Here is a 63,617-nt window from a genome sequence, read left to right as displayed (position 1 = left end):
GGGCAGTATTGCATTCACACATCATGAAGTCGGGGAGTCAGAGGCTGTAGAAGCTAATCTCAGTTCTCTGCTTGGTAAGATCAAGAATGAACTGGAAGTCTTGTGGAAGATTACCTTAATTACATGAATCAAAGTGGAGAAACCCACCCACTAGGGAGTTCCATTACCTAGACTAGAGTTCTGGTCTCTATTAAATGGAGAAAGTAGGTTGAACATAAGTATTCATTGTTCATGTCTTCCTCAGTGAGGATACAATATGATTATCTGCTGCAGACCCCCGATGCTGTAAGATATTTGCTGTGATAAGTTGTAACCACCAGCTAGTAATAAAATCAACCCTTTCATTTTTAAGTTGCTTTTGGTAATTGTATCATGAAGGAGAAAAATTCACTCAGGGACTTTCTGTATTCTTCTCAATCTCTCTCTTTCCTTCCCGATCTCTCTTTGCCTCTCTCTATTTTTTCTCTCTTCCTGCTACTCATCTTTTTTTAACTTCTATTTTCTCTTCCTTCCTCCCTTCTTTTCTTGATTTCACTTTCAGTGCCAAAATATGATACAGGTAGTGTTTTTGCTGGGAAATTGGGCATTGTTTATATTATCATGCAGCTCGATTTCACCTGAGACTTAATTTTAATGGAGAGTTGGGGAGAAAATTATTCTTTAACGTTAGACTTATGTTTGAGTAGCTTAGTCTCAGGAAGTCATGTACTTGAAGCTCTAGAAATCTGATCCCTTTTGTATACAGAAAAAAAAATGCCACATTTCATTTTTCACACAACCTGGTTTGAAAAATGCTTGCTCCTCTGTCATTCTTCCACATTTTGTATAGAGTGCATTTGCAGGATCTATTAAGCAATCAGCTGTGCTGAAAGAATTTAAAAGAGCATTGTCAGGCTATGCATTTAACGTAACTGATTAAGGATGAGTCATGTACATTTGATGAATACTATCTATGAAGAAGTATGTTGAACACTAAGAGGCATGTGATATCACAGCATGGATTCCTGGTCCTTCCAGTTTCCTTCCCTCCTATGTGGAAGCTGGAAACAAACAAACAAAAAGCAACAAAAAAATAACAAAAAAACTGTTGAGATAATCTATGGATCCTGTTAGAGTAATATTTATGAATTATAAGAAATTCAAATGACTTCACAGTTCTTACAACACAGTACTGAGTACATTCTAGTTTCTATTTTTATTCTTAGTAAATGTTGCACATATATTAAGTAGAACATCAGCCATAAGCTGAAAGCCACCAGTATTTTAAACTAGATTTGGACAGAAAACTTTTATCCATCATTTTACTCTTTAGCTCTTTTGGGGGGCCCATCACCCAGCTCCCAAATAATCACACATGGAGACTTATTATTATTTATAAATGTCCTGCCTTAGCTTGGCTTCTTTCTAGCCAGCTTTTCTTAAATTATCCCATCTATGTTTTGCCTCTTGGCTTTTATATTTCTCTATTTCTGTATACCTTGCTTCACTTCTTTCTCCGTGGCTTTCTGTGCAGCTGGGTGGCTGGCCCCGGAGTCTTCTCCTCCTCCTCTTTCTTGTTTACTCCTCAATCCGTTCCTCATAGATCTCTCCTCCTGTTTATTCTCTCTGCCTGAAAGACCCGCCTATTTTTTCCTGCCAAGCTATTGGCCATTCAGCTGTTTATTAGACCAATCAGGTGTTTTAGACAGGCACAGTAACACAGCTTCACACAGTTAAACAAATGCAACATAGAAGAATGCAACACATCTTTGCATCATTAAACAAGTGCTCCACAGCATAAGCAAATGTAGCACATCTTAAAATAATAGTCCATAATAATTTTGAGTCCTTCTTAAATAGGATTCCCATATATTCATGATTTGGGTCTTTTACACATGACAAGTTTTAATCATACACCTAACTCTCAATTACTCAATGTATTCATCGCAGTTATCTGATGCCATAAAAAAGTGAAAGACCCCCCAGCCTCCCCGCCTAACATAGCTTAGCTCAGCTGCTTATGAATAAAGCCTGAGAGGTACTGAGGAGTTCAGTTAACGGACATGGGATAAACAGAACATTTGTACTTAGCCACCAGGCCCCAGAGCAAGGAACTAAAAGGTCAGAAAAACACCCTGTACCCTAGACAGAAGCTAGGCGTGGGCGAGCTCGGGGAGAAACCACGAGCTGACCTGGGTTCGAACCTGGCCTCATATGAATCATCCAATCAGAACTGGCCTCATTTGCATCATCCAATCAAAACTCTGTAACCGGGCTTCTTGTTTCTGTACCCGTGCCCGACCCTATAAAAACCCTCTGCTCCAGCCCGTGGGCGCGCCAGTCCCTTGAGCTTCTCGAGAGTCTGTGTCGCCCTGGGTACCCGTGTTCCTGAATAAAGCCTCTTGCTGTTTGCATCTGATTCGTGGTCTCGGTGTCTTCCTTGGAGGCGAGGGTCTCTCCTGAGGGAAGACTGCCTTCGGGGGTCTTTCATTTGGTGCGTTGGCCGGGAAATTGAGACCCCCTGCCTCAGGACCACCGACCCACTGTCAGGAGGTAAGTTGGCCGGCCACTGTTTGTCTTGTCTCAGTCCGTCTATTTGTTTTCTGTTTTCGTTGGGCGCCCTAAGTCAGGTCTGAGTCGGTGGGGGCTGAAGGAGCTGACGAGCTCGGACTTCGCCCACCGCGACCCTGGAAGACGTTCCACGGGTCACTGAAGTCCCCTCTGGGGCACGGTTTTTCGGGGCCACTCCCGTATCAGAGGGATACGTGGTGCTGGTAGGGGACGGAGATCGAGGTTCCTCCGCTTCCCCATCTGAATTTCTGGTAGGGGACGGAGATCGAGGTTCCTCCGCTTCCCTGTCTGAATTTCTGCTTTCGATTTTACACCGAAGCCGCGCAGCGCAAATTTCTGTCGTCTGTGTTGTCTTTTTGTTTATCGTTACTTGTCTAACACTCCTTTATCTAGAGACCACCATGGGACAGACCATCACCACCCCATTAAGCCTAACCACGGACCACTGGTCCGATGTTAAGGCCCGAGGAAACAATGAAGGTGTCATTGTTAAAAAGAAAAAATGGATCACCCTCTGCGAGGCCGAATGGGTCATGATGAATGTTGGCTGGCCGCAAGAGGGATCCTTTAACCTCTCTCTTATTTCACAGGTGGAGGGCAAGGTTTTTGCCCCTAGTCCTAACGGACACCCCGACCAGGCCCCATATATTGCCATCTGGAGATCTCTGGTCGAAAATCCATTTTCATGGGTCAAGCCTTTCCTTCCACAGCCCCCTCCAGTCTCTGGGCCCTCCGCACCCCTCAACCCGGACTCTTCCCTCTACCCTGTGCTCCCTCACAAGGAGACCCCCAAGCCCCCTGTCCTTCCCCCGGACCCTAACTCCCCTCTCATAGATCTCCTGGTAGAGGAGCCCCCTCCTTATCAGGCTGGACCCACTCGGCGACCCGGCGGAGCGACAGCGGCTCCCGCCGCCGCAGGGGTGGCCCCCGCCGCCGCAGGGGTGGCTCCCGCCGCCGCGGTGGAGGCGGCGGCCGCATTAGCGGCCGCCATCCGGCCGTTGGCAGATGCTAAGGTTTCTCCAACCAGCAGGACCTCAGCTGAAGACAAGGAAGATGAGGTGTCATCCCCCATTGCCGGCCGCCTCCGCGGCCGCCGGGAGGGACCCCCTACTGAGTCCCAAGCTTTCCCACTCAGAGAAGGGCTGAACCAACAACTACAATACTGGCCCTTCTCTGCTTCAGACCTTTATAACTGAAAACAACATAACCCCCCTTTTTCCAGGGACCCCGTTGCTTTAACTAACCTAATTGAATCCATCCTAGTGACTCACAGGCCAACTTGGGACGATTGTCAGCAGCTCCTGCAGACCCTCTTGACAGTGGAGGAAAAGCAGAGAGTTTTCCTGGAGGCCCGGAAACAGGTTCCGGGCGATGACGGGAGGCCCACCCAACTCCCGAACATCATCGATGCGGCTTTTCCCTTGACTCGCCCTAACTGGAACTTCAATACGCCTGAAGGTAGGGAGCATCTACGCCTCTATCGCCAGTTGCTCTTAGCGGGTCTCCGAGCGGCCGCTAGAAGGCCTACCAATTTGGCTCAGGTTAGAAATGTAATACAGGGAAAGGAAGAGACACCCGCTGCTTTTCTAGAAAGATTGAAGGAAGCTTATAGGATGTATACTCCGTATGATCCGGAAGACCCAGGTCAGGCTCCAGGTATTATCCTATCATTTATCTATCAGTCTAGCTCAGATATCAGAACTAAATTGCAGCGGTTGGAGGGTCTACAGGCGTTAGGGTTGCCAGACCTAATGAAGGAAGCAGAGAAAGTATTTAATAAGAGAGAAACTCCTGAAGAGCGAGAGGAAAAGAGATGGCAGAAACAAGAGGAAAGGGATAGGAAACAGCATAGAGAGATAAAGAGAGTTTTGGCCGCCGTTGTATCCCAGGGACAGCGGAGAGAGGGAGATAGGCCGGGAGGACGAAGGAGGCCACCCCTAGATAAAGATCAATGTGCTTACTGCAAGGAGAAGGGACACTGGGCCCGGGAATGTCCCAAGAAGCCACAAGGACCCCGCCGGCCCAAGCCCAAGACTGTGGACCTCCTTAGTCTGGAGGACTAGGGGGGTCGAGGCCAGGAGCCCCCCCCTGAGCCTAGGATAACCCTCAAGATCGGGGGGGCAGCCCGTGACCTTCCTGGTTGATACTGGTGCCGAACATTCAGTCCTAACCCATGCCGGAGTGCCCCTTAGCCGGCATTCTGCACTGGTACAAGGGGCAACTGGAAACAGGAGATATTACTGGACTACCGAGAGAAAAGTTCAACTGGCTTCAGGGCAAGTAACCCATTCCTTTCTGCACATACCTGAATGCCCCCATCCGCTGTTAGGACGGGATCTATTAACCAAGCTAAAAGCACAAATCTATTTTGATGAAGAGGGACCAAGGGTCACGGGTCCTAGAGGGGGCCCTCTACAAATCCTGGCCCTCAATCTAGAAGAAGAATACCGTTTGCTTGAGTCAGAACCCTTGAAAAAGGCCCCTGAGGAATTACAGAACTGGTTAGAAGAGTTTCCTCAAGCCTGGGCAGAGACTGGGGGTCTGGGGTTGGCACACGATCAGCCACCGCTGATGATCTCATTAAAGGCCTCCGCGACTCCCGTCTCAATTAGACAATACCCAATGTCACGGGAAGCCCATGAGGGAATTAAACCCCATATCCGGAGGCTCCTGGACCAAGGGGTACTAAAGCCCTGTCAGTCCCCATGGAATACCCCTCTCTTGCCCGTAAAGAAACCGGGGACAGGGGACTACAGGCCAGTCCAGGATTTGAGAGAGGTCAATAAGCGGGTGGAGGACATACACCCCACGGTGCCCAACCCTTACAACCTCCTGAGTACCCTCCCACCGACGCATGTCTGGTACACGGTATTAGACCTGAAAGATGCCTTCTTCTGCTTGAGACTGCACCCTAAAAGCCAACTACTGTTTGCCTTTGAATGGAGAGACCCGGAACAGGGACTCTCGGGACAGCTGACCTGGACACGGCTCCCTCAAGGCTTCAAAAATAGCCCAACCCTCTTTGATGAGGCCCTGCATGCAGATCTGGCCGGGTTCCGGGTCGAGCATCCAACCCTGACCGTGCTCCAGTACGTAGACGACTTACTTCTGGCCGCCAGGAGTCGGGCCGAGTGCCTAGAGGGCACTCGGGCTTTACTGGCCAGGCTTGGACAGAAGGGCTACAGGGCCTCGGCCAGAAAGGCACAAATTTGCCGAGACAAGGTCACGTACCTGGGCTATACCCTGACTGGGGGACAGAGATGGCTGACGGAGGCCAGGAAAGAGACAATACTCTCCATTCCCCCTCCTCGCAGCCCCCGCCAGGTTCGGGAATTCCTGGGTACGGCTGGGTACTGTCGCTTATGGATCCCCGGGTTCGCTGAATTGGCCGCCCCCCTATATCCCCTCACAAAACCAGGGATAATGTTCCAATGGGGAGAGAAGCAGCAGGAAGCATTCCAACAGATCAAGAAGGCCTTACTTGAGGCCCCGGCTCTGGGTCTGCCAGATCTTACCAAACCCTTTGAACTGTTTATAGATGAGAACTCGGGCTTTGCTAAAGGGGTGCTGGTGCAAAGACTGGGACCCTGGAGGAGACCTGTGGCATACTTGTCCAAGAAATTGGACCCTGTGGCCATAGGATGGCCTCCCTGCCTCCGCATGGTGGCAGCCATTGCAGTTCTACTCAAGGATGCCGGGAAACTGACCCTGGGTCAGCCCCTGACTGTACTGGCCTCCCATGCCGTGGAGGCCTTGGTCCGACAACCACCAGACAGATGGCTCTCCAACGCCCGAATGACTTACTACCAGGCCTTACTCTTGGACTCAGACCGGGTCACGTTCGGACCCGTTGTCTCCCTTAACCCTGCCACCTTGCTGCCGCTGCCTAGCCCATCCATAGAGCATGATTGCCTCCAGATTTTAGCCGAGGCGCATGGCACTCGCCCTGACCTAACAGATCAGCCGCTCAAGAACCCAGATGTCGTCTGGTACACAGATGGGAGCAGCTACCTGGACGGAGGAGAACGCAGGGCCGGGGCAGCTGTTACCACCGAGTCCGAAGTGGTATGGGCCTCGGCCCTCCCGCCTGGGACTTCGGCTCAGCGGGCGGAACTGATCGCCCTCACCCAGGCCCTTCGGATGGCAGAAGGTAAGAAACTCATCGTGTATACAGATAGCAGATACGCCTTCGCCACTGCACATGTCCATGGTGAAATCTACCGACGGAGGGGCCTGCTCACATCCGCAGGTAAAGAGATCAAGAACAAAAAGGAAATCCTGGACCTCCTGCGGGCCCTGTTTCTCCCGCTCCAGCTCAGCATTGTCCATTGCCCGGGGCACCAAAAAGACAACTCCAAGATAGCCAAGGGGAACCGGCTGGCGGATTTGACTGCCCGGACAGTGGCATCCCAGCCGATAGGGAATAGCCAGTTAATGGCTATACAGGACACTCCAGAGCCTCCTCCACCCGGGAGAGAGCCCATGCCCTACAGCCCCGAAGACCATGAGCTAGCAAAGAAAATGGGGGCGGACTGGGACCCACAGAGACAAGCCTACCTACTGGGGAACCGGATAGTGATGCCCACCTCTCACACCCACCATATGTTACAATTCCTCCATGCCCTAACTCATCTAAGTGAGACAAAAATAAAGGCCCTGATAGACAGAGAAAACACCGGGACAATTCTGCTAAACCAGAATCGGGTGCTCCGACGGGTGGCCTCTACCTGCCCCGCATGTGCCCAGGTCAATGCAGGTAAAGCACATCTAGCCAAAGGAGCCCGTTTGAGGGGCCACCGTCCCGGTGTGCATTGGGAGATAGACTTTACAGAAGTAAAACCCGGACTCTGTGGATACCGGTACCTCCTGGTCTTTGTGGACACCTTTTCAGGATGGATTGAGGCATTTCCAACCAAGAATGAGACGGCTAATATAGTCACAAAGAAACTGTTGGAGGAAATCTTCCCAAGGTATGGGATGCCTCAGATATTGGGGTCAGACAATGGGCCTGCCTTCGTCTCCCAGGTAAGTCAGAAGGTGGCCAAACTGTTGGGGATGGACTGGAGACTCCATTGCGCATACCGCCCCCAGAGTTCAGGACAGGTAGAGCGAGCTAATAGGACAATCAAGGAGACTTTAACCAAATTAACGCTTGCAACTGGCACTAGAGATTGGGTGCTCCTACTCCCCTTGGCTCTTTACCGAGCCCGGAATACTCCTGGGCCGCACGGCCTAACCCCTTTCGAACCTCCAGTCGTGAAATTTCTCCATCCTGATATCTCATCTTTTGCCACCAGCCCCACTTTGGAGGCACATCTACAGGCCCTCCAGCTGGTGCAGAAGGAGATTTGGAAACCCTTGGCTAAAGCCTACCGAGAGCAGCTGGACAAGCCGGTGGTCCCCCACCCTTTCCAGATTGGGGACTCCGTTTGGGTTCGGCGCCACCAGACTACAAATCTAGAGCCACGGTGGAAGGGGCCCTACACTGTCTTGCTGACCACCCCCACTGCACTCAAGGTCGACGGGATTGCTGCATGGATCCACGCCTCTCATGTGAAGGCTGCCGGGGAGAACGACCCAGCAGGATCCAGAGAATCAACATGGACAGTGTACCGCTCACAGAACCCCCTAAAAATAAGGTTGGCCCGCGGCTCCCCCTCCTCCTTCCCCTCCTTTTGAGCTCAGTCTATCCCCAGGGGACTAGGGCGGCAGAGAGCCCGCACCTAGTCAAGAAACTCACTTGGCAGGTCATCTCACAAACTGGGGAGACGGCCTGGCAGACGACCGCCCTCCATACCCCCTTTACATGGTGGCCCCCCCTAACTCCTGATTTCTGTCAGTTGGCATTGAATTCGGGATTTTGGGGGGTTGAGGGCATTAAGCCTGATGCCTTAAACTCCTCCATCCACCCGGGCAGGGTGCATTGGCCGGATCCGGGATGCCGTCACCCTCAAGCAAGATGTATATTCGCCCAGTCGGACTTTTATGTTTGTCCGGGGGATGGGAGGGGTTGGGCCCTTGCAAAGAGATGCGGGGGGGAAGGAGATTTTTTCTGTGCCAAATGGGGCTGCGAGACCACTGGCGCAGCATACTGGAGTCCAAGCTCAAGCTGGGACCTGATCCAGACCAATAGAGGTTTCAGGAAGGTTACAGGCAAATGGCCTTGCTCAGATGGGTCCCCCGAGGTCAGCCGATTCAAGCCCGGGCTTTCACTCCCCCTAAATATAACTTTCACTGGCCCGGGGAAGGCTGATAGAAACTGGCAACGGGGGCACACTTGGGGACTCAGGTTATATGAATACGGGTATGATCGGGGCGTAAGGTTCACTATCAGACTTAAGATTGAGGAGGCCTCCGCCCCCATGGGCCCCAATCAGGTTCTCTCTGACCAGAAGCGCCCCTCCTCACCTATTCCAGCACCCCCGAAGATTACCCCTCGACCCGGTTTGACGACTAGTCCAGGTATAACTCCAGCCACTACCAAGCCACCCCAACCAGGAACCGGAGATCGGCTCTTGGGTCTGCTAGCAGGGGCCTACCAGGCCTTAAACTTAACCTACCCAAATAGAACGCAAGAATGTTGGCTATGTCTGGTTTCCCAACCTCCCTACTACGAGGGGATAGCAACCCAGGGTAATTATATTAACGCCCACAGTCCCCCTCCAAGCCAATGTCTAGGGACAGCCCAACATAAGCTCACAATCTCAGAGGTGTCAGGACGAGGACTATGTCTAGGGAGCATCCCCCGCACCCACCAACACCTGTGTAACCGCATCCTGTCCGTAAGCGATGTCTCTGGTTACGTCACCGGCCCTAATGGTACCTATTGGGCATGTAATACTGGGCTCACCCCCTGCGTTTCAGTCTCAGCCCTCAATGCTACCTCTGATTTTTGTGTGCTCATCGAGTTGTACCCAAGGATAGTTTACCATAACCCAGAGGAGATTTACTCACACTTCGAACTGGGAAGGGACCTCCATCGATATAAAAGAGAACCGGTGTCCCTAACCCTGGCATTATTACTAGGAGGGCTGACTATGGGAGGGACAGCGGCCGGAGTAGGGACCGGTACCACAGCCCTACTGGAAACCCAGCAATTTAGGCAGCTCCAAATGGCCATGAATCAAGACTTACAGGCCTTGGAGGAGTCAATAAGTGCTCTAGAAAAATCCTTAACTTCCCTTTCTGAAGTAGTACTACAAAATAGAAGAGGCCTAGACATTCTGTTTTTACAGGAAGGGGGATTATGCGCTGCCCTCAAGGAAGAATGCTGCTTCTATGCCGACCACACTGGGGTGGTATGAGATAGTATGGCGAAATTAAGAAAGAGATTAGAACAGAGACAAAAATTCTTTGAAGAGCAACAGGGATGGTTTGAAGGATGGTTCAGAAGGTCCCCCTGGCTCACCACCCTCATTTCCACCCTACTGGGACCCCTTCTGATCCTATTATTCCTCCTGACGTTTGGGCCCTGTATCATAAATAGACTTGTCCAATTTATCGGGGAACGCATCTCTATTGTTCAGACTTTGGTATTAACCCAGCAATATCAAAGGCTCAACCAGACGGAGCCCGAGTCGCATCACCAATCTTCCCCATGAATGGAGGATTCCATTCCTGAGATAAGAAAATGGGGGAATGAAAGACCCCCAGCCTCCCCGCCTAACATAGCTTAGCTCAGCTGCTTATGAATAAAGCCTGAGAGGTACTGAGGAGTTCAGTTAACGGACATGGGATAAACAGAACATTTGTACTTAGCCACCAGGCCCCAGAGCAAGGAACTAAAAGGTCAGAAAAACACCCTGTACCCTAGACAGAAGCTAGGCGTGGGCGAGCTCGGGGAGAAACCACGAGCTGACCTGGGTTCGAACCTGGCCTCATATGAATCATCCAATCAGAACTGGCCTCATTTGCATCATCCAATCAAAACTCTGTAACCGGGCTTCTTGTTTCTGTACCCGTGCCCGACCCTATAAAAACCCTCTGCTCCAGCCCGTGGGCGCGCCAGTCCCTTGAGCTTCTCGAGAGTCTGTGTCGCCCCGGGTACCCGTGTTCCTGAATAAAGCCTCTTGCTGTTTGCATCTGATTCGTGGTCTCGGTGTCTTCCTTGGAGGCGAGGGTCTCTCCTGAGGGAAGACTGCCTTCGGGGGTCTTTCAAAAGCTGTGTCAGAAATTGATACAATCTGTGTAACTCATGTAGCTTCAACTTAAGAAATCATCCTTCAAATGAAATTCTTTGCAAGTCACAGGTTTTTATTTTGAGATAATTTAGAGGTTTTTTTTTTTTTTTTTTTTTTTTTTTTTTTTTGTCCAGAAGAAATTATTGATACTGAAGCTTTGACCACAGGAATAGATTGAGTTCAGTTCAAAAGTTCCCTAATCACATTTGCTATGACTTTCTCAAAAGAATAAAAGACTATTCAAAATTAAATAAAATAACTTCCATGTGAATTGTGCATAAAGTTTAAGAAGAATAGATATTAACCTTAGTGATGCCATGCATGTATATCTGTGTTGGACTGAAGTGAGTGTGAGAAACACTGTATTGAATGGGTGGGTTAGTCCTCAAGGAAGTCAGCTAAATAGAACAGAAGTTAATTTCTTTAATCATCAGATAGATTGCTAAAGCACATGTACTGTTCTCCTCCTTCTCACCATCTCACTAGAAATGCTTTTCCCTTCAGCAGCTTTTAAAAGACAGCTGAATTTTGTATTTCTATATGAATTTTGTCTACAAAATACAGAAAAATAATGGCAAATACTGCTTATAAAAATTATTTCCAAGTAGTTAACATGATTCATAGCATATCTCTTTTTATTTATTTATAAAAAGCAAAGCTGGCAAGCTAAACCTAGCAGTTTCCAGGACATAAATCATTGTGATTATAACAACAAGGGGTGAGATGCTATACACTATCTTATGTTAGAAAATTCTTATGTGGCTCAGTGTGATATGTAGGGAGTTCAAATAGATCACTTACCTCATTTTTATATTACCTTCAAGTGATAAATTATATTAATATGTTATGTCTAAACCATTTTGCTTTATAAAATTTTGTTATTCATATAATGTTACTATTTAACCTTGATTATATGAAATATTTGAGTTTGGCATATTTGATTAATTGAGGTTTCAGAGGAAATAAAAGACTAATTCTTAAATTTTTTTCTAAGAAATTGTTTGTTATACCTTCCTAAAAAAGAATCCTAGCCAGCTCTACCCTGAATCTCACGCATTTTTTTTTCTCCACTTAGAAGTATAATCAGAAGGGACAGGAGAGATGGTTGCTCAATGGTTAGGAGAGTACACTCCTCTTTCAGAGGACACAAGTTTAGAGGCCAGCAAACACTGAGCATCTTCAGTGGAACAGAAGCCTTATCATGATCTTCTCTGGAATGTTCTCTCTCTCTCTCTCTCTCTCTCTCTCTCTCTCTCTCTCTCTCTCTCTCTCACACACACACACACACACACAAATAGTAATAAAACTTTAAACAAAAAAGTATATTAAGGTCTAGAGATATAGTTCAGTGATTAAGAGAACTGGCTGCTATATCAGAGGACATGGGTTTGGTTCCCACTACTCACATGAAGACTCTAGACCATGTGTAACTCAAAGCCTAGGGTATCTGATGCCCTCTTTTGATTTTCATAGGGAAAAAATTTAAACACACATGTGGGGAAAAACCTAAGATACATAAACAAATATAGAATAAGAAAAATCCAACTATAGCTACAAAAAAAGAAAAGAAATATGGAAGATTTTGAGTTATAAATCTTATTACTAAAAAATTATAGTAGCCTTTTGAAATTACACACAAAGACAAACACTCATGTATTCACCTTACTTATTATAACAAAATATGTTTGATCACTTTCTAGATTTCCTTAATTTTATTTCAGAGTTTTTAATCACCATCCCCCTCATCCATTTAACGATAGGCCTCCATGCTTTATAGGACTGCTCCAGAAAGTTATAGTATTCTGTATCTTCTTACAAATATATCTCTAAATAGAATATGCAGCATGACCTGGAATATTTCATAAGAGCATTACATACTTGTGTTCTTCTTCCTGCTTAATTTGTGCACAAATTTAAGAAAGGGACACATTATTTTGAAAGTATCTGTTTTGTTTTCCTCTTTCTTAGAAAAATTCAAATTTACACTTGTGCTATATCTCCGATGTGCTCTGTTTCTTCAAAGTTCTGTAGCATGTTGATAGAGGGAATGTTCCAAAATGAAATCTCTCTATGTCCATACTAAAATTTCTCTCCACTTGTCCTTCCCAAACACTGACAAAGTTTAATGAGTCAGCTTGAGGAGAGGCAGTGCAGGGTTATGCAGCATTTCCAAATTGTGGTTTATGATCTAATATTCCTGGGTCATGAAATCAATTAAAGGATTATGTGACCTATTTTAACAAAATTAAATCTAACAGCCTCAGATGGAGTAAACGACAAAATAACACAGCACAGAAGTATTAGATTATAGAAGATCCACAGTTTTGAAGATAAATGCTTGACCACAGAACAAGAAAGAGAGAGTGGCATATTATCTGGAATTCCTGGAAATTTAACTGGAGGCAAGATTTGAATGAATGAAATTTTGTCTCCCTAGGTGTTTTGATATGTGTAAGAAATACTGAAAACAGAATATATTTGGTAATATCTTAGTTTGTATAGGAACTTCTATATTTTTCCTTAAAGTTGGGGATCTATCATTATTTTCTTCAAATACTTAAGCTTTATTTTTATTGTTCCAATAACTGTTACTCTGCTTTTGCAATCCATATGAGTAGCATGAGTGTGAATTTATAATAAACAATTTTAAACTATAATGATTTCAAAAGCTTTTTTTTGTTAGGAATAACACATTTGAAATAACAGAAACAAGCAAAGGTAATAGACATTTTTGTAGTTTGTCATTACCGCCATCTCAATGATTTCAGTATTCTGGGAATGTCTCTTCTCTTCTTCCTTGTTTAGCCTCACAGCATGTATCCCCCAAACTCCAGCCATTCCCTGTAACCATTAGGCAATCTGTATCAGCAAGTCCTTCAGAAATGTTTAGATGTGTTTATTTTATCATTTAATAATAAGAATGTTTTGCCTCCATGTATGCAAGTGCACCATTTTCAGGCCTGTTGCCTACTAAGATCAAAGAAGACATTAGATGCCCAGGGACTGGATAAATGGACAGATGGGAATCCCCACGTGGGTGTTGGGAGTCAAAATCAGGGTCTCTAGAAGAGTAATGGTGTTCTTCAATTCTTACTATTAGATTTTGGCTATCATAATATAGCATGTATTTATAAAACATTTCATGATATACAAATGGCACATTTATAAGAATTTATTTTTTTCTCATAATTATGTTGGTAGGTCAGTTCTATTCTATATGGTATCAATTAGAATCATGAATTCACTATGTTTAGGCAGCTTCTAACATCCACAGCTTTGCTGTTTACTGCAACTTTGGGATCCATTATTCTCTGCCTTTACTACTGTCTCATTTGGTAAGAGTTCTCCATGTTACTCTCTCTTGTGATGGTGATCCAGGAATGAACCACCTCTGCCATAGTCTATGATTCAGAGTCTGTGGACTAGCTCACTCACTTAACAAAGTTACCTCACATGTATGGGACCCTGTGTTCTATTCCAGCACCAGAGCAAGGACACAAGTAAATAAATAACACAACCAAAACTTCTATTTGCCAAAGTAAAACTCAGGTCTATCCTAGATGTAAACATGGAGGAAAAATAGTTTTATGTTTTAATTAGAGGATTGGACCAAGGTTATTACCATCTTTAATTTATGCAAGTTATCAACAGGACACATTTGCTAAATACACATTTGTATGCATGTAAGTTTATATGGGACATCAAAATTCTTTTCAATTTTACACTGAAAACAAACTCAGATGGAAATAAGTCCAAGTCACCTTGCATATAGCAAGCAGAGTATGTGGTCATTCGAATATGGATTGAAGTGTTGCCTGAAAGTTAAAGCTCTTAAGATAAACACATCAGCACTCAGTTACCTTCTGTTGATTTGACGTGGATAGCAGGATCCAGTGAATTTGATGGGAATCCTAAAGCAAAATGTATCTCATCTTTTCTAGAGAAATATACAGAACAATATCCACATTATAAAATTGTCACATGAACAAATGATTTAATGTATAGGCTTCATTTGAAATCTTAGAAAAAAATATCGCTCACATATAACAACAGAGGAATTCGAGCTAGGTACTGATTACAAAATTATTGTAAGTACTTATAGAATAGATAGGATTGAAAGCTAACCCAGATTTTAGTGTAAATAAGACAAAATATCTCCCAGGGATCCATTATAAAGGGCAGGAAGTGAAAGTAGAAAGAAAACATCGGTTCAGGAACTTGAAGTCAGCACTTGGCCCATTGTAGGTCAGAGGTGGGTAAGGAGAGACATCCTGTCTTTACTCCATTCTTGCCTTTTTGTTTCCCAGTAGAACTGTTTCTGCCTGAACTTAAAATGGAAACAAGTTGGCAAAGTATCCTAAGAAATGTCACTTTCAGAATATTTTCTTCATTTAAGCAGAACCAAGTTTAAAAAAACAAAACTAAAAATAAAAATGTCAAGGGACAAAGTAACCGACACATTAAAAGGGTGAAGAATACAACAAATATTAACGAAGTATTGACTCACATTTCACATGTTACTTGTTTTTAGCAGTTGCTTTGTTTCTGTTCAGAATCCTATAACTTTAGCTCTTTGGGAATGGCTTGGCACTAGATCCCCAAGATAACAGACGATTACCAGGACAATTGGTTACCCTCCAAAATTTGATGGTAAGACCCTATTGTTAAAAACACAACATACTTGAGTCAAAGAACATGTATATAATAAGCTAGCACAAATGTAAAAGCTTTATCCCAATGGCTAGCCTTCACATGGTTGAAAAGTGCTGTGCAAACCACAGGAAAAGAAATATAATCATCAAACTGACCCAGCTGTATACCTGGTCAGCTACAATGAAGTCTGCCTGGGCAAGACACACCCACTGGTGAATTAATAGAAAAAAACACAATGGAATAATGGAGCCTTCAACTTCTTTAGGATTAGAGATTCACTCCACAAGATGTAACCACATCCGGGCAACATGGTAGAGCCAAAAATCTGTGACTAGATACATTGTTGGCCCTAGGGGAGAAAATACTACTATTATTTTGTGAAATGAATATAGTATCAAACCAGCTCCTACTGACTTATCCTTATGCCTACAGATTAGTACATCACTAGGTCTCAGTTGGTGAATAAATATTCAGTTAGCAGTAGGGGCAGATTAATTCCAAGATCTACAACTTTCCAAGGCACAGAGAATAAGAGACAGAAATGTTTAGCCCATTTAGTGACATTTGTAGACTATAACCTCCTCCAATGGCTCAGGGATCACTTTGAAAGAGGGCAATACTGTAAGAACCAGAGTGGTGGAAAAGCAGAAAATAAAGACAAAGCAGTGTCCTCTGGATAAAACTGGGTGTATGCACACATGAACACACAGTGATTGTGACAATGTGCCCAAGACCTATGCAAGCTCAAAACAGAACAAATTCCAGCATTGAGAATGGAGGTGGACTTGAAGTTCCACCTTTAAAAGAGGAATGATTCACAACTGATAACTATGTGGTGAGGGGCAGTCAGATTTCTTTAAGAGTATTGTCTGTTGTAAGCTGATGATGCTCAAGTAAAAGGCCACATATCCAAGAATATATAGGCAGCTCAAGTTGGACTTAATGAATGAAAAAAAAAATAAGAGAAAAGGGAATTGGGTAGGTAGAGAGGGGGATTTGGTTCTGGGAGGATTTGGAGTGGGGTAAATACTATCAAAACACATTGTATGAAACTTCCAAAAAACTAATTATAATAAGGAAACTAAATTAAATGTAAAACATCTTATGTATGTACCATAATGAACACAGAATTCTTCATATAACACTGAATCAGTCTACTCAGTTACTATTGAATATTATATATATATATATATATATATATATATATATATATATATATATATATTCTGAGGACTAACATTATTTGGAAAACTGAGTTTTTCAATGAACAGTTTGTTTTTGAACAGGAGTGATCTATTCTCCAAAATTTTCTTATACTGATGTTAACTATCCAGAACATTAACAGCAATCTTTTGGTCTTTGATTGCTCTTGCCCCATTCCTTTTTGATTCCACCTTGAATTATAGGTGTCTTAATCAAGAGAAAATAGAGAAATAGAACAAAATAATCAGGAGACATCTTTACATTAAGTGGACACTCTGGGTCTTCATTAGGTTCTTTCTGATTACCACACTGCATGTCAGTCTTTGCTCATTTTCACTCAGTTCATTTCAGAACACTTCAGACTATCATAGAGCAACATCACTCATGACAGAGTATCCTTTCAAGATTGTTCTGCATGATAATCTTTAGTATCTAGTCTTCATGTAATGTTCTCTTTAACTTTCTAAATATCTTTTCTACTTTTTCCTGAAAATTTTGATGTTACTTGAATTTCAAATACACTGGAAGTTTAGATTGTTTATATATCATTAAGTTTATGTATTTTGTACATTGAATACATATTAAAATCACATTAGATTTGAATATGTGTGTATGCACATGTTACTTTGTACATGTATAGGCAAACAGAGGACAGAGATCAATATTATTTGTCTTTCTTGATTGCTTTCTGTCTTAATGTAGAGGCAGGTCTCTCACTGAACCAGAAACCCATTGGCTTGCCTAGGCTCTCTGGCCAATGAGCTCCACTGATCTGCCTGTTTCTGTTTATCCAACTTTGGAATTACAGATGCACATCAGGATATCGAGCTTTTAAGAAGGTGTTTGGGATTTGAGCAAAATTCATCATGCTTTCAGAGAAAGTATATTACTGATTCATCTATCTCTCTGTCTCCTAAAATCACATAGACATTAATAGAAATTTTAAATAGTCCTCTGTCAACTAAAGAACATTGGACCAAAGTTAACATTCCACAACAGATGAATTGTTTACTGGTGAATTCTCCCAGATATTTAAAGAACGTATTCCAATTCTCTATAAGTTTCCAAAGACAGAGCAAAAGAAATATTTTCTAACTCATTCTAGGAAGCAATAATCAATCACTTTATTGCTAGTATTTGATAAAGACCTCACAGAAAATTTACCAATTCAGTACCTTTCATGAATATTAATGCAAATAATAAGTATACAAGCAAATCAGTCTAACAATGTACAAAGTAATTATGTTTAATATTAAATTGAATTTCTATTTCATGCCCTTCATCATATCAAGACAATAGAAAAGAGAAATAACCTTTATGGGAAGGTACGAAACAAGCATTTGATAAAAGTCCAATATACATTTATGATTAAGAATTCATGATCATCATGGGGTAAGAAGTTGTCCAAAAATAAGACTGAGTTAGCTTTGGGTTGGGCATCTACTGCTGGGGTCTTTGTCTTGGCATGTCCTTTTTTTTTATTCTATACATCTTTTGCTTATATATTATGTTTTCTGACTTTGTGTTTTTAGGGGATTTTGGTATATTCCAATGTGTGTGTCTCTACATCTACATGTGTTTCTTCTGATTTTTCTTTGGCTTTGTTTTTATGTTATTTTTTTCTGTTCTATTAAGGATTTTCTTTTGTTATTTTGTTGTTGTTGTTCATTTTACATGCCTGTTTGCTGTGGGATGTTTTTCTGTTTGCTGTGAGGATGTGTGGCTCCCATTGGATAATAAATAAAGCTGTTTGGGCCTATGGCAAGAAAGCATATAGCCAGGCAGGAAATCCAAGCAGAGATACAGAGAGAAGAAGGGCTGAGTAGGGGGAGACACCAGCCACTGTTGAAGGAGCAACAAGATGCCAACACACTGGTAAAGCCTTGGCCACATGGTAACATATAGATGAACAGAAATGGGTTGAGTTAAGTTGTAAGAGATAGCCAATATAAGCAGGAGCCATAGGCCATACCGTTTGTAATTAATATAAGCCTCTGTGTGTAGTAGGTAGCCATTCCAGCTTTGATCTGGAAGTTCCAACCCCCATTGAGGCTTCAGTAACTATCACACCTACAAGGTGTGGCCGAGGGAGGACCCTAGAGACCCAAGATCCGGATGCACGAGCTCTCTTGGTTCCTGGACCCTGGACACTGGAGGTAGATTGAGCAGAGTTCTCCAGAGAACACCACCGGACTGCGCCACACCTTTCCCATCCCTTCACTTGTGAGTTACCCCACAAAATAAACCTCCCTTTTGACTACATGGAGTGGCCTTAATAATTTCACCAATATCTGTGTAATTATTTTATAAGCAGCTGCAGGACTGTGGGTGGGAGAGATTTGGCCAGACCATGGAGCTGGACAGGACTGAGAAACTTCTGGCCACACCTGTTTCTTTTCTTTTCTTTTCTTTTCTTTTCTTTTCTTTTCTTTTCTTTTCTTTTCTTTTCTTTTCTTTTTGTTTTTAAAATTTACTCTTCTCTCATACATTACATCTCCGACCACAGTTTCCCCTCTTCCCATTCTTTCCAGTCCTTCTCTCACCTTCCCTCTCCCCTAGATCCACCCCTCCTGTATTTCCCCTTTAGAAAAGAGCAAGCTTCACAGGAATATAAACTGAACACAGCATAACAAGTTATAATAAGACTAGGCACAAACACTCACACCAAGGCTGGGAGAGATAACTCAGTAGGAGGAGAAGGATCCCAAAGCAAAAGTTTGTTTTCAAATGAAATCGAGAAAGGATTTGGATTTGTGTGGTTTCAGAAGGTAAGAAGGATTGAGGACAAAAGGAGGGAGAAGAAAACTGTAATCAGGAAACATTGTATGAAAAAAATCTATTTTCAATAAAAAACTTCCCCATAATATTAAATAGATGGTGCTTTCTCAAAATGGTAAGTATTTATGTAATCCTACGATTCTATCACATGATTAAAAACTGGAAGCCTTCCACTAAGATCAGGAACAAGGCAAGGTCGTTAATTTCTCCTCCTTGTCAACAAAATTATATCAGAAATCACAGCTAATGTGATATAACAAGAAATTTGAAGAAAAAAATGGTACAATATTAGGGAAAGTGGTTTTAATATTGTTTTTGTTCACAGTATTATTGTGTATGTTCAAGTAAAAAAGACTTTGGGGACATAAAAATGGATATGATCAAAGTATGCATAAAATTCACCAAGAACTAATATTATATCTATTTATCTATAATTTAACTCTCTATATCATCTATAGCTATCTATCTTTCTATCTGTCTACCATTTATCTATCAATGATATTATATTTCTTGTAAGCATGTTTGGAAATTTTTTAGAGATCAGATAAATGATTATAAGTTATCACTTTCCTGAAAACTAGTAAAGAAAAAGTAAAATTTGATACTATTAAATGTAATTAATAAAATGCTATATTAAATATGTGACAGTATATATATATTAGAACTGCCAAAATTAAATATCTGTGTATTAATCTAATAAAATAATATTATGCATATGAATAAATTTATAATGCTGATGAAATATATGAAAGATAAAGAAATAATAGATTAGTCATTTGATAGATTTAATCAATTCAATTTAACTTAATCAAAATTACAGAAAATTGTCTTTTAGAAACTGATCATCTTAACTTTTATGTAAATGATAAGGTAAGCCACTCACTTAAGGCAGTTCAAAGAGTGTGCTCGATGAAGGCTAGGAATGACAGGAAGGATGCCTTGCTCCTGTTACTTCTTATCTATTTCTTTCATAAGCAGCCTGTCTAGGAAGCTGTGACTGAGAGTGCTATGGGTATCTGAACATCTCAAGGGTGAGCTAACTAGACAGCTCAGCTCACTGTTTTCCCAATGGCTCGGCACAGTTCCTGCCCTGCATCTTAGAAAGAGCCCTTAGACCAGCAGCTTGAAGGTTCCCACATCCTGGGATTCAGCTACTGATCTACAGGAACATTGCTTTTTTTTTTCCTTTAATTAAGCGACCAACAATAAAACACTTCTTCCTAAACTCTCCTTCTGTGGTCTGTGAATTTTAATATGAACTCAAGAGACAAGACTTCAGAAACTACTGACTCAATGGAAGTTTTCTGTGTTCCTATCTCCTGAGTCAGAGCCTATCTGGGGTGAGCAAAAAGGCCCCCATGTGATTGCAGATATCTCATTTTACCAATATTATCATGAGACCGAGAATTCTTCAAGAGACTGATCATACCACAGTATTAGCAGGGACATTAATACTTAGATTCTTAAGAAATAGCAGTCTCTCAATAACTTGATAAGATAAGTTATAGAACGATATATCTTTCAAGTAGAAAATTTGTGTCTTATTTTTAGAATAGAGTTAAGAAGGAAGGGAGCATGCTAATACCCTTAACTTGAGGGAACTCTTTCTAATTTTTTTGGGATGCTGATATATGTGGATGTATTAAAAATAACAATCAAGCGGTCTGGATATCAACTGATTAAATACACTGATTAAGCTTAGAAACATTCTCAATCACTCTTCAAAGATTATGAATCTAGATGAGCTATTACATTTTATTAAGGTATGTAATTGTACAGCATACATAATATATATACGTGTATATATATATATATATATATATATATATACTTATATGTAATCAATGTATAATTTCACATATTTAAAAGTATATTAAAATGATTTTAAGATTTCTTGCTATCCAGACTTCAATGGTTTTATATGTTCTACTATGATTTATTTGCATACTGTTGCATTTTATGATCTACACCTAATTTGGCTAAATTCACTTTTCCCAAAAATTTTACAATTAGGTTACATTCACAAATGTGTGGTGATGTTATTCTTTGCTAACTGGTGACTCAAAGTAGTAAATGTAGAAAAATGTTTTAGACATATGTGTTTTCCATGTGTTCCATCTGAAGTTGTATCTGATTTCATGACCATCCAAAATACTAATGGCCATTTGACAAAAATTTACTTTTTTATTTCTTTTTTTTTTAATTTTTATTTTGCAATACAATTCAGTTCTACATATCAGCCACAGATTCTCTTGTTCTTCCCTCTCCCGCCCCCCTCACCTTCCCCTCCACAGCCCGCACCCCATTCCCATATCCTCCAGGGCAAAGCCTTCCCCGCAGACTGAGATCAACCTGGTAGACTCAGTCCAGGCAGATCCAGTCCCTCCTCCCAGGCCGAGCCAAGCGACCCTGCATAGGCCCCAGGTTTCAAACAGCCAACTCATGCAATGAGCACAGGACCTGGTCCCACTGCCTGGATGCCTCCCAAGCAGATCAGGCCAATCAACTGTCTCACCCACTCAGAGGGCCTGATCCAGTTGGTGACCCCTCAGCCATTGGTTCATATTTCATGTGTTTCCGTTCGTTTGGCTATTTGTCCCTGTGCTTTATCCAACCTTGGTCTCAGCAATTCTCGCTCATATACACCCTCCTCATTCTTGCTAATTGGACTCCCAGAGATCCACCCGGGGCCTAGTCATGGATCTCTGCATCTAGATCCCTCAGTTGTTGGATGAGGTTTCTAGCATGACAATTAGGGTGTTTGGCCATCCCATCACCAGAGTAGGTCAGTTCAAGCTGTCTCTCGACCATTGCCAGCAGTCTGTTGTGGGGGTATCTTTGTGGATTTCTGTGGGCCTCTCTAGCACTTTGCTTCTTCCTATTCTCATATGCTCAACCACACCACAAGAGCACTTGTTCAGCTATGTTCATATCAGCATTGTTTGTAATAGCCAGAACATGGAAACAACCTAGATGCCCTTCAACTGAAGAATGGATAAACAAAATGTGGTACATATACACAATGGAATACTAATCAGCAGAGAAAAACAATGACATCATGAGGTTTGCAGACAAATGGATGGATCTAGAAAAAATCATCCTGAGTGAGGTAACCCAGACTCAGAAAGACAAACATGGTATGTACTCACTCATAGCAGGATACTAGATGTGGAACAAGGATGACTGGACTGATACTCACATCACCAGGGAGGCTACCTGGAAAACAGGACCCCAAGAAAGACACGGGGGTCGCCCAATGACAGAGAAATGGAATGAGATCTATATGAACAGCCTGGACATGAGTGGGGGTAGTGAAGGGCGAGGGTCGAGGGAAAGAGAGCTTGAGGGAGTGGGAGATCCCAGCTGGATCAACAACAGAGAGGGAGAACAAGGAATAGGAGACCATGGTAAATGAAGACTACTTTTTTTTTTTTTAAGACAGGGTTTCTCTGTGTAGTTTTGGTGCCTGTCCTGGATCTTGCTCTGTAGACCAGGCTGGCCTGGATTTCAGAGATCTGCCTGCCTCTGCCACCTGAGGGCTGGGATTAAAGATGTGTGCCACCACAGCTTGACTTTGATCAAAAATTTAGAAAAAAAATATACCTAAAGGAAAGATTAATTGATTCTCTGTGACTGCTATAAAACATCCAGAAAAGTAAGACACAATGATAACAAAATGACTCTCAATGAAAAAGCATTATCAGGTTTTTAAAAGAACATTGTAAAATCTACACATTTAAAACAGTGCTGCGATTTGAAAAAGAATGTTTGGAGTTACTCAAAACCAATTATTATTATTATTAAGAAGAAAAATATACATTCCACCAGAGTAATGCCCAGGGAGATACTATTGCCATTATAGATATTCTCCTACCACTTCATAATGATTGACAAGAGAGGAGATATTAAATGGAAATACACTAAATAAAGAGAAAAATTACAGTCAGAGTAAAAAAAAAAACATAATTTCAAAGGGCAAGATTTTAATTTTGCACACATAAAAGAAAAGATAAATAAAATACTGTTATGATAATTGAAGCTATATGTACCACATGTCCAGATAAGTCTATCTGTAGGTATAAAAGAGTTAGTGGTGAAAATATTAAATGTGTGCATAGCATATATTAAACTTAGATATTGAGTGGAACAACATTCATTCTAAACTGTCAGGCCTAGCAATATATATAGACAAACCCAAACCCATCGACATTTTTTTTTAACAACATCATTTCCCTAGAAAGGATTGTAATTAAGAAGATCCTTCAATAGTAACAGCAAATTTCAAATTCTGATTATGGCAAAGTTAGGTAATAAAGCATTTGGTACAAAGAATCACTGGAGTGCTAATTTGCAACTCAGAATAATAAGGGAATGATTATTCTTGATAAGATGAGGACCTATTTGCATAGCGTTTTTGTTTATATACTGAGATCTGCTACCATGTATTAGGCCATTAAATTTTTATCTTTTCAATTTTTTCTTAAGAAACACTTGCTTTTTTTTCTGTCATTTCTTTTACTCAAATCAGAAATAAATTTCAATTAAAGGCAAAAAAAGCTAATTGAGGGCACTCATGTAATATATAAATTATTTACTTTGCTCTGTTTTCTTGCCATTAAATCAAAACTTTTTGAAGAAAAATACCAGTCTTCTTGGGCATCTTTCTGGGTAACAGGTGTTCAGGGAGTGTCTGATTCTGCTGTCAAGGATCATTGTTACCTAGCTGTGGCATAGTGTACTAACAAACTCCCTGTTCTTCCTACAGAAAATGATTTGAAAATGTTTTTTACTCTGGTATAGTTCTTAAGTTTGGCTTTGAATTATCTTCAGGTTTTATAAACAATACCACAGTGTAGCAGCCTGCTGCCTTGTGATGTCCTATGTATAAAGGGGTTATCACAGTGAGGTTCTCTTGGTCAGTCAGGGGCTATCACATATAATATCATGTATCTCTACAAAGAAAAGTGTAAATACGTATAATATGTCTCAGAAGGAAAAAAACTATCCACCTTAAAAAACAACAAAGAGCATTTTATACTTTTCTTTTTCACTTTTCCTTGGCAAGGAAAGAACCTTTGTCTCCTTCAGTAATGTCCTTCTTAAGATCTGAAATGATTCCATTATTCTTTTCTAGTATTGTATATCTAATATTTAGCAAGCTTTGGACAAGCTCCAGATCCCAACTGCCTTAAATCTATACGCATATTATCTGCCAGCAATATCTGACATGGTAGATAGAAGTGGTAGATAGAAGCTTACAGTGGGGGATGTAGTGAATTTCAGAGTGAATGGGAGCAGGTAAAGGAAGACTATATTATCAAAGTATGTTATATCCTTATGTATGGAATTGTCGAGAATATAATTTAAACCATGCTTTGAAGTTTCATTTGAGTGAAAATAAAAATGACATCTAAAAGTCAGGAATTTTTTTTTGGGCTAATTGTGAGTTACTCACAGTTTGATCATATACATGGATATACTTATATACATTTGCATGGAAACATTTATTTACATATACTAGTGGGTCATTATTGATTGATCAACTTTATATTTTACATTTTTATGCCACTGAATTATGAAGATATAATTGCTAAATAAAATTAACAAAATTGGTTAAACTAACGCTTAAAAAACAATAATTAGTTTACATTCCATTGGATATCTAGACTACAAACAGAAAAATTACTTATGTATTTTATCTCTTAGGAAGGTTGAATGATGATATAGTCATAAAATGATGAAGAAACACACTAATAAAATTGATACAATCTTTCAAAGGGAGGTGTTTTATGGAAAAATTTAATAATTGTTATATTGATGAAAAACTACTAAGTCCTAAATAAAGCACAAAGATAATATCCAAATCCCTTGAATAGAATATTAATAGATATCAGCATGATTGTTATTTATTATTATTTTATTTATTTTTCTTTTTATTATTAAGAAATTTTCTATTCGTTTTACATACTAACCACTGATCCTCCAATCCTCCTCTTCTCTCTCCTCCAGCCCCCCAGCCTTACCTCCAACCCACCCCCCCCATTCCCACCTCCTCCAAGGTAAGGTCTCCCATAGGGAATAAGCAGAACCTGGTACATTCAGTTGAAGCAGGTCCAAGCCCCTCCCCCTGTATCAAGACTGTGCAAGGTGTCTCCCTAAAGGCACTAGATTCCAAAAATTCAGCTCATGCACCAGGGACAAATCTCAATCTCACTGACAGGGGGTCCCATAAACAGTTCAAGCTAAACAACATAATTACTTTCAATTAAAATATTAAAATTTTGTTATGATTTGATTCTTTTTTGTGTTCTTTGTCAAGTGTATCATCTGAAAAACTGATCCACTTATACATATATGTGTGATATTTTCTAATTAGACTAATTGAATAATTAAAATGCCTCATTCTCCTATAATAATAATAGTTGTAATTCATTGTTCATGTGCTCAGGCAATAGGTTTATGATGAATTCACTTGGTATTTGGGAAATCTGAGATCAGCAAGAATAATTGAGAAATTCCTTTAACCTCCTTTACTTCCTGTGTCAGAGAGTATGTCATCCAGCATGACACTCACACAGCTAAATTTTTGACTCTTGACATGACAGAAAACTACTGTACAAGTGGCTTGATATTTGTAATAAAGACTTCTAGTGTTACTGTTAGTTTTCTTCTGATTCTTAGTATAATTTATCCCAATCTGCAGTACACTCCTTGAGTTACACTAAATCCTTAGAGGTAATCTGAATTTTTCACATAATTATCCATGTCAGCATTATTGATATTTTTAAGACTTTCCGGTTAAAACTAAGCTTTTCATCAGGAATACTACATTATAAATATGTGGCTTATCTCTAGGAATATCAGTTTAGTGTGGCAAAATATAATACTTGACATCACTGTCCTTTCAATTGACTTTTATATCTTTATTCCCCTATGTGGTGGTATTGTGTTCCCCCAAATATTGTGCACGCTAATAAACTTATCTGGGGTCAGAGAAGAGAACAGCCACAATATTAAACATAGAGGATAGGCAGTGGTAGCATACACCTTTCATCCTAGTATTCCAAAGGCAGAAATCCCTCTGGATCTCTGTGAGTTCAAGGCCACATTAGATACAGCCAAGCATGGTGACTCATGCCTTTAATCCCAGGGAGTGATGGCAGAAAGCAGAAAGGTATATAAGGCATGAGGACCAGAAACTAGAAGCATTTGGCTGGTTAAGTTTTCAGGCTTTTGAGCAGCACAGTTCAGCTGAGAGAAATCCAGTCTGAGGAAACAGGATCACCTGAGGAATTGGCGAGATGAGGAAGCTGTGGCTTGTTCTGCTTCTCTGATCTTCCAGCATCCACCTCAACACCTGGCTCCAGGTTTGTTTTTATTAGTAAGAACTTTTAAGATTCCTGTTACATCCCTAAGATGGTTGTTCCCACTTCAGTAACCAATAACTTGTAATATCATAATTCTAAACAAGTAGCAGATATGGGCTTAGAATATCAGGTTCTTTCTAGCGTTAAGAAACAAAAATATAAACACAATTTTAAATATAAATATTTTTATTGTAATTCATCTTAGGTTCGGTGTAATATCAGGGTATTTGTAGCATTAAGGAACTAAAATATAAATCTAATTTTAAACACAAATATTTTTGTTCTAATTCACTTTCAGTTTGATATATGACTTTGATATTTATTTCCAGAAGACTTTGAACATATATGATGTAATCTTGTGAAAAGTTCTGATGAGGGAAGAACCAAGGCCTCGAATTTCTACAAATACAAATGTATCAATTAAAAATTAATATCAAGTACCCCTTGCGTTTTAGCACATAAACTTTTTCATTTGAAATGTATCTGCACATAGACACGAGAATATTTATTTTTAAAAGTACCTTTCCAACCCTATTTTGGCAGAAACTATCAGAACCTGAAATAGCACACAGAGCTGCCAGAGCCATTCTGTGAATTCATCAGTAGGACAGTCTGTGGCACCATTAATCTACCCCTCAGGGAGTGAGCTGACGTTTGGAGAAGCCTTGACTAGGAACCACAATTGTCAGTGTGGCCATGCCTCACTCTACAACACATTCAGACAACCTATAGAGGTGAATTTGTCATTCTGTAAAGTCAAAATGCAGGACTGCTTCTATTCAAAGCAGAATCAAAAATATATAAATATATAAATAGAAAAATGTTCATGCCCCAGATTCCAGGTGTCTCTTCCAGTACTCTCCCTACACATCCTCCCCCGACCTAATCCCTGCTGTTCCCATCTCCATTCCCACTTCCAGGCCCCTGCCACTGTCCACTGGTAGTGACTTTTATACTTCTCCTTGATAGTAAGATTCATGCATCCTCACCATGAGCATTCCTTGTTACTTGGTGTCTCTGAGTCTGTGGGTTGTCACATGGTTCTCCTTTACTTTATGGGTAATATTATCTTATGAGTGAGTACATACCATGTTTGTCTTTCTGGATCTGGGTTACTTCACTCAGGGAGGTCTTTATTAGTTCCATATATTTGCCAGCAAATTTCTTGATGTCATTGTTTTAAACAGCTGAGTAATACTCCATTTTGTAAATGTACCCTGTAGCTAGAGTTTTCCTGTCTGGCCCACAGTTAGGACAAATCTCTATCACCTGCCAGTCCCACAGCCTCAGACCTGACCAAGTAAACAAAGAGACTTATATTGGTTACAAACTGTATGGCCATGGCAGGCTTCTTGCTAACTGTTCTTACAGCTTAAATTAATCCATTTCTATTAATCTATAAGTTGCCACATGGCTCGTGGCTTACCGGCATCTTCATATGCTGTTTCTCATTGTGGCGGCTGGCAGTGTCTCTCTGACTCAGCCTTCCACTTCCCAGCTTTATTCTCCTCCTTGTCCCGCCTACACTTCCTGCCTAGCCAATGGCCAATCAGTGTTTTATTTATTGACTAATCAACAACACATTTGCCATACAGAACATCCCACAGCAGTACCCCATTTTCTTTATCCATTCTTCGGTTAAGGGTCATCTAGGTTGTTTCCAGTTTCTGGCTGTTACAAATAATGTTGTTATAAACACAGTTGTGTAAGACTTCTTGTGGTATGGTGGAGTGTTCTTTGAGAATATGTTCAAGAGTACTATAGCTGTGTCTTGAGGTTGATCAATTCCAAATTTTCTGAGAAACTGTCATATTTATTCCCAAAGTGGTTGTACAAGATTACCCTCATGCCCAACTTCTCAGCCTGAAAAGACCTTGGCCAATAAGTGTAGCTAGAGATTTTCTTTCTGGGTCCTGCCAAGCCCCAGCAGTCCCATAGCCCACTTATAAAATAAACATACAGATGTTTATATTATTTAAACTGCTCAGCCATTAGCTCAGGCCTACCATTGTCTAGGTCTTACTCTTTTACTCAGCCCATTTCTGTTAATTTATATTTGCCACGTGTTCTGTGGCTTTACCTACTGCCTTTACATGCTGCTCCCTGGATGGCGGGATTGCTACTCTACCAGACTTCCACCTCCCAGCCTCTCCTCTCTGTTTGTCCCGCCTATCCTATACTTCCTGCCTGGCTACTGGCCAGCCAATCAGCGTTTTATTTATTCACAACATACAGGACATCCCACAGCAAATAGGCCTCTAGTCAAATGAGGTTCCTTGGCCAAAAAGTCTTCAGCAGAAAAAGCCTCTATCTAAAAGGAGGCTTCTGCTGAAAAGCCTTTAGTTCCTGTCTCCTCATGCCTTTCTTTGCCCAGCCATCATTTCCTGGAATTAAAGACATATGTGCTTTCCAGTATTGGGATTAAAGGTATGTACCATCAATACCTGGCTCAGCTTTCTCTCCTAGACTGAGTCAATCTCATGTAGTCCAGGGTGGCTTTAAACTCACAGAGATCCAGACAGATCTCTGCCTCCTGAGTGCTAGGATTAAAGATGTGTGCCACCACTGCCTGGCCTCTATATGTAATCGAGTGGATTGTTCTGGTCTCTGATCTTCAGGCAAACTTTATTAGGATACACAATATATCACCACAGGGGGTGGTAGTGTGTGTGTGTGTGTGTGTGTGTGTGTGTGTATGTGTGTGTGTGTGTGTGTGTTTGTGAGTGTGTGTTTGTGAGTGTGTGTTTGTTTGTGTGTTTCCCCTCCATATTTTGCTTTTGTGAGATTATCTATTGCCTGTGTTTATGTGGATGTAATTAATTTCCTTAGGTTGGAGTTTTCTTTTTCTTTTTAGGAAGCTGTAGGGCTTTATTTGTGGATAGATACTATTTAAACTTGACTTTGTCATAGAATATCTTTTTTTATGCATCTATGATGATTGAAAGTTTTCCTGGGTATATTAGTCTGGGCTGACATCCATGGTCTTTTAGAAGCTGCAAGATGTCTGTCCAGGCCCTTCTGGCTTTTAGATATTCCATTGAGAAGTTGGGTGTAATTCTTCTAGGTCTGCCTTGATCTGTTGCTTTGTTAGTGGCCATGTCAGAGGAGCTTCAGTCAACAATGGATTTTATGGCATACAGCCCACCAGTTAACAAAGCTGTGATGGGTACAGCCTGGAAAGGCAAAGCCCCAGGAGGACTGTCTTCAGAATGCCCCTTGCTTCTGCTGTGTTTTCTTCTGCCTGCTGCTGTCAGGCTCCTGCTGAACCTGGCATGGTGTGATGTATTGACATAGTGAAAAGATCCCATTGTACCTAATATACTTTCATCATTTCAGGAGGAAATGGCAGATCATAATGAAGATGAATTTTATAGAGTAATGATGCTTAGCTTGGTCAATTATTTAAAGATACAGGTGGTTAGGACAGACAACAAAGATGATTAAGGAAATGGTTTAGGTTATTGTGTCAATAACTTAATTAGTTATATGCTCTAATTAAAGATATAAAAAAGGCAAAAATAGGCTAGAAGTCACCTTCCTTTTTGTTAATTGTGAGATTTACAGAAGATGGAAAATAAGAGCAATGAAGTTTCATGCATGAATTCTGCCTATAAAAAACAAAGAAAAAAACAGGCCTATGATCAAATAAAGCAATTTTATCCCTTCACCCAGGGTTAGGTCTGAGTTTCTTGGTCATGTAGCTTACAGAATTAATAACAAGTTTAGGTATGCACCTTGAAAAAACAAAGTTGTGAAAGAAAATTAAATGAACCTATTGTTTATAAAGAAAAAAGAAAAATAAACGGTTATTTAGACCCATTGTTTAATGTTTTATAGAAAAGAAATAGGATAGGAATCTGTTGAGCTCAAACTGCAAACAGCTGCTTACCAGTACAAAAGGACCTGGCTTGAAACCTTGCTAGTTGGTAATAAATGAAGAATTGTCTTTGGGTGAAGATGTTATACTGGGAAATTAATATAAAGAAAAATGTTTAACTACTTGTGGGCTTCAAGAAAAACATGTAACTTGTGATCATAATGTGAATTCTTTCTGTGTGAAGATTTTTATTTGTTATTGGAAAATACATAACTTGTGGTTGTGAGGTAAACTTTTCTTGGGTAGAAAATCTTTTCTTAGGTGATATAAAAGGGGTAAGAGAAAAACAAAGACAGAAGAAAGCAGAAGAAGAGAGAAAAGGATAAAAAGAAGAAACAAGCTTTGCCCCCTCAGAAAAGTCTGCCGTGTGTGTGTGTGTGTGTGTGTGTGTGTGTGTGTGTGTGTGTGTGTTTAGGATTCATCAACTCTACATTTCCTGTCCAGTTTCTCTGACCTGCTGAAACTGGTCCTTTGGCATTGCTTGGCTTTTCTCCCTTGTAGCTTTTAATAATCTTTCTTTGTTCTGTGAATTTAATGTTTTGATTATTATGTGACATGAGGACTTTCTTTTCTGATACACTTAATTTGGTGTTCTGTGAGCTTCTTGTACCTTTATAGGCATGTCCTTTTTAGGTTAGGGACATTTTCCTCTATGATTTTGTTAAATATATTTTCTGAGTTTTTGTGGTGAGAGTCTCCTCCTTCTATTCCATTATTGTTAGGTTTGGTCTTTTCATGGTGTCCCGTACTTCCTGAATATTTTGTTTGGAGTTTTTTTAGAGTTTTAGAGTTAACATTTTCTTTGGCCAATGAATCTATTTTGTCTGTTGTATCTTCATTAATAGAGATTCTCTCTTCCATCTTTTATATTCTGTTGGTGATGCTCATGTGTGTAGTTCTTGTTTGCTTACCCAGATTTTCCATTTCCTGAATTCCCTCAACTTGTGTGTTCTTTATTGTTTCTATTTCAGTTTTCATGTTATGGATAGTTAACTTCACCTGTTTTTGTTTGTTTGTTTTCATGGCTTTCTTAGCATTCTTTAAGGAATTTGCGGATTACCTCTAATTTTTGGGTTGTATATGCCTCAATTTCCTTAAGGGAATTTGATCATTTTCTCTTTAAGGACCTCTATCCTCCTCATAAAACTGTTTTAAAGTCATTTTTCTTGTGCTTCAGCTGCCTTGGAATATTCAGGTCTTGCTCTTGTAGGATAACTGGGTTTTGGAGTTGCCATGTTGTACTGGCTGTTCTTGATGATATTTTCACACTGGTTTTAGGGGTCTGGATTTGGGATTAGTTTAGTCCCTGGTTTCTAAGTTTGTCTTTGTTGGATTGGTGTTTTGTTCCTTGGTTTCTGTTTCCTCTTTGCTTTGCTAGTCTTTGTGTCCTAGAATACTAGAGGCTGCTGTGACCTCTGGTCTACTTGAGAGTCTCTGTCCCAGTTGGGAGTTGGCATTCTGGAGCTTAGCTTGGCCTTGGTGCAGCAGGTTGTCGTTGCTCTTTGGACTGTTATGATCTGCACCTGGGCAGCTGGAGTCTCATCAAGCTGGTCTGGCTTGTGCCTATTCTGACCGTGTGCCTTGTACTTAAGTGGTGAAAGCCCACTGGGGTTGAAGGCAGAGTCCAGCAGTGGGGGAGGCAGGGAGCCTGGATGGTGTGGGCTGTGGGAAGGGTCTTAGGATACAGAAGCTAGGAAGTGGCTAGTCCCAGAACATTTGTCTGCAGTTGTGTCACTCACCAGTTTTCACTAGTTTGGCCTGGCCCTGAGTGGCTAAAGTCTGTTGGGGTGGGGGGCAGGTCCCAGTAATTGGGCCAGAAGGGAGCTGGAAATGGGTGGGTAGGGGAAGGATCCCAGGGAACAATATCCAGAGACTGCAGGTCTGCTGGTAAGTGGGTCACTCATTAGTTCTGGCTCCTGTGGCCTCTGTCTGAGTTGCCTTTTTGTTTTCTTTCTTTCTTTCTTTCTTTCTTTCTTTCTTTCTTTCTTTCTTTCTTTCTTTCTTTCTTTCTTTTTATTTTGCAGTACAATTCAGTTCTACATATCAGCCATGGATTCCCTTGTTCTCCCCCCTCCGGCCCCACTCACCTTCCCCCCCACCACCCCCCATTCCCACCTCCTCCAGGGTGCTCATTGCATGAGTAGGCTGTTTGAAACCTGGGGCCTATGCAGAGTGGCTTGGCTCGGCCTGGGAGGAGGGGACTGGACCTGCCTGGACTGAGTCTACCAGGTTGATCTCAGTCCGCGGGGGAGGCTTTGTCTATTTGTTTTCTAATGAGAGACAATATAGGAGTGTAGATGAATGGTAGGGGACGTGAGGAGGAACTGGAAGGAACAGAGAGAAGGAAAGTCAGGATATATTATACAAGGTAAAATGTATTTTCAGTTAAAGGAAAAATAATTTTCTTTTAATGAATCTTGCAATCTGAATTTTATATCTTTATTAGTTCAGAGATACTATTAATGTTTTTCAAAACATTTAAAAATGACAAATCTTAGTTCATAAGGAGCAAGGGGTATATTTAATATAATACATAATTTCTGTCCCTTAACAACATAATGTTAGTAACATTTAATGCTCTTTTCTCCCTTTCTTATTGGTTGTTAATTGATTCAAGAACTCAGACATAAACAAATCAGCAGAATTTTAAGGTTAATTGTGTTATATACACCTTCTTGTTCAGTTCTTATTTTGGATACAGTTGTCTCTTATCTTTTTTGTTATTTGATGAATTGTTTCCTTTGTCTTTATGAGCCTAAAGGTTGACTGAATATGATGTTACCTACACATGAAGGTACCTTATTGTCACAACAATACACACTAGCCCTTCCCTTGTTTCTTCACCTCCAAAATGACAAATAAACTAATTTCTCTCTCTCTCTCTCTCTCTCTCTCTCTCTCTCTCTCTCTCTCTCTCTGTCTCTCTCTCTCTGTTTCTCTCTGTCTCTCTTCCTCATCTTCTTGTTCCTCATTCCTCATTCTAGATACGTATCTTTATAGCTATTTAGGGGGTAGCCTAAGAACTGTGTAAAGTACATCTAGCCATTATGGAAGATGAATGAAAATTGAGGATTATATGGCCACAGGACATTGAATAAATAAAATAGCATAACTGTGTGTTGATACTACAGAAATTACTGTCAGAGTTTTCTCTTTTTGCACTTGAAAAAATATGCAAGCACTGCAACTTTTCTACAAAGCCCTCAGGCTAAGAGCAACTGCTAGCTAGTCAGCCAAGTGCAAGTATAAAGAAGGCTAAAAGAATTAAGATTTCAGTGTCGAAGTGTACTAGAGCGTCCCAGGTATCTAATTGCATAAAGTAATTTGGTACTGAGAAGTTTGATATTAATTTCTTGAGAATTGTTTCCTAGGATAATTGTTATAGAATGAGAAACAGTGTTAGTCTATAAGTTCCAAGCAGCAAGGTAAAATGCTGTTGTTAGTGTCTGGGTATTACACAGGGTAATTGCTCATAATCTTATCTGTGTTCATTATCAAAATCACTGCCTTTGTTTTCCCGAAATCAAAGCTGATGTGAAAAACAGAAACTCTAGTCAACAGCAAGTTACAATTAGAAACACTAAGTTCAATGTGCCATCAGATGCGAGTCAAGACAACATAACACTGAACATCCAAGGTGTCCCTTACAGAGACTAAACTGTAACAGACATCATGGATTCAGGAACTGGCTGCCAGGCCAGATTAAATGCCTTTGAATCCTCCACACTTAGAATGGAGAGCCAGCAATATTAGGAACTAAAGAATATCCTTGGAAACTTAATGAAACTTTGTCTCACAAAAGTAGAAAATATTGTCAGGTTGAGCAGTGGTGGCACACACCTTTAATCCCAGCTCTCAGGAGGCAGAGCCAGGCGGATCTCTGTGAGTTCAGGGCCAGTCTGTTCTACAAAGCGAGATCCAGGACAGGCACCAAAACTACACAGAGAAACTCTATCTCTAAAAAAAACAAAAAAAATACAAAAAAAAAGAAAAAAGAAAAAGAAAATATTGTCAGAAAATTACTGAACCTGTTCTTTGGATGTGAACGAATTACTTGCTGTTCATGTGATCTAATTCATGTACCTCTGACACAAATGTGTAGACTTGTCTTTAAAATCAATGAAACAGTGTATGTATTAAGAAGTAGGCCCCCTTCATTGCATTTTATCTGCCCAATGCTTGTTAGGAACTTAGAGATTTACTGGTTCATTAAATCACTTAGCTTCTGAGTCCATTGTGTATGTATACCACATTTTCTTTATCCATTCTTCAGTTGAGGGGCATCTAGGTTGTTTCCAGGTTCTGGCTATTACAAATAATGCTGGTATAAACACACTTGAGCATATGTCCTTGTGGTATGATTGAGCATTCCTTGGGTATATGCCTGAGAGTGGTTCAGCTGGGTCTTGAGGGAGGTTGGGTCTGAGCGGCTATGGGACTGGTGACAGAGATTTGTCCTGACTGTGGGGTGGGCCAGGCAGGAAAACTCTAACTATACATTTAGACTCACCAAAATAGGATAGATAATGAAATATTTTCTCTGAATTAGTCAATGCAAATGGACAAGACATTGTTGATATATTTATTGCTTATATATATATAGTATACAGTTGTACTTATTGTATATAGTTTCTCTTCTCTGCTTGTCCAGTCTATCCTTCCTGCCTGGCTACTGGCCAATCAGTGTTTTATTTACTAACCAATCAGAGCAACATATCTGACATACAGAACATCCCACAGCACTTCCCCTTTTCTTTTTTTCAAAAAGGAAGGTTTTAACCTTAACATAGTAAAATTACATATAATTTGGGAATTTGGGCGTAGCTTCTCTTACTACTTCCTGCTGGAGGGGGGCGCTGTATCTTGAGGCTTCGGCAACTGTCACACCTACAAGGCAGGGCAGACCTGAGATCGGGATGGGTCAGTGCTCTCTCTGTTCCGGAGGTGGACCGAGCAGAGCTCCAGAGAACACTGCTGGACTGCAATACACCTTCCCCAGACCCCATGACCAACCTATCTATCCCTTAATTTGTAAGTTACAACATTAAATAAATCTCCTTTTAACTACGTGGAGTGGTCTTAATAATTTTATTATATTAGTTATAACTTTTTTATTTTTATTAGACAAAAAAGGGGAAATGTGGTGATATGTTATTTGTCCTGAAATGTGGTGATATTTTATTTATACTTTAATAAAGCTTGCATAGAGATCAGAGGAAAGCCAGCCACTATAGTAAACACAAAAGTCAGGCAGTGGTAGCACATGCCCTTAATCTGATCACTTATCAGGCAGGGTCTCTGTGTGTTCATACTAGGGAATAGATATCTTTAATCTCAGTACCAACCATACAGACCTGAAAGTCTGTATAGACAGACAGTGACAAAGAAGTGAGGTGGCTGGGCTAAAAGCCAATGAGAGGACAGAACAGCAAGGCAATAAAGGCTTAGGTAAGACAGGAACTAGCTTGCATTTGGAAGCTACAGAGCTCGTGAGGTAAGGTGGTTGGTGGCTCTCACTATTTCCCTGATCTCTAAGGCTTTCACCCCTATATTTGGCTCCATTTTTTTTATTTAATAAGGCCATTTAGAAATTTGTCTACACTATGTGCTTAGCAGATTAACAAATCTATATGAGAAAAAGTTATAAGCAAAATGGTTTATATTTCAGATTTGGAAAATTATTTTAGCTGAGTTAAAAAAATACTATAAGCAGAAAAATTCACTAAATAAATAAAATTAACTTCAAATATTTCAGTAATAAAAATATTTTTTGAAAGTTAGTTACATTTTAATTAATAGTGTATTTTCCCAAATCATTATGCTCAATATATATGTATGTTCATTAGCAAATGATTTTCCAAAAATCATTCCTCTTGTGTGCCAGCATCATTCAGGTTGTTAATCACCATCACTACCATGTGACATTTATACAGCTTCTATCTTTACTCTAGGAATCATCACACAATAACCACAATTATATTATCTCCATGATACATCATTTGCAACTGATCATAGGAATACCTCACTTTAATTGGAGAGTATTTTAACAATTTCAATTTCAAGGGAAGACCATCTAATAATTTAGAGATAAAGTTATAATCAACCTTTATTGACAAAGAGAAGAAATTTTGTTTCATGGTGCTTGGAATAACTACTTGAAACTTATTTGGAATAGATAAAAACAGCAACAACAAACTAAGTACATCTGGGTGGTGGTGGCACACACTTTTAATCGGGAGGCAGATGCAGGTGGATTGCTATCAGTTCAAGGCCCTCCTGGTCTACAGAGTGAGTTTCAGGACAGGCTCTGAGCTACACAGAGAAACCCTGTCTCAAAACATAAAAATAAATAAATTAAGTAATTAAGATCTAGAAACCTAAAGAATGTAAACTCAGGAATCTATGAGGGTGACCCTAAGACTCCTAGCCATAAGGGTTATGGATCCTGAACTATCCTTCTCCTATAATCAGGCAAGACTTCCAGTGGAGGAACTGGGACACCAACCCAGCCCCAAACTCTCCCACCTACAATTTGTCCTGCCTCCAAAACGTGTTGGGGCAAAAATCTTGCAGAGATTGTGGGAGTGATAAACTAATGAGTGGCCCAGCTTTAGACTCATACCTTGACAGGGAACTCACCCCTGAGTGCCAGAACCCAGAAGTATGATTCTCTAGAGACCTAGGATAGAACCAAACACCAATGGAAAAACAACAACAAAACAAACAAACAAAAACACTCAATGAAATGATTCCTAGTGATATTCTGCTATACTCATAGATTGATGCCTAGCCCAACTGTCATCAGAGGCTTCACCTAGCAACTGATGGAGACAGATGCAGAGACCAACTGACAGGCAGAGCTCAGGGAATACTTTGGAAGTGGAGTGGGGGGGACTGTGGGACCCAGTGGTATAAAAAGCATCACAAGAGAATTTACAAAATCAACTAACCTTGGCTTATATGGCCTCACAGAGACTGAACCAGCAAAGGAGCCTGCATGGGACTTACTTAGGCACTCTACATATATGTTACATTTCTGTAACTTAGCCTTCATGTGAGACTCTTAAGCGTGAGTGCACAGGCTGTCTCTGACTGTGTTGCCTGCTTTGGGGACCCATTCCTCCAACTGGATTGCCTTATCCAGCCTTAAGAGAAGAGAAAGTGCCTAGTCTCACTGCAACTTGATATACTTTGACTGGCTGATGTCCATGAGAGGTCTAACTGTGTCTGAAGTGAAACAGAGGAGGAGGAATGGATGGGGCAGGGGGCATTGCTGTGAGGTAGGGAAAATCTGGGAAGGGGGAGGGAGGATACTTTGATTGGAATGTAAAAACAAAAAAATCAATAAACAAAAGGAGTTAATTTAACCAAGCACTTGTCAGCTTCATGATACTGTTTGTGCTGCTGCCTATTTACTCACACCAGGCTGATGTAGAATCATCTGGAATTTGGCTATCCAAACTCCAAAAGTCTAATTCCATTGGTTGCTGAATCAATGATGTAAGCATTAAACACACAGTCCTGTAAAATAAATAATTATAATTAAAATATTAGGAGTCTCCTACTCATTCTTCTAACACAGAAAAAGATAATCTAAACAAACAGAAAAATAAAACAAAATAAATGTTTTTTTCACATCTAAAATATTTAATTATTTTTTCTCAATCATAGTGTTGTGTCTCACAAACATTAAACTCTGTGCCAATTACATCTTTATTTAATTTATATTGTGAAAGAGCATTCATTATGCATTCATCAGTTTGACTAATTGAATTTCCCAGTAAAATGTCATACCTATGTTCAAGATTATCCAAGGTTGACCAACTAATTCTCCACATCTGTATCTGAACTTATTTGTCTAATAGTAGGTAAAACTTTTGGAATTCACTATACATTTTTATTTAATAATTGTTTTTAGAAGGTATTACTTTGAGAACTTTGATCCACTTGGAACTGAGTTTTGTTCGGGGTGATAGATATGGATCTATTTGCATTCTTCTACATACTGACATCCAATTGGACCAGCATCTTTTATTGAATATGCTATCTTTTCTCCATCATATATTTCTGGCTTCTTTATCAAAACTCAAATGTCCATAGGTGTGTGAATTTACATCTGAGTTTCAATTCAGTTCTATTGATCAACGTGTCTGTTTTTCTGAAAATGCTATGTGGGTTTTAATACTACCTCTCTGGACTAAAACTCAAAATCAAAGATAATGATACCTCCACTTCTTTTATTGTGTGGGATTTTTTTAAAGCTGTCCTAGGCTTTTTGTTTGTTTGTTTGTTTTGTTTCCCCATAGAAAGTTGAGTCTTATTCTTTAAGGTCTGCTAAAAATTGTGTTAGAATTTGATTTTATTGAATCTTTAGATTGCTCTTGATAGGATGGCCATTTAAATGTTAATCCTATTGATGCATGGGCATGGGAGATATTTCCGTCTTTTGACATCTTCTCAATTTCCTTCCTCAAAGCCTTGGAGTTTTTCTCATACAAAGTCTTTCACTTTCTTGGTTAGAGTTACCTGAAGATATTTTATATTATTTGTGGATGTTGTGGAGGGTGTTGTTTTCCTGATTTCTAGGAGGGCTACTGTTTTTTTTTTGTTTTTTTTTTTTTGTTTTAGTTAATCTTGTATGTAGTCACTTCTCTGAAGGTGTTTATCACCTATAGGAGTTCCCTGGTAGAGTTTTGGGGTTGCTTTTGTAACTCTCATATTGTCTACAAATAAGGATACTTTGATTTCTTCCTTTCCAATTTATGTTCTCTTGATATCCTTTAGTTGTCATATTGTTCTAGCTAGAATTTCAAGTACTATATTAAATAGAAATGGAGAGAGTAGACAGCCTTGTCATGTTCCTGATTTTAGTGGACTTTCCTTGAATTTCATTCAATTTAATTTGATGTTGACTATAGGCTTGCTGAAATTGTCTTTATTATGATTAGATATATTTCTTCTATCCCTGATCACTTCAAGACTTTTATCATGTATGGGTGCTGGATTTTGACAAAAGCTTTTTTAGTATCAAAAGAGGTGGTCATGTGGTTTGGGGTTTGGTTTTTGGTTTTGGCTATCTTCTGTAACCAGGCAAGGCCTCAAGTGGAGGAATTGGAACACTAACCCAGCCACAAAAATCTTTGTCCTGCCTGCTGAGTTTTCTGGAACAGGAGACAGGCCAAATTATAATCAGAGGGACCAGAGAAAACTCATCTAGCAACTGATTGGAGCAGATGTAGAGTCCCACGGTCAAACATTGGCTGAGCTTGGGGAGTCCTGAGGAGAATGGGGAGGAATGACCAAGGAATCAAAGTGGTCAGGGATACCGCAAGAATATGGTCCACAGAATCAACTGACTATGAAACATGGGGGGTTACAGAGATCAGGGAGCTTGTTGGGGTCTGATCTAGATCCTCTGCATATATGTTATGGAGTGAGTAGTTTAGTGTTATTGTGGGATTCCTAACAGTGGCAGCAGGGGCTGTCTCAGACTCTTTTGCCAGCTTGTGGGGCACTTTTCCTCCTGTTGAGTTGCCTCATCCAGCCTAGATGTGACGGTACATGCCTGGTCTAATTTTAACTATTTGGTTGATGTCCTCAGGAGGCCAGCTCTTATCTGAGGGGAAGCAGAAGTGGGGTGGCTCTGGAGGAGAGGCAAACTTGGAGGGGAGAGATGGGGGAGAGGGAGGAGAAACTGTAATTAGGATATAATATGTGAGAGAAGAATAAAAGTAAAAATAAAGAACTTATTACATGAGTACTGCATCTACATTGTGCCTGTCCCTAGCTCAGATTCTTCTTTTCCAACTCCTCCCATACACCCTGCTCCTAAAATCATGATGACTCCTTTGATTATCATGATTGCATGTATGTACACCCACACACGTGCACACATTAGAACATGTCATTCAGGCATCTGAATCCATATATTGGGAACATGTAATTGCCATTGAGGTTTGGTTTAGAACAAAGGGTCATATATTTTCTTTGAAGTTAGAGCCTGCATTTTGTAGTATTTATGTGGTAATTTTCTCTAAATGTGTATTTACTTAGTAATTTGCTATCTTTGAGGGTATTTTATAATTGGCATGGATCATCACCTTATAAATTACTAAACCTTTTCTGACACAATGAATCATGAAAGCCTATAGAAGTAAGAAGAAGGAGAAGAATGGGAAGGCAGAGGAAAGAAAAGGAGTAATAGTGCCTAGCCTAGTTAATTTCAGACATTTGTCAAATACATAAAAAAATGGAAAACCAGTTAACAAATCCCATTTTAAATAGAACTCCATATAGTTCTGTGAACTTTAGTTCTTGAGTCGTAAAAGCAAAATGACTGTCTGGGGTATAACAAATACAATGGACTAGGAAAGGTGTTTTAGTCTTTAGCACTTTCTACCAAATGCTTTCCTTAATTATTACACACTGACTAGTCTAGCAGGGAAGTTAATGAAATCAGGGTGGAAATCTATAGCACTTGACCAAAGTCCCTTTAATCTTCCCCTCGGCTTCGCTAACCTTTAGGCAGGTTTCCTCCTTATTCTCAGCTTCTGCCCATCACTTCTTTAGAGCATGGGCCTCAGAAATCTTAGAATTATCTATTCTTTCTTTGGCCCATTTGAAGTGTAAATCTGTTACAAAAAAAAAAAAAAAACAAAACAAAAAACTTGGCAGTTTTAAGAGGCAGGTCTGTATTAATCCATGACCTGGGAACCATCTCTTTGAAGTGCAAGCACCTAGGATAATGCTTCTTACTAGTTTTCCCTTTTGTGGGGAAGGCAGGGGCCAGGCTTCCTTGGGCACTTGAATGTAGCTGTAAGAATACCCCCACTTCTGATCTCAACACAAGAGCATCTCTGTCTCTTTTAGGTAAACCAGGCTTCTTTTTCCTGTTTGATTTTTGCTTAGTACAAATTTCGCTAGGACAATTTCTAAGGGAAAAATAATTCATGAATTCAGAAGAGACAAAAGAAACACTCAGTTTAATCATAGTGTGTAACATACATTTGGGTATGATAAAACATGTTGCATCATGGTAAAGATCGTGCCTATTTAAGTATATGTGTTTTTCTTTCTTCCCGAGTGTGTGTTGGACCAAAGGGGAATTTGAAAGGACAGAAGGAAATGACATGACAGATAATGACTGGAAGAGAGGGGCAATATTCATCAGCAGTTTATTATAGAATTCATCTAATTTTGAAGAGTATATATGGATAGCAAAATCAGAATATAAGGGGAATACTCTTGGGTTAAAGTCTGTTCTATGCGTCCAGTGCAAGGAATGGTGAGAAACTTGTGCACTAGGACCAGTGATGACGGTAGAAGACAGAGGAGGGAAGCAGTGTCAGCGCAGTCTGTTACATGTGATAACTATTGCGTCTCTGTATCGACCAGCTTGCAGAAAGACGTCAGTGAAGCGGTAAGGGACAAGGACAGGTTGGGGCATTTTTATACTCTGTATCATGCAGATGCATTTAAACTTCATTTAGTAAAACTTAATCCATGTGTGCATGTTATTAATAGATTAGGGTACATACACTTCTGAAAGTTCTGAATTAACTCCAACTCATGCTGCCCAGAAGTTTATACTCACAGAAAACAGCTACACTCCATGTTTCCAGAACTGTCTAAGCCCAGATATCAAGAGGATGATGGTGAAGAGCATAGATAGTGAGGAAAAGGTCCAGACAGCAATGGTGCAGAAACCTGTCTGACCACCTAGCCAGAGGCAAGTCCAGGCTGGGCTGTGGAATGACTCCCTGCCTTCTCCCTCTTCACCTTCTCCTGTAAAACTGGGTGAGGGGAAGAGTGGCTTGTTTGTTATCTTTAGGCCTGTTTGTTTGTTTGTCTATACAATGATAATCACCTACCTTCTCAGAGAGCCATCACTGGGAATAAAGAACAACCTCATAATCCAATATTTTTTCTTCCTACTTTCTACCTTTTAGTAATAGGCAGCTTGAGTGCTGATATTCACTTTGGAGAAGAAAATAGATTTTGAATTTTCTTGGAATTCCAAATCTCTAGCTTTTGGAATACAGAGAAAGATTGCCACAGACTTCCATTTTGGGAACAATATGGACGTTGGGAACTTTTATAGGACACAGAAGTGATAAAATGATGGAAAAGTGATAAGAGGTGGAAAAGCCCTATACTGGGATGAATCCTGTTTTACAGTGCTTTGTCCCTTCCTACTGAACCTGGGACTTGAGGTAGCAACTGGCTATGTGCACTTAGAATACTCTATGGCTGAAAAACTGGAGAGAGTATTAAAGAGAGCAAAGAAAACACTTTCCACCATTGGGGTCCCTCAGGAGAAAAGGCAGAGGATGTGCTTTTAGGTAATGAAGAAAGAAAGTAAGAAAGAAAGAAAGAAAGAAAGAAAGAAAGAAAGAAAGAAAGAAAGAAAGAAAGAAACCAAAGAAAGAAACCAAGAAAGAAACCAAGAAAGAAAGAAAGAAAGAAACCAAGAAAGAAAGAAACAAAGAGAGAGAGAAAGAAAAAACCCTATTCTGATAATTTTCTCATTCCTCGAACAGCTTTTAAGCTTTTTAAGCTCCAGATAGATACCATCTGTGAGGATTCCTGTCCAGTCTGTTAAAGAAATTAGGAGAAAGCAAGGTTCTTGAAAACTATAGAGGCTTTCTCACCTCCAGTGGGCTTAAATCTAGTAATACAGATCTGAAAACCCACAGTCAGACAAGGCTTCCATTCAGTCATCTTATGGGACAGGATGGAAGCATGGGAAACTGAGCTTCCCAGGCTACCTGGCTGACTCTCAAGGTGTGGATGAGTTTATTATCCTTCGGGCTGGACTGGGGTTCTGGTATAAACAAGTATCAGTGACCAGAGCATTTCTGGAACATTTGGCCTCAATCCAGGCTGATCCAAAACTGTGATGATGTGAATCAGTGCCTCTGGTGGGAAAATGTGGCATTACTGACCAAAGTCCTTGTCTCTGTATCTCTAACTGACTTCTGTCTCCTCTGGTTGTCTGTACAGCATTTTTTTGTAACTATTGCTGCACAATAGTAAAAGTTCAGGAAGAATGTAAACTACTGCAACTAGAACATCCAGTATTCTGTTCACCTCCTACTCCTGCTCTATGAGGAGAGGTTTGGGATACTATTAAAAATAAATTGAAAATCTATTTTTCAAGGTGAAAACCTTTACCCAGCCCATAAACATCAACAACAACATTTTTTTAAATTTCTGTACAAAAAAAGGTAAGTTCTCTATTTTCTTTCAGGGATTTTGAAAGTCCACAGCCCTCAGGAAAACCAGTCTTCCTATCTTGATTCACAGAATTCCCCTTCAGAATTCAGGCTCCCGATGCTAGTAGAGAACACAGATTCTCTACTGAAAATTCTAAGCCTTGTAGATTAAAAGAATAATTTTGAATGGACTCGGAAGAAAACTTACAAACAACTTGATTAGACATTGAGAAAAATAAACACAGCCAATAAACTTGAGATCTCAGCAGCTACAAGGAGGTAGATGGATAAGAGGGAGAAAATTGCTTTCTTAGTTAAAGGTCAAAGAATTAGGCAAGCTAAGCTATTGCATGGCATGCCAAGTGCCTTCAGAGAAAATAGTGAGGGGGTCTAAGGTGTCCAGGCAAGCAGGCTTCAGATGTGGGCATGTGTTCACATAAAGAGAGGAGGAGGGCAAAGGAAAACATGGACTTTCTGTGTCATAACTCAGAAAGGTGGGCAGGCTCACCAGCAAAGTTACATTTATGTGAACTTGACACAAACTGGAGTCATTGTAGAGCAGAGAGCTGCAAAATTGGAAAATGCCTCAATAGGATGGGGTTGTAGGGCATTTTATTAGTTACTGAATGATGTGCGAGGACCCAACCCATTGTGCTTGGGGCTGTGCCTGTGCTGGTGGTCCTGCGGTGTACAGAAATCAGGATGAGTACCCCATAAGGAGCAAGCCAGTAAGCACAACTCTTCTATGGCCTCAGTCTCTGCACCTTCACTCAGGTCTTTGCCCTGTTTGAATCCCTGTCCTGACTTCCTTCAGTGATAAACAGTGAATGTGGGAGCATAAGCCAAATAAATCCTTTGTTCCCCATGTTGCTTTTCATCATGGTGTCTCCTCACAGCAATTGTAACCCTGACTAAGACAGTAAGCCATCACACCCATGAGGAGCTGTTGATGTGTAAAAGCACAGACTTTATTAAAGAAACAGTTATCCCTACCATTCTTTTGTATATCTAGAGGAAAGTTGTGTTTCTTATTTGTAGAGAGGTTTTTCCTTGTGCATATGATTGACAGCTCTATTTGAATTAACTTTTAAGGGAAGAGAGAAGAGTGTGTCTTTGTAACTTTACCTTTGTTTCCATGGTTTAGAAATGTCATGACCCCCACCAGGAAAGAAGAACTCAGACTCTATTATTTTGAACATAAATCATATAATGGTGTAGATTTATAGGTACTCAAAAGAAGTATTTGATAAAAATAGACATAATTTTCCAGGAATCAGCCATCCCTTAAAGGATCTAACAAAACCTCTTTACTCCTCCTTTCATATGTTATTCTAAAACTCGAGCAAAGGAATTGGGTAATTCCTTCCCCCTTTTACAGGGTATTTCAAACCCTAAGGAAGGATGGCAACTGTATTATTTTCCTGTTCACTAAATTAACATGTAATCAGTAAAACTGGTAGTAAGATGCAAAGCTGATTATGAGTCAAGAGTCTATATCTCTAAATGGCTTCTGTTCTAGTTTTATTACCTTTGCTGTGATAAACACCATGACTCAAACACTGTGAGGGAAAAAGGGCTTCATTTAGCTTACACTTCCCTTCCCTATCACTGTCTATCATTAAGGAAAATGGTAAGAGCTCATTATAGTAAGAGCTCAACCAGGAACCTGGATGTAGAAACTGAAGCAGAAACAAAGGAACACTCCATACTCTGTTGCTTCCCTTAGCATTACTGGTCACCTTTCTTATGTAGCTCAGACACACCTGTTGAGGGGCAGCATTGCCCAAAATTTTCTGGATCCTCTTACAACCATTAGAAATCCAGAAAATTTATGTAACCCTGTCAATAATAAAATTGGGGCTATTTGGTATTGAGCATCTATCTCTTGCATGTGATATAGGGGGCACTGATCTTTTAAATGAATGATCCCTACCTTATGGTGGTAGCCCTTCTTACTGGAAACCACCCATCTGTAAGAACTCACTTTAAAATTATTTATTGCTAAATGATGATAGCCTACTCAAGACTACTATTCAATGAAAAATTGTCCTTAGTCATGTGATACAAGTGATTAATCATGTCTGCTAAAAGATTATACTAACTGTGATTCATCATTCCAGGATATGTAATGATTTTCAATAAAAAGGTTATAGTGGTTGGTAAAGACATATTTGGAATGGTTACTATACATATATATCATCCAAGTAAATCTTACTAGAGAGATTTGTATGCGAGGAATTGTTAAAGGGCCAGCACTCAACTGCAAGAAAGATCCCCCATAACTTCTAGTGAAAACACACCTCATCACATTTCATGTGATGTCTAGGATGGCAGACAAGGCAAAACTTTACTCCAGTTGTGATGATTGCTTTGAAGTACAAGAACAAGGGCCCCCCTTATATGAAAAGGAGGTACATGATCTCTGTAGTAACGCAAGTCATGGAGTACAAAGACATGGTGACAATCTGAAAGATGAGGAGGCAGAAACATCCTAGAAACCCATAGAACTTAGAACCAAAATCACTAAACAAAATAGAAATAATGCTGTTGTAAAAACCCAAGGCTCAGTAGAAGAAAAAAATGTGTTGACTTTAAATTTTCTAGTAAAAGTTCTCCTGATTTTTATGAATTTGGAGGAAAATTTTAAGCAAGTTTACTTTTGATATTATAATTGTTTCAACCAGTAAATAGTATGTTAATTCATGGTTTGGACTGATGTAAGTATACAAATAAAAGAATTCCTAAAATGAGAAAAAGGAAGAGGAAGAGGAAGAAAAGGGCAAAACAAAGAAAGGAATAAAGGAAAGAAGGAAGGAAGGAAGGAAGGAAGGAAGGAAGGAAGGAAGGAAGGAAGGAAATTCCTATAGATATGTCCACAGACTAATCTGTTGGAAGCAATCCCTCAAAAGAGACTCTTTCTTCCCATGTGTGCCAACTTGACAACTGAAGTTAACTATGCCAACCAACCTCCAAGTCTGCTAATATTTGATGAACTATCTAAACCAGAGTATGAAAAGGATTTCTTTCCAGATTCTGTCAAAAGGAATAATGTTAATTTTTTTAAGTTAGAAGGCACAAATATGTATTTCCAATGCGCCATAGAAATAAAATAAGTCAGTATTATGACAATAGCTGAATAATTTTCTCTCCCAAAGACAATGTATACAAACTCACACTCTTGTGTAACTAAAGTTTGAGAGCAAAAGCCCTTGGCTCCAGCAGCCCCAACTAGCTACACTCAGCCACCTGCCCTGGATACCAATTAAAGACACAAAGATGATGAGAAATATTGAAGAGATTTAGTCAATGTGTACTTTGGGAAGGACGATAAGGAGATTTGCAGCTTTTAGATATGGGCATAAACTTAAGTAAGAATTTGGACAAGAGAGTAAGAAGTATTTATAAGTAAGTCATCTGGTTCATTTTCTCAGTTCTGGTTCTTCTGGGTGAGCGGAGAAGTTCCTCTTGCTTGAAGGCACAAGACAACTAATAGGTGATGATGTCCCACACTTAGAGTTCAGCTTGCCATCATGACAATTTCCCTTTCTGGTAGTTGCTTTGTCCCTTGGGGCTGTGCTTTTTCTCAAATCCAAAGTGACCACAGATACAAGGAAATAGCTGTTGAGCTTTAAGCAATTTAGTGAGACTTGCTGTAGTACATGACACACAGATGACTATATGGTACTTCAGACATTCTTATCAATGTGCTTCTAGGCTGGAGGGAAAATAAAATGACTTAGGTATCTTTGATTTTTAGATAGGCATTTCTTTAATGATTAGCCATTCACCAGTAAGCAGATGGCAGTGAAGGCCATGCCCTAATGCCAAGAAGGAGGAGGGTCATAAAGGCAGAGAGTTTTAAGAGATTTTGAGGATTCATAGGCACGTAGGACATATTTTATTCACTCCAGATGAAAGCTGCTAGGCTGGAGGGAACAAAATGGCACCCAGGCACACAGTCTGGCACACAGGCCACATGGTCATTGCAACTCCAGACAGAAACCCAGGCTGGCTGCCTACAGCAGAGGCTAAAGCCTCTGACAAGAAGGCTATATTCCTATAGCATCACACAAAAGTAATACTCTGACATCACTGTCTACTTGGGGGTTCCTCAGACATTCAGTGTCAACCATATTGTGCTGTTTCATAATTCCACCCCATGTCTGCTCTTTGTCATGTTTTAGTTGATTCGTTCTTTTTAGTTGATTCATTCCATGTACTCATATCAGCTCCAGGTTCTTTTGACATATACTGGTTGATACCATTGCAAAATGTAAAGGAAATAGACACAAAAGTAAGACTCTCATGAAGCTTTCAGTTACCTTGTAGGCCTTTTTACAAGAATCAATACTTTTGATACTTTTAAGTGCCTGTTATGAAACATGAAACAAACAATGGCTAGAATTCAAAGGAAGAGAATCTATTATCTACATTTTCATGTTTCCTTTTTTCTTTTCTTTGCTGACTCTTAGCAGTTGTGTTTATTTGCAGGCATTAAACAGTAATTATTTTTGTGTGAACTGTTTTCTTTTTGTCTGGTTGGTTTTGGGTTTTATTGTTTGTTGGTTTATTCACTTGTTTTATGAAATTCTGTATACCTATGGTGGTTTAAACTCAAATGATGAATTCATGCTTGCTTCTGCCAACATCTTTAATTTGTGGACATAATCAAAGACCACAAAGTGTGAACAGGCAAAGGCCATTTAATCAGAGTGTTCTATGGGAAAGAAAGTCAGCCACCACCCTTTACTTTCTTTTGGAAGAGAAACCAAGAATGACAGCTGTGAGTGAAGAACAAATGAAAGGCTCCAGGTATGCCATAATTGGGTTTTGTTGTCAGAGGGAATCTGGACTCCAGTGGGATGTGAGACATCCAATAGCTTTGGTCTAGAGAAATTATTTGGTTTTCTGTGGTTCACCCAGTATTGGAAAGGGAAGAACAAAAATTAGGAAAGCTGGAAATTGTTTGAAAAAAATATATATTTTTGAGAAGGGTTACTATAGAGATTGAGATTTCATATCTGGTAAAGTAGGTGTTACAAAGGCTGTGGGAGAGTTCTAATCTCATATATGATACAACCACTATCATGCTTATACTCAATCCCTCAAAGGCTTTGTATTAGGCATAGGCATGAGAGTGAAAATGTAGACAATACTCTGTTCCATAAATGAGTACACACACAGACACAGACACAGAAACACACACACACACACACACACACACACACACACACACACACTACACACTAAGGGCATCCAACAATGGTATGTACTACCTGCCTGTTGCTATATACCTACAAGCTGAACAGTTTTACTGATAATACACTGGTTTTGTGTTGTCTTCTTTCCAGCCCTGTGTATCTTCTATCTCTGCTGCTCTCTGTTTCTCCCCGTGGCTTTCTCTCTGTATTTCTCCTTGCTTCTCTCTATCTCTGCCTCTCCCAGTCTCTATATCTGACTCTTTACCTCCTTCAGCCTCTCTGACAGGCTCCCCCCGCCGACTCTCTCTCTCACAATTAATTTTACCTCTATTTTGAGCTGGTTTTTCCCAAGTATGAGGTAGGATTTGGAATATTAACTCATACTGTCACTTAATCCCAAAATACTTATTACATTTAAGGGAAAAATTAAAAAGAGAATGTCAGGGAAAGTAATTGGAAAAAAGATGTAACTCCTGATGTCATTTGGTATTTTGGGTTTTTGTTGTTGTTTGTTTATTTGTTTAGTAGAAAATTTACAACATGAATGTAATAAGTCTCTAAAGAATGGTATTAAGCTATAGTCTCTGAATGTCAATTAACAAAACAGAATTTGTAATGCTAGTTCTAGTGAAACATGGTTAAGGGTTCTCTCTTTAGAACATTACTTAGTGTACATCCTCCCTTGTCTAAAATAAGCCCCAGGATGATGAAGACTTTTTCTCTTCCAATGCAGTTGCTGCTCTTGGAGTGGTTGTGAACCTCTCTCCATCCTACCCTTTACCCTGTCGTAGTAAAAGAAAACCGTGCATTTAAGACACTGATCCATAAAATTGTGGACTCTTCATAGAGCTCCACTTTGCCTTTCCTTTTGTATTTACTGTCTCTTTTGAAATAGGGTCTTATTCTGTAGTATTCACTGATCTAGAATGTGCTCTGTACAACAGACTGGTCTCCTTGTCACAAATATCTGCCTGCCTCTGCCTCTGGAGTGCCAGGATTAAAAGTGTGCATCACCCTCCCCGGCATCTTTTTCTCTTTTGAAAAATGATTTACTAAAAGAAAATGCAAATTGACAAATACTCTTTTACTGGCAGTGTAAAGGAAACATACACACCCCTTCTTAGATCCATTACAAGAGACCACTTCTAATTGTGTTTGGCTTCCTTAAATACATTTAACTCTTTAAAGACAAAGCAACAACATGGTGAAAAAAAAGCTATAAAATAAACAACCCCGAGTAAACACAAAATACTGGTGTGAACTGCTTGTTGCTGCAGAACCAGAAGCTAAACAATTTTAGTCATGGTAAACTGATTCTGTGTTATCTTCATTATTTCCTGCCTCTTTTATCCCCCATTTCCCTCTCTCCATTAGTCTGTGATATAATCACTAAAGGAGTAGAGGTCCTGCCTTCCAGTTTTCACAGGAAGACAAAAGCCTACACCTTGAGAGCACCTTAATGCAAGATGTATCCAAAGAGTAGACTTGTAGCATGATAGTTTTATCTACATAGACTAGATTTGACTCTGTGAGAGAATAAGAGAAAAGCATCTTGGAAGCTGGTAGGGATGTGGGGAGTGGGGTGTCAGAATGAGGCTTGGTATTCCTAGTGAGGACTTGGAAATTTATTCTGAAAAATGTGGAGCCTCTTGATGAATTTAGAACAAGATTGTCAGTAGGCTTAAACGCTGACTGCACTGTTAGTATTTATCAAGACACACTCATTGTGCAAGCACATATTTAGTGATAGTAATCAACATATTTTCCCATGCTTCCTTTTCACCATAACTGCTTTCATTAATTCTGAGATCGGTTCTCATTTCAAAAGCGAAAGCCTGTAGGAAATCAAGGTGTGTACAAGTCTCACCTTTCTGTAGCCTGCCTGGGTATGCTTTGCTAACTCTACAAAAGGAAAATATTTATAAACTAACTTAAGAAACAGAAATCATTCAAAAATGTTATAGAAAAATCTACTACTGGCAAGTGTACAGTGTGGAAACTTTTTATCATTGGCTCACCTTTTCAACACATAAAAGTCGAACAATGAAAATAATTAACTAATACAATAAAATGGTAATATTGTCCTAGCAATCTTTAGGTGACTAAATCATCCAAAAAAGTAGAAAGGGGAGAATGGTGAAGAGATAGCTGGAAATTCTACATGATAACATTGAAGGATTGACTACTGTTTAGATTACCTCCACAAAGAAGTTTGGCCCTTAAAGTCAATCTCATTATCTATAATTTTATAAGACAGCTATTCTAAAAACATGCATGTAGAAGTTCTAGGGCTTGGCTGGATCAGCTGCTTAAGTAGAGTCACCAGGGACACTTCAACCCGACATGGGACATTTGATTCTTCTCTTGGTTAAAGCCTTGTCTTTGAGGCCCCAATCATTCTCCCAGGAATATACATTGGAATTCTGCTACAATTTAGAATGTTTCCTTTTTAATATTTGATTTATGTCTCCTTCTTTCCCTCTTTAGACACAATGTCCATGGTTGGAATCCCAGAGTAGTCTCACTAATTTATAATTAAAGAATATTGCAGATTATGTTTAAATTTATAAAAATCAATTAAAAAGCACTCTTCATCCTTTTCACTTGCTCCTTGGACACAGAAAGCACAGTCCATAGATTGAATTGATTGCAATAGATCTGATATAGGATAGATATCCAATTCTTTATTCCACAATTGATATTTTTATCCTCTAAAAGTATGCATGAAAACAGACTATTTGGAGAAACACACACACACAAACCTTGTTCTCAGAATAAAACAACTTCAGTAGTGGTAATTGAGAAAGTTAATAACTCTAAATTGACATTCAATAAGATTTTATATCTTCCCCCAGATATTTGGAAACTTCTCACATTTGTTCCAGTGAGTGTCCTGAATTAGGAACATCATGGTTGGATATCCATCAACTATCTTGGCTAGCTCTTGCCTCAGGGCTATAAAAAGGGCATCCTGTTCAAGGATGGAGGAAATTAGAGATAGCCATTACCTTTTTTCTTTTGGTAAAGATTTTTCCACCATTCAAGCCCCCAAAGAGAGGCTATTATGTATAATCACATATAATGAGAGAAAAATCTCCACACATTTTATTTTATAATATTTATTTATTTAATGTTTTCTTAGTATATGTGTATGTGCTTGAGTGTATGTATGAAGCCAGGCCATGTTGGTGTATGCCTTTAATCCCAGCACTCCTGAGGCAGAGGCAGGCAGATCTCTATGAGTTCAAGGCTAGCCTGGTCTACAGAGCTAGTTCTGGGACAGCCAAGCCAAGGCTTCACAAAGGAACCCTGTCTCAAAACAAAAACAAAAACAAAACAAAACAACAACAACAACAACAACAAAACCTATCTTGAGTGCAGGTATGTGTACTCATAAGCACAAAAGTTGGGTTCTGTCAGAAGTTCCACTGGAACTGGAATTAATGATGGTTGTGAGTTTTTTTTTTTAACCACTGGGCCATTGCTCCAGCCTCTTTGTATATTTTAATCTGCCAAAAGTGAAAATTTTATCACTCCCTGGAAACATGCAGGATGCTCCATCTAGGGAAGGAGACAGACTACCTGCAAATAATTACTCCCTCTGTGACCCCAGTCATACCCCGATCTCTACAACACAACATGTGCTGAGGACTGACTCTTCTCCTGCTCTCATCTCTAGTGGATTACACACATCATCACCTCCAGACTTTACTCACTCGTTGCTTTATTCCAGTCACCAACTACTATAGGCATGTCCTGAGAATTCACATGGCAATCTGGCCAGGGAAGCAGGTAGAGTAAGTGCACAAAATTCACTTAACCCTCTACTCTTCCAAATCAAATCCCCAAGTCTCATCCACAGCTCTGTAGCAGACCTTCTGTTGTGGCCTATCCTCAACATGGGCCCACATTTCCAGGGGACTAAGAAGATATTGTTGCTATACACTACTTCCTTCATTCTTACAGATTCCTTCAGTACTCACCCAGCCCAAACTCCTTTTTAAGCATCACCTCCAAAGCCCTGGAAAAAAACACTTAACTGGAATCACCAATGGCCACAGCTATCAGGATCCTAGAAGAATTTTCTACCAGACAACACAACAACTGCACCCTCCTAAGAACTAGAGAAGGCAACAGGAACCATGGGGAAAACAAACAAACAAAAACAAGAAACACACACCCAACAAAGACAAGACTAGATATCGGGAACCTAGAATTACAGCCTTCCCAAACCCAGATAATTAAATGCCATATAACAATATAATTAATAACAGACACAACAATGTCTCCACTAGAGCCCAGCAAGCTTGACAAAGCAAGCCCTGAATATTCCAAACATAGCTGAAGCATAAGAAAATGACCTTAAAACAGCCCTTATGAGTATAATAGAGGTCCCCAAGGAGGTAATGAATAAATATCTTTAAAAAAAAATCTAAGAATACACAAACAATTGAAGGCACGAAAGTAGAAATAGAATCAATAAAGAAAACCAAACTGAGGGATATATAGAAATAAACAACTTAAGAACTTGAACAGGAAACTAAGAAGCAAGCATCAGTAACAGAATATGAGATAGTAGAAGAACCAAAGTCATTTAAGTCATGATAGGAAAAAAAAAAAGTATACTTCGGTCAAAGGGGATAAACGCCTTTCACAATAGCTTCAAATAATATTAATCATCTTAGGGTAATTCTAGTCAAGCAAGTTAAAGACTTGTGTGGTGAACACTTTTTATTGTATAAAGAAATTTAAACAAAGAAACCCTGTCTCGAAAAACCAAAAAAAAAAAAAAAAAAAAAAAAAGAAATTTAAGAAGATATTAAAGATTTTTCCATGCTCACAGATTGGTAGGATTAATATAGTAAAACTGGTCACCTCACTGAAAGCAACTTGCTGATTCAATGCAGTCCCCATCAAAAGGCCAAAATAATTCTTCACAGAATTTGAAATGACAATTTTCACCATCATATGGAAGCACAATAGCCCATGATATCTAAAACAATTCTAAATAATAAAAAAAAAACTGCTGAAATTATCAATATCCTCAATTTCAAGTTGTACCACAGAGGTATAATATTAATAAAAAATTTCACGGTGTTGGCACATAGACATGTTGATAAATAGAATCAAATTGAAGATCCAGACCTAATGACAATTTTTTTTTATAAAGTAGCCAAAAATATATGAAAAGAAAAAAAGACAATCTCCTCAACATTTGGTGCACATCGAACTGGATAGCTGTACATATGAGAATGTAAATAGATTTATTTTTACAAACCTGCACAGTACTTAACCCCAAATGGAGAAAAGACTTCAACATAAAACCAGATACGATGACACTGATAGAAGAGAACCTGGAGTATAGCCTTGAACTCATCAACACATTGAAAAACTCTTTGAACAGAACTCTATAAGCACAGGCACTAAGATGTACAGTTAATAAACAGGACCTCACGAAATTGTAGTCTCCACATGGAAAAGCAAACTATCATTCAAAGTGAAGCCCACAGAATGGAAAAAAAAATTATAATTGAACATCCGATAGAGCGCTAAAATCCAAAATATATAGGGAACTTGGCAAACAGCCTCGATATTAGGGCTTTTGCCTTGTATTTAATTATGTATATATTTATATATAGATATATTGTACTTTGTTGTTATCTCTTGGGGACCTGCTCTTTTCTGAAGATAAAGGAAAGGGGAATGGATATGGTGGAGAGGCAAAAGGAGTAGTTGAGTGAGGGAAAACTGTAGTCAGGATGTTGTATGAGAGATGAATCTGTTTTTGATTAAAAAAATAGAAAAACTAACACAATTAAAGAAGATAAATGTCTAAGCAGAGAATTCTCAAAAGTGGAAACTCAGATGGCTAAGAAACACTTGAAGAAATGTTAAACATCCTTCTTCATCAGGTAAATGCAAATAAAAATTAATTTGAGTTTTCACCCATCAGAATAGCTAAGACCAATAAAATAAACAGCACTTCATGCCAGTGAAGATGTGGAGTAAGGGGATCTCTCATCCATTGCTGATGAGACAGCAAACTTGTACGTGCACTGTGGAAAGCAGTGTACTAGTTCCTCAGAAAGATGAAAATCAATCTACCTCAAGATCCAACTCTACTATTTTTGAGTATTTACCTTAATGATACTTCCTTCTACCATGGAGACACTTGCTCACTCATGTTCACTCATGCTGTATTCATAATAGCCAGAAACTGAAAACAACTTGGAGAGTCCTCCATAGAAAAAGAAGAATAAAGAGAATTCGATACATTTATACAGTGGAGTATTACTCAGCTATAAAAAAATAATGAAATTTTCAAGTTAAAGTTTGGAACCAGAAAAAAATCGTCTAGAGGTAACCAAGATACAGAAAGACAAATATGGTATATAGTCACTTACATTTGGATATTAACTGTTAAATCCATAATAACAAAGCTACAATCTGTAGAATCACAGAGTTTAGGTATTGAGTAAGGGACTAAAGGGGGAGGGGGGACAGATAGATTTCCATGGGAAAGGGAAATGGAATAGATAGTGGTGCATGAACTAGGGGAGGGACTGGAATGGGAGAACCAAGGGAGAAGGAAGAGGGGAAAGGGGACTAGCAAATGAATACAGTGAGTAACAGATAAAATTAAGGGCCATTTGAGAGGTAATATGTAAATCCAAAAAACGAGAATCTTCCTAAAATGTATACATAAATGAAGGTGATCCAAAATGAAACCATCAAATAATGTGGGAGACAGAGCTCCAGTTGGCTATCTATTGTCACCAAATGAAGTTTCTAGTACAGAAATTAGGTTATGTCTAATGGAGCAGTTGGCCAAAACGGTCTCATGGGAATCTCAAACAACCAAGGCTTTTGCCAAGACTACAGAGGTTGCTCTCCACAAACTGACAGCAAGACCCCATTGCAGAGGACCACATCTACACAGCTCATTGTATGGGGATGTGACAGCCAGTCCTAAACTGTTGGCACTGTGTTTTGCCTGCCGAGAAATGAACTCCTCTATCCCAGTCATTAGAGTGCTCAGACCTGAGTAATAATTTACATAGATCCCCTGTGATGACTAAAGAAACTTAATATGGAGCCAGACATCCCTTTTGGGCTGTTGACCTTTTGCTCTGGAACGTCTGGTAGATCCCAGTGGCATGCAAGAGAGATAAGAAAGGATAATAGGTTGTAGGTATTAACAGCTGCCTTTGCTTCTGTAAAACCTGCTTATCACTATGGGAAAGAAATGAAATGGTCTTTTTATTACTATATAGCCTGAAAGTAAAAAAAAAAAAAAAAAAAAAAAAAACAGAGGGAAGTAAAACAATTTCCCTGCTCAGCTGTGGATTCCATGGATAGTGTTCATACACACCTTTACGATGTCTACCTCTGAATCTCACTTTAATCCCCCTTCTGCAAGACATGCTGCTGCCTCCAACTTTGCTGTCCTGCTAGCAGGGAGAATAAATTCGTTTAATCTAATTTGAATTGAGTCTAAGTCTCTAATTTCTCCTGGTGTATTTGAATGCCACAACAATTGAACACAGAGAATTTAAGCTGGTTCCTACCTAGAGCTTTTACCCCTACATTCTAAAGTCTTTCGTATAGGGAGGTAATTTACATGCTACCAAAAGACAAAGGTGAACACTGACCCATTCACAAACTCTTTGCTATACAGTGGGGTCTGCATGCAACATATGCTAGTGTAATGGTGAGACAAAGCTTGTGGGAATAACCAACCCATATCTGATTTGACTTAAAGCCCACACCACCAGATGGAACCCATATATCACACTACCTGACACTGTTTGGATGACCCAGAACTGGAATTACATAGTCCAGGGACCAAGTGTAAAACTAAATACTATTGCTCTGAGAAAAATGAATGGTAAATAAAAGTCATTTATAAAATGACTCCTATTGATGTTCTGCTTATCTCATAATCAGAGCCTTTATCAGAGAAATTTCTTTCTGCAGCAGATGGAGACAAACACAGAGTCCCATAGTCAGACATTTTGTAGAGAATGAGAGAACTTGGGATAATCAGTCTTAAATGAGATATTTCCACCAAGCCCTTCCTCTCAGACCTCAGGGAACCCTGTAGAAGAAAAGAAAGAAAGACTGTAAGAGCGAGAGGTAACAGAGGACAAGAAGAAAGCAAGGCCCTTTAAATTAACACAGTAGATACACATATGAACACAGAAACTGAGACCACATGCATAGGGCCTGGAGGGTCTGCATGGATGGGGCCCTTAGATCTGAAAGGAGAAGTAGAAACAAGCACCCATCTCTAACTCAGAAGCAGTCTCCAACTGAAAACACCCAAATCCCATGGAAAGATTTGGTGACATTTTCATAAAATAGATATGAAATCTATTTATATCACTTTTTGCCTTAAGTGGGATTTTATATAATTTCTGTAACATACATAGTCTTCAACAAATCATCTCTTTTCTATTTTTATCATCTTTTCATATTTTTACATCAATACACATAGGCAAAAAACATTGAAAACGGAAAGGGCAATTGAAAATTCTAGTTTCATATTATAACACATACACTTGCTCTATCTTAGAATAGTTTCCACCTATTATACTCATACTAATTTTACTGTATTGTAAGAATTAAATAGCTTAATATTAATGAAAACATTTTCTGAGACATAAAGGTTTATAAATATACATAATTGTTAGTAAAGTTTAATTTACTAAAAACAAGCTCCTGAAATAAGTCTTTCTGCTCATCTCTTATGTTTAAAAATGTATCAAATTAGGTCAAATTTACCAATATATCAAATTTAATGCATGAAAAACAAACCATAGTTAGTTAGTTAGTGATCGGTTCTCATAGACCATAGAGCTATTTGTTTACAAGTAGATGTAGCGATTTTGAAACCTAACCTGCACATGGACTTTCATAGCATAGCCAGTAATTTCTAGATCTTCTTTGTAGGGTATTCTCATGTCCACAGATGCAGGATTCCTTCCAGTCTCATGACCGACATTCCCACTGGATGACACAAAGACAACGTGCATCTAGAGGACACATCTGTGTGACTTCGAGAACTGACAGTGAAGAAAAGAAAGTGTTGCGATTCCTTTGATGACTCTGCAAGAAGGAGATGTGGATGTAATGACACGAGATGACTGAGAGTATGAAGACTGGTCAGGCTGTCAAGGAGGTGGAAAACAGGGACTCCAAAGGAAAGGAACTGACTTCTTCCAACAGCTCAGTGATCTTGGAAGGACACTCTTCCCTGAGGCCTCTGCTGATTGACAGCTTTGCTCACAAGTTGCTTTTCACCTGATGCATCTAATGTTGGATTTCAGTCCCGTGTAACTGCAAGATAAAGGTTAGGGCTGTTGTAAGGCAATGGTAAAATATAACACAATAGGTAACCCTCACAAGGAAAGACACTCTTCCCTTTTATTGCATGGTGAGTTATTTATTCAACCAAAAAACTTTATTAAAAGTTGGATGTGGGTCCAGTGTTATGCTATGACATTGTATTGGTATCAGGCCAAATGAAAACATACCAACTTTTTAAACAATACAGAATTGGAGGGGAGCCGGGCGGTGGTGGCACATGCCTTTAATCCCAGCACTTGGGAGGCAGAGGCAGGTGGATCTTTGTGAGTTCGAGGCCAGCCTGGTCTACAGAGCGAGATCCAGGAAAAGGCGCAAAGCTACACAGAGAAACCCTGTCTCAAAAAACCAAAAAAAAAAAAAAAAAAAAAAAAGAATTGGAGAGGATATTTTGAAACATTTTGTAGTACTCATTCAAAAACAGAGCAAAATTAAACAGGTAATAATAATAATAATCAAAGGTGTAGCAAAACAAAATGACATTTTATCTGTATCAAAAATCATTAACTGTCACCTTTGGGCTTATGAAATCATATTTTCTATAGTTTAATTCAAAGACTTAGGTGATTTAAGAAATACTGTGGTTGCCTCCATGTATATATGACCATATATATATATGGTTGCCTCCATATATATATGATCCAATATTGGATCTTGTGTTTTTCCCTTTAAAATTATTTTTTCAAAGTAAGCCCCAATGAATTTTTATGATTATCCATAGGACAAATTCTTAGAGGCTAATATTTAACTTTGAAAAATAATGTTGTAGAATTTTTTTATGTTTTTAAACAAGAAAAACTAAATGATAATTGATTATTTACATAGAAGATCTCTATGTTCACATAAACTGATAAAAAGAATTACTTTTAATTTAAAAACTTGGTTTTGAATTTATGTGCCTGTATGTGTGTTTGTGTGTGTGTGTGTGTGTGTGTGTGTGTGTGTGTGTGTGTGTGTAGATGCCTGCGTCAGCTTGTGTTATTGGAGGGGGTCAGGACATAAGCTAAAGGTTTCAGTTCTACTTTTCTCTTTCCCCATGTTGTTTCAAGGGATCAAATTTAGGTTGTCAGTTGGTGGCCAGTGTCTTGATGCATTAAGCCATCTCAAGGACTCTGCAATCCCACTTTACTCTATATGCATTCTTGGTTCTTTTCATCTTCTACCTCCTTTATGTCTTCTGTTCACAGGGGCCTCTCCCTTGACATCGCCTCTTATTCATTATTGGGCAATAATTCTTACCAGACTGACTACTTAACTTAGTTTTCTTTTTACAAATGCCAGTTAGCAACTGTTTAGGTGTAAGTAGCTACCAAGATGCCCACATGCTTATTGTTTTGATCTATGAAGCTGTTTGCCTTCAGTTTGTGCTTTGGGTCTCTGTACCAGCAGAGCTCTTGTTCTTGTTCTTGAGAGTAGATGTACAGTTCAATAAGAATTATAATTATTATGATAGTCTCTCTTGAATATACTTTCTTTTCCAAAATTCTCTTCTGTGGCTCTTGAATTAATTTTGTTTGACATAAGCCAGTATAAAACCAAAACAAGCTATTTCTGTACGTAAGCAGTTGAGTATAAATAAAATTTCACAAAACTTGCTACCAGAATTTTGATTAAAAAAAAAGTATATTTTTGTTTTGGTATCTAAAATACTTTACATCATTACAATTTTCTACAGTATTTTGTCGATGATATTTAGGGTAGTCTGAGAGTTTTAGCTAAAAACACAAACAAAACAAACAAAAAACAAAACAAAGTTCTTCAGTATACCAGAATCAATGAGCATCACTTGTTGCTAGACTGTATAACACCAAACAAGTGACTATTGATATAGAGGCTTCTGAGCTCAGGAAACAGCAGACAAACATCAAGCTTTTGGATGTCCTAACCCTGGTATCAACTTGCCACCACTTTCTATTTTTTTTATCAGACACTGCCTGAAGCTTTCTATCTTGAGAGTGGGGTGTGTTAGTAGTACACTCATTATAAGAATTCTCTTATATTGTGAGTTCTTCCAACATTTCTAATACTTTCATACACACACACACAAACACACACACACACACACACACACACACACACACACACACACACACACACACAAAGGCATCTTACAATAATTTCTTTGTTGATCTTAACATGGCAATTTACTTATTAGCCCAAATTAGGAAACAATTACTTCACTAAACTGCCAATGCACATTAGTTCAAAGGAAGATAAACAGAAATGACAGAGTACATTTAAAGCGGTTCCACCTGCACATGAAATTAGCCTAAGTCCTAAATCTGAGAACTTGCTATAACAATGAATCATTTTAATTAGGACCCATATTTTCCTTATATCATGGAGTGCAGTTTGATGAGACTTGGAGCTCTTATCTTATCAAACAGAAGATATGTCCATTTTAGTAATAACATTGTGTATGATGTCTAAGCCCTCAAATTTACAGAATGTAGGGTGATAAAATTAATTAATTTTAAATTGTTGCCTCTGGTTCAATGTGGTACACATAATAGCTGCTGAAAAGATACAGAGGATAGAGTTTTATGCTTAAGTCAGTAGAAATGTATTGACATTTTGCTTAAGAATAATTGTATAACTAGACCTGAATTCCCATTGGGAATATATAAACTCATATCAAACTATTATTCAATCATATTCAAATATAGATACACAAAGAAATTAAATATAATATTCAAATGTAAGAAAATATGCTGATCAAGTCCCCAAAGGAATACAGAGCTGAGACATAGGAAGATGTTGACAATTTATGCATATCTGTAGGAAGAAATTAACTGGCACCATGAAGCATGCAGCATCACTAATAAGGTAGAAAGTAGCCTGATCAAAATGAATAATGACAGGTGCCCTGTAGGCACTAAAGTAAAAGCAAGTTCTTCCTTGCAGCAAGGCTTCTATATCCAACTACAGGCAGAGAAAGACTTTAGCTTCAGCATAGGTACAATGTCTTCAGAAAAGAAAAGGCGGGCAGTTATAGCTTTCAAGCAGGGACAAGAGTATAATAACAAGATATGATTACACTCAATGAGAGAAAGAGGCAGCTGAAAGCCTGCTGTTTCAAAAAAAAATAATGACAATACAAAAAGGAAAGTAAATCATTGACCTGTTCTTTATGCTTTATCCACACAGGCACAAATGTCATTGTAATAAGGTCACAAGTAGTTCCATATATTCATTTGCTGAACAAACAAACACATCTTCTCTGTGTAATGCCCTGTATAATGTTATAGAGGTAGATACACAGTGACTAGACCACATAAGACAATGAGAAGGTGCCGAAGTGAAATGATACAACATTAGCATGTGCTATGAAGAGAACAGATGCAAAACAAGCAAAAAATCATACAGAAATGCTTAACATTTGTATGCAGTGAAAGAAATACTCACCTAGATATTGATATAGTATAATACTCTAAGAACATTCAATATTACAAGTTTATGAAGAACAGAAAAAAGATTCAGACTGGGACAAATAGAATTTCAGCGCACAGTGAAAGAGAAAAGGAAGGCTTTCAGAAGGGAGAGGTCAACAAGAGTGGATATCACACCTGACAATGTGTGATGTGCACATCAAGTGGAAAATGCCTTCAGTTTGGCAAAACTGAAGTTACTTGTGACCTTGTCGAGATTGGTTTTGGTCTGCATGAGGCTTCCTACCTGGTTACCCATAAACTTGAGGTTAAGATAAACAGTATTTGGAAAAACAAGTTATAATTTGTTCTCTAGAGTGAGAGAATGAGTGTACCCCCAAAGTACTAAGATAATCAGATTCTGTGCTAACTCTAATTGGATGCCAAGATATCGTACATTAACTGAGAATAGTCCATCTGCTTGTAAGTATAATTCAGCAGGATCAAAGGCTCAGAGGTCATATTTTTGTATTCACTCAGAGTTAGAATTAGAGAAATCAAATATTATGGAGGTGGTGATAAGTGAGGATAGGAGTCCAGGTTCAAGAACATGTACACAGGTGCAATCCCATGGGTTCTCCAAAGACCTTCAAGCTCCTACAAAAGGAGAGGAGGAAATGCATAAAAAGAATGGATTTTTGACAAAATATAGCAATGTTGTCGTTAAAGTCATGAATCTTGATTTCCCTATGATAAAAGAGGGAAGCCCCCTTGACATGTACACATTTCTGGGGCAGTAGTGGGATGCTTTTCCCTTCATTCCACTTCCTGTATGTTTTCCTCTCTCATGATACTTGCCTAATATACTGTCCCATATTCTCCAAAGAGTTGATAACATCTCTATGACAGCAATCAGATCTCATTACCGTTCAACTTTGCATTTGCATGCTCTTCCAGAAGCATAAAGCATGCATTATTTTGTGTCAAATCAAGTAAGAGACAGAGAGATTACAAGAAACAAATGTTATATTTAAGACTTTTCATTCATAAAAGACTTGAATTTTACATCAAAGTTCACACATGCTTCATCAGAGTTCTATCAGAGAGTGAAGCACAAGGAAAACCTTCCCATGTTCAGTGCCCTATACACTTCGATAATTTGTTTTATACAAACCCTCATATCTTGTTATTAATTATATTTGGATGATTTTTTGCTCAACTGAATTGAATAAAATATCTACCATGTGACTATTGAAAAGTAATAAAAATGAATGTTTCACAGTTAAGGAAGTGTGCAATTTTTAATACCCATGCATATATTCTGAACACACATACATAATCACATAAACCCTTCAGAAAACTTTAATTCTGGGACATTTTATGCTGACATTTGGCCATAAAAAGAATCATTGTTTCAATAGTCTTGTTCTAAGATACATTGAAGCAAGACAATAGTTTGAAGCCACATGTCCATTTCAAAACGGAATTTCACTAAATGTCATTCTGACATTCTCTACAGTTTTCCTGGACAGAATATTGGTTCCCAGAAGGAAAATATATTTATGGAAAGGCATATCCTGTAACTCAAGGGTAATGTTTTGTGCTGGCTTTGAACCTGAAAGATCCATATCCTGAAGCACATATTCTTTTGTAATTCAAATGCAACCAAGTGCAAATAACTGTCCAAGAAACAGATTCTTGCACAAGAATTGTCTAGTATACTTGGCATGTGGCTTATGCATAAGTGGTTACAGTACTTTCCATATGAATAATCAAAAGTACTCTGGGATTCTAAGCAGCTACAGAGCTGGTGAGGAAAATCAGCATGCTTGCAAATAAGGAATATAGCTTATGTATGTT

General features: G+C 39.3%; 1 protein-coding gene across 1 annotated transcript; it reads left to right on the top strand.

The window, feature by feature from the left end:
• Nucleotides 1–2,904: 2,904 nt before the first annotated feature.
• On the top strand, nucleotides 2,905–58,126 carry LOC131919815 (uncharacterized). The gene is given in 5 exon segments (XM_059274286.1): nucleotides 2,905–3,257; nucleotides 3,417–3,547; nucleotides 3,686–4,664; nucleotides 4,666–8,103; nucleotides 57,995–58,126. Coding segments are annotated over 5 exon segments (4,986 nt in total). The 5' UTR covers nucleotides 2,905–2,951.
• The last annotated feature ends 5,491 nt before the right edge of the window (nucleotides 58,127–63,617 follow it).

This window comes from Peromyscus eremicus, chromosome 9, assembly GCF_949786415.1.
Source record: "Peromyscus eremicus chromosome 9, PerEre_H2_v1, whole genome shotgun sequence".
Taxonomy (NCBI): Eukaryota; Metazoa; Chordata; class Mammalia; order Rodentia; family Cricetidae; genus Peromyscus; species Peromyscus eremicus.
Note: the sequence above shows the minus strand (reverse complement) of the source record. Positions and strands in the feature narration are given on the sequence as shown.